The sequence below is a fragment of the Mytilus trossulus genome, chromosome 7 (assembly GCF_036588685.1).
Source record: "Mytilus trossulus isolate FHL-02 chromosome 7, PNRI_Mtr1.1.1.hap1, whole genome shotgun sequence".
NCBI classification, from domain to species: Eukaryota; Metazoa; Mollusca; class Bivalvia; order Mytilida; family Mytilidae; genus Mytilus; species Mytilus trossulus.
The window spans coordinates 46541771-46607420 of NC_086379.1; the positions used below are offsets into that span (position 1 = coordinate 46541771).

The window sequence follows — 65650 nt, forward strand, 5'->3', positions numbered from 1 at the left end:
TTTATAGTCTGTAGTATATAGTTAAATCAATCCACATCTGCGTTGTATTTACCGAACTTAAGAAAGTACTGTTGCACAAAATGTTGGTTAGCGTTCAATCTCAAATTACTCATGAAAGATGCTGTTTTGCTGTAATTTTTTGTTTGATGGATATCATTTTGGTTTAAACGTTGCATATCCATATTATTGGCTAAATAGTGTCGGTCTGCCTGAATTGCACTTGACCGATTCTCAGAGCTGAATCTTTCAAACTTATTTAGAAATGTTTTAGTTGTTGTTTTTTAACTTTCGAGGAAAGATTAAAAAAAATAGCTTTAATGTTCATCCTTATCAAAATAGTTACAGGCTTCAACCAGTTGCAGGTTTATCAAATGGTAAAAGAAATACTGATTTCTGATATTAAGTAATAAGTCTGGTCACGCATTATCTTTCACGATCAAAATAATGCGTTGCCTGATCTTTCACGATCAAGTTTGATGGATATTCAACAAATTCAAGGTTTTCATATACAAATAAATGCTTTTAAGAGAAGAACATACCTTAATTTTACTGCACTATCATTTACACTAAAGATTAAATTTCAAATATATCACGATGAACTGAAATATGACCATTATTATAACAAAAAGCGTGTTATTTGTAATTAATTTCATAGACATGCATTGCGCCTTTTGTGTTTTTACATAAAGTACTGCATATTTTCTCTTTCTTACTTCACAGTTATGTTGAGGAAGTTAAACCATTTTGACAGACATATTTTTTTGTTCGGATTTGTTCCGCGTTTTGAAAATTAAGCGATTTTTTCAAAGATTCTGACCTAGAATTTTCATTAAATGTATTTCACGATCCGTTACCAGAACTTTCACGATCGTCGCTCAATACTTGACCGCCGTTAGATATTCTTTCACGCTCATTTCTCTCGATAAACCGAATGACACCCGTGATATCGGAGATTGATGATCATCCAATAAAATTCATATCAGTCTCTAATGGAGTGCTTTTAAAATATGTTAATTGCTCTAAACAACAACGAAAAAATCACTGACAATTTGCGACTTGCTAGGTTCATGTTGGCAGAGACAAAAAATACATAGTATGATACATTATATGTCTTTGATGCTAGCGATTCTACAGGCCTGCTTTTAACATTACTATTCTGAAAAACGGAATAGCATAATCTTAGTTTTACAGTGATGTTGTTTACCAAACCCGTACATTTAGAGACGATCAATGTAAACTTATCGTTTCATTTAATGAACCAATTAAAAAGGTAATCAGTTCAACCAAAAAGGTAATCAGTTCAACACTGCTATTAAATCTTTTGATATTTTTTTTATCTGTACATGTATGAATATACTAGATTTGTTATCAATGAATTAAAACCCAAACAAAATATTATTGTTATTCACGGTTTTGCTATCAATCTGTACCTCTATTTCGGAATTGCACAAGGTCATGTTTTTCTCTGACTTATTAAAATGAAGCCATTACTATAGATCCGTTGTAACTGATTATTATTTGTAAGTTTAGTTACATGCTTCTCTTATCAGCTGTTATTGAATGTAAAATACATGTAGCTTTCTCTTATCTGAAGTTTGTGTCTTTTGTGTTTTTGTAAGTTATTTTTGTGCTCTGTATCCATCTGATGAATTAAGCCCGTTTCAAATATTTTTTACTGTTATTCAATTATGCTGTAGTGTCGAAGGCCGAAGTTAGGATATGGCGCCACTGCAAACATGTTTTAGTTTAAACATATTTATTTATAGTGGATATGGAAACAAGTTTTGCAAGTTATAATCCCTTCCCACTTTGCTGATGAGAGTGCATCCTTGTAGCTGCATTAGCCTGCTCTTTTTCGAACTCTACAAGGGTGCAAGAGATATGGCTCTCTCTTAAAACGGTTCAGCCATTTATCGTCCCTATCGACGGACTATCATCGTTTCCCCAAGACCATACTCGCAAATAGTGTGAAGGGAGATATTTTACCCCTTCAACATAGCGTACGAACCCGTTCCAAGTCATGAGCCTGTAGTTCATTTGTTATCTTTTGGAGCTGAATATCATATTTATTTTGTGACTAAATTAGATCGTTAGTTTAAAATTTCTTGTATGAATTTTTTACAATTTACTTGAGGCCTGTTATAGCTTGCTACGCTAATTGTCAAAGGCTGTACGGTGACCTATAATTGCTGAACTTCTATGTCACGTCATTTCGTGTCTGGTTGAGAGTTGTCGCACTGACAATCGCGCCATATTTTTCTCAGTTTGTGGATAGTACATACATGTATTTGTTTTACTTTTACTTTTTGAACTACTATATGTACATGGTGGGTTTTTTAGCATGAAAAATACATAAGTGTGTTCACTGATACATGTATGATAAATATAAAATTTTGATTTATTTCAAGATTATAAAGATATTTTGAAATCTCATAAAAATGCTATTTATCAATTAAGTATATCATACTTTAGCATGTTGTGCATTGTAGCTGTTCGTTCAATTTAAATCTTTATCGCAACACATGTGCTAAGTTTTAATCCTGGTGCATGCGTCTTTCTTTCTTATCCGTACAGGTATATACAGTTTTGTTGCGTGTACTTTGGTGTTTTTTCTTTTGTAGTATGATACCCTCTTACTCTGAAATCTCTCATCATTATTGAACTTAATTCGGTATTTCCCGCTTGTTTCTTTAATTTACAAATCAAGCATTTGTGATCATCATTTCAAATATAATAGCAACCTAAGCTTTAACAGCTAGCTAGGCGTTTATAACTTAATCGCTGTCAAATTATCTATCATACTGATTTTTTAAAAGTACACTTGACATTTTAAAGATTAAGTGAGACTAAAAACGAATATAAATTAATGTTACAATTTTAACCTTTCAATTTATTTCAATGTCGTTTTGTAATCGTTTTCACCAAAATTAAAAATCAAATAATCGCAAATTATTATCTAAGTATCTATAATATTTAGTATTATTTCATTACAACACAAATTCAATTCGTAAACGTAAGTTATCCAGCGTGTGTCATTGGTAATGTTTAATTTGATTATCAAATAAAACGAGTCCAATTATGAATTTAATAAACACTGTTTTGCGCAGTGTATCGTCTTTATCATGAATAAGTGCTCAAATCTAATCATTTTTTAAAGAAAAATAAACTGAAGAAATAGCATGAACCCTTAAAAGGTTTATCACCGGAAGCGTCGATAGCGTATAGGCGTCTAGTGATATGCATATATGATAGTTTAATAGAGGTCTGGAGCTTGCATGTCAATAACTGCTAATAGTCCCTGTGTTAAATAAGTTTTCATGTATCATTGTCACTTTGCAGACTTCTTTTAAAAGTGAGTTTTACTGTGCGTATTGCTACATGTATGTGTTCCTTTATTCTACATTGACTAGAGGTGTATAGGGGTGGGTTGAGATCTCAAAAATCATGTTTAACCCAGGCGCATTTTAGGCGCAAGTATGGAGCCTCTAGCCTTTGTTAGTCTTGTATGTTTTTCAATTTTATTTAATTTATATAGTTTTGTAGTTATTTGTGACGTCCGTTTCCACTGAACTATTAAATAATTTAATTTAGGGGCCAGCTGAGAACCGGTCCCGGGTGCGGGATTTTCACACTGCGTTGAAGACACATTGGTGGCCTTCGGCTGTTTTTTGCTCTTTGGTCGGGTTGTTGTCTCTTTTACATATTCCACATTTTCATTCTAAATTTTATATCGTCGCCATACGAATTGAACCATAGACCGTTACATTGTATGTAACCTGACATAAATTGAAATGGAATGTACTTGTTTATTATAGCCTTGATAATTATGCTCGGTAACGAACTCTTATAAAATTCATTTTCTTTCAATTCGAATCGATTTCACTAGTTTTACACAATTTTTAAGGAAACGCTTCTACTAGCGAAACATGACGACATTTCTAACAAAGCATCTTTTGTTTGTCAAATAAAAACACGTGTGAGATCCATTACTATAATTCTACATTAATATAAAAGATATTTTGAAACCTTTGCCCCGTGGAAATGTTGTAAAAGTGAAAAATAAGACGTAATGCAGGATTTTTCTTTATGCTTAAATAGAGAAGTCGTCTAAACAAGGTCGTGTTCTATTGTATTGTGTGCGTAAAGGTTGTTTGTTTGAGAACTGTAGACATTTTTAAAAACGTATGTTTGGCTCTAAGCGTAATGAACAGAACTTTTGTCCTTAAAAAGACTTGTTTTTGTTATTGCTTTTAATTTTCCACTAGATAATTATTATGTATAACCTACTTTTTCTAGTACATCTGATTTAAACAAATAAAATAATATTTATATTCGTACTTATAAAGTTAGGCGAAAACGTCATCATTATGAGAATGAAATCATTTAGTCCACATTGCTCTTCAATTTCGTACTTTATTTGGCCTTATTAACCTTTTTTGATTAGAGAGTCACTGAATAGTCTTTTGAAGACGAAACGTGCGTCAGGCGCAAATATAAAATTACAATCCTGGTATCCATTTTTTGTTATTTAGGTATAAAAACTAGAGGCTCTAAGGAGCCTGTGTCCTCACCTGATATATTTGTTTATAAACTGCATTTTACTCCTATGTTCTATTTTTAGCCAAGTCGGCCATGTTGGTTGACAGGTGGGTTCATCCGATAATTTCTTTTAACTAAATGCACTAATGATGATTGCGGACAAGATAATAACCAAAAACTGCAAAATTTTCTTACAATTACTAATTTAGAGGCAGCAACCCAGCTACGGTTTGTCTGATTCATCTGAAAATTCCAGGGCAGATAGATTTTACTCTAAATGCTTTAGTTTCAGAGATATAAGCCAAAAACTGTATTTTACCGCTATGTTTTATTTTTAGCCGTGTCGGTCATCTTGGTTGGCGTGCCGGGTCATCGGACACATTTTTTTAAACTAGATACCCCAATGCCCAATGGTGATTGTGGCCAAGTTTGGTTAAATTTGGCCCAGTAGTTTCAGAGAAAAATTTTGTAAAAGTTAATAGACGACAACGGACGCTGAAGAGATGAGAAAAGCTCACTTGGCCTTTTAGGCTAGGTGAACTAAAGACATTGGTATCCCGTCTGTAGGTTTCAAAACATCATTGGTTTCAAACTTTAAAAAATAATTTCTTCGTTGTGTCATTCAATCTGCATGACATCAGTTCTCCTCTTACTAAACACCATACACTCAATGGAATGATTTAGTATCCACATCTGATACACGATGCCTCGAGTTATGCGGTCTCACAATGACTTTATGTTCGGCTTTGATAGCTGATAGAATTGATATTAATACTTTAGAATTGATATTAATAATTTAGAAAAACGGTTTCATTGAGAACTTGGAAGACCCATCAATATTACGTTGCTTGTAAGAACATTTATGTAATTCAAGGATCCAATACAGTAAAGAAAAATATATTTATTTTTTTGGTTTTCCCATTTATATAACTTTATACCCTTGCATTGATCTTTCCATTCTGGAAATTTGTTGTAAATTTCAAAAGCAGGTCAATAAATCAAATCAATTCCCAACAGTTTGTCTACAGTTGTAATTAATGATGGTACATGTATATACATTTGAATGAAGGACAAGTAATATATTACCATGAAACATGTTAAAAGGTTTTTTTTATTTGTCGACTTTATTTTATCCAAACACAATTAACCTTCAAATTATTAATATTCATGCTAGCGATGCTTGTTTCTAATATAAAAAAAAATCCAATATCTTACTTACCTTAGATACTTGGACATATCGAAGTATTCACATTTAATTCAATTATTGATATTCAATTTAAAAGGAAACAACATTTCTTGTGAAGAAAATGTTAAATAAAATTCTTGGAATAACTAGAGATTCGGACTTAAACATTAACAATCATATATCTGAAATACGTAAAAAGGCATCAAAACAATTAAATATTCTAAAACGTATGGGTTAATATTTAAACAGGATGGGTAGGTTAAAAGCATACTTCTAATTCATTCTTTCAAATTTTAACTATTGTCCTGTAATTTAGCAATACTCCAGCGAAACAAATTCTTTTTAAATGGAAAAAAAAATCAAGAAAGAGCTCTCAAATATTTATAAAATTTGTGATTATAATAGTTCATACGAAAAACTACTAAAAAATTGAAATTACCATCTTTAAAAATAAGAAAAATAAAAACAATTCCAATATTAACATTTTCAACAATTCCCAAAGGAAGTCCAAGCTATCTTCATGATTTGATTGAAATAAAAATTAACGAGTATGATTTAAGATCAGAGGATCAGCAGTATTCCCGAAAGTAAGAACTTTCAGGTATGGCCAAAGGTGACACGGTAGTATTTCCTGGCCCATAGGGGATAATGATAGCAATTTTAGAATTTCCACCCATTTCTAACACTTTTAAAAAAAATTCTACATTCACAGTTAACTGAGGTACTCTCATTTTACTATTCAGAAAAAATTTGAATGTGTATCATGGCGGTTTACTTTTTTTGCAATTTTAAAAACCTAAGACTACTAGTGCTTTTGAGTTATTTATCGTGCAGTAAATACAAAATTTAAAAATATTCCCAAAAAATCATTTTCATCTGTATGTAAAATTATTTCATATTTTTCTACACGTAATTTATCCCTCAGTTTGGGAAAGTATATCAGTTGATACTGTATTTGTTGTCCAATTACACTGTTCCGATACATTGAATTAGGTAGAGTACACAAAAGAGAAACCTACATTCTGGAATGCAAATACTACCGTGCCACCTTAAAAATCGCTTCGCTATAATGCCGCACAAACCTTGAATGAGCTTCCGAACCATTGTCGAATGGAAAATTCTTTTGACAAATTCACAAAAATGGTACAAACAAAGATCCACATAACAGCTCATGCAAGTCCAGTGCATGCATATAGTGTTTATGTCTGCGTTTCTTTTATTTTTTTTAATGTTTGTGGGGCTATTTGATTTACGCTATCTTATTAATATTATTACCTTTTGCTATGTTTTAAGTCCATACTTTGCTTTTTATATGTCATCTACTGATCGGATTTGAGAAACGGCATCTCATTGATAAAGGGGAGAAAATATTCACGATGATAAGACAGACAGACAGACAGACAGACAGACAGACAGACAGACAGACAGACAGACAGACAACACTTCGAAACTAATTCAAAACGTTTAACAAAAAAACAATTAACTTTAAATTAAGTAAAGAACACCACACTCCTACATACAAAAACTAAAGATTGAGGAACACGAACTCTCAACCAGGAACCATAAGTGAAGTACCGAAAAATAGACTACATAAAAAATTAGGTAAATTCTAAGATAAGACAAGTTTTCAAATCGGGTATCTTGCTTGTGCAGACAAAGTGATAGTCATTAAGTGTGACATTCATCGCGATAAAACGATTTATGTTGTCATTGATATAAGTAAAGAATCGAAACGGTGTTATATTTTGAACATGAGTAATGCTTCCAACCTTCGTAACTGTTAGTTTGAACCAGACTTGTCTTGTCATGACATTAGTTTGTACTTTAAAGGTATCAAAAATCTGAATATTTACATTTTGTAAATCCCTTGAAACATTCATTGCTCAATAAGTCTGTGACAATGTAACATTTGATATGATTCATTATTATGAATAAAACCATTATCGGTAAAACTAGGCTTACTTTAATGTGGCTTTTTATAATAATGGCGTCTGTTTAATAATATTCATATGATTGTATATTCAAAGTGTAAAATCAGTCAAGGTGACCCAAGTTTTCGGTCAGATGTCCTTAATTCTATTGCAATATCGGCTTCTGAATCAGTGAACGGATTTGCATAACAATGGGTTTTTTTTCTTGAGTGATGTTTTGTCCTTTTTTATTCATTCTTGAAAATTTAGATTAGTTCCATTTATACGATTTGTCTTATACGATTTATACATCCCAAGGAGGTTATATGAAATCTAATATAACCTTATTGTAAATACGTAACGATTTGACAAATTGAGCCTTTAATTAGAAAGAAGATAACTAATAACGATCCATTCAGTATTGACATAAGTTAATTGTTATAAAAAAAGTCCGGAAATAGAAAAAAATATTTATACAATTTATAAACAGGAATGTAGTACACGGATACCCAACTTGCACTATCATTTTCTATGTTCATTTAGTCTATGTGGGATTAAAACTCTAATTTACCATTTAAGTTAGAAAGATCATACTACAGGGAACACGTGAACTACGTTTCAAGATTAGGGACTTCAACTTCATTTAAAATTACCTTGATCAAAAACTTAAACATAATGCGGTACAGACAGACGAATAAACGAAAATATTTCAAAATATTTCAACATAAAGCTGTCACAATGAGGCCACAATCAAAGACAAGCACACATTCTGTTGAGAACTTGCACACTTATATAACGGGCAATTTTATGCAGTAAAATGTAACCGTTGCTGGTTAAAGTTTAGACAAATTAATAAGATTTATTTCTCTTATTTTCAAAAATTGAAAAATTTATTATACCCATTGACCTTCATGACGTCAATACAATGAGGGACCAATTTAGTTGTGTACAACATATAAGAAGGGCCATCAAAGACACTATATATATATAGCTATCAGGGACACATGGCTGTAGAATACAATTATACTTCAATTGTACCCTTCGTCTGTAGAAAAACATTTGATCTTATATGTTGGAAGAAAGTCGAATAGACCAACAGAGAGATGACATCTCATTAATAATGGAAGAAAATATCAACAATGATAAAAAAAAAAAAAAAATATATAAGAAGGAAGACAGACCATAACATAACAAAACAAAATTAAAACAATAATCTAAAAGTGAAAAAAAACACCTTCTACATGCAAAGCAAATTAAAAATTGAACAGCACAAACTCGCACCAGAAATCATGTTCTAAATAGTATCTAAAAAAATACTGAAAATTCTAATATAACGTCCTTATTATGCCTTGTAAAGTTAAACAAAGCCGTTTTCTAATGAGCATAAAAAATATGTTTGGCACATGCGCACGAACTTGCTGTGTATATAATCATTAGTTCCATCGTTATCCTTTAAAATGTATACATTGAAGCAGCTAGCCTAAACTTTTATTATATATTTTTATAAAACAACATATATTTACCCTGCTTGAAGTTTTTAAACTTATCAAATATGAAATGTAATGTACAGACTCCTGGGGAAGAAAGCGGGAACAGCTAAACATTTTTACGATATTTTCGTACGCTTCGACCAATGAAATTATTGTATTTGTCCTATTAGAATCGAAATAATTATTTCTTAATTACATTTCATAAAACATTCTATGATTCTACGATAAAGAAATTTTCCACCCGGGTATCTTGTTGGCGATCAATGGGGATGCACTCGACTTCAATCTTCATTGACTATCATCATGATTGAATTTTTCAATTGTCCTATCGATGATCGGTGGTTTTCTTCGCGCACTCCAGCTTCATCCACATATAAAACTGCCCGCCACGAAATACCCCAAAGGCAATGATTAAAAGTGGCGTTCAAAGAAAGAAATCAGAATTGTTTACGATAAGACAAAGTGATGATCATTAAGTGTGACATTCGTCGCGATAAAACGATTTATTTTGTCATTGATATAAGTAAAGAATCGAAACGGTGTAATATTTTTAGCATGAGTAATGCTTCCAACCTTCGTTACTGTTAGTTTGAACCAGACTTGTCTTGTCATGACATTAGTTTGTACTTTAAAGGTTTTAAAAGTCTGAATATTTACATTTTGTATATCCTTCGAAACATTCATTGCGCAACACGTTTGTGACAATGTAACATTTGATATGATTCATTATTTTCAATTGAACCTTTATCGGCAATACTAGGCTAACTTTAATGTGGCTTTTTTATAATAATGGCGTCTATTTAATAATATTCACATGTTTGTATATTCAAAGTGTAAAATCAGTCAAGGTGACCCAAGCTTTCGGTCAGATGTCCTTAATCCTATTGCTATATCGCCTTCTGATTCAGTGAACGGATTTGCATAACAATGATTTTTTTTCTCAAGTGATGTTTCGTCTTTTTTTTTATTCATTCTTGAAAATTTAGATAAGTTCCATTTATACGATTTGTCTTATACGATTGATACATCTCAAGGAGGTTATATGAAATCTAATATAACCTTATTGTAAATACGTAACGATTTGACAAATCGAGCCCTTTAATTAGAAAGAAGATAACACATAATGACCCATTCAGTATTGACATAAGTTAATTGTTATAAAAAAAGTCCTGAAATAGAAAAGTTATTTATAAAATTTATAAACAGGAATGTAGTACACGGATACCCAACTCGTACTATCATTTTCTATGTTCAGTGGACACTAAAAATTGGGATTAAAACTCTAATTTACCATTTAAGTTAGAAAGATCATATAACAGGGAACACGTGAACTACGTTTCAAGCTTAGGGACTTCAACGTCATCAAAAACTACCTTGATCAAAAACTTGAACATAATGCGGTACAGACAGACGAACAAACGAAAATATTTTATGATATTTCAATATAAAGCTGTCGCAATGAGGCCACAATTTAAAGACAAGCACACATCCAGTTGACAACGTGCACACTCATATAACGGGCAAATATATGCAGTAAAATGTAACCGTTGCTGGTTAAAGTTTAGACAAATTAATAAGATTTATTTTTCTTATTTTCAAAAATTGAAAAATGTATTATACCCATTGACCTTCATGGCGTCAATACAACGAGGAACCAACTTAGTCATGTACAACATATAAGAACATATAAGAAGGGGCCATCAAGGATACTATCAGGGACACATACCTGTATAGAATACAATTATACTTCAATTGTACCTGTTCATCTGTAGAAAACCATGTGATCTTATATGTTGGAAGAAAGTCGAATAGACCAACAGAGAGATGACATCTCATCGATAAAGGAAGAAAATATCAATGATGATAAAAAAAAAAAAAGGAATTAAGACAGACCATTACATAACAAAACAAAATTAAAACGACGTACACACAGACAATAAACTAAAAGTGAGAAAAAAAACCTTCTGCATGCAAAGCAAATTAAAAATTGAACAGCACAAACTCGCACCAGAAATCATGTTTTAAAAAGTATTTAAAAAAATACTAAAAATTACATTTCATAAAACCTTCTTTGATTTTACGATAAAGAAAGTTTTCAACCCGGGTATCTTGTTGGCGATCATTGAGGGTGCATTGGACTTCAATCTTCATTGACTATGATTGAATTTGTCAATTGTCCTATCGATGATTAAATGATTAAAAGTGGCGTTCAAAGAAAGAAAATCAGAATTGTTTACGATAAGACAAAGTGATGATCATTAAGTGTGACATTCATCGCAATAAAACGATTTATGTTGTCATTGATATAAGTAAAGAATCGAAACGGTGTTATATTTTGAACATGAGTAATGCTTCCAACCTTCGTAACTGTTAGTTTGAACTAGACTTATCTAGTCATGACATTAGTTCGTACTTTAAAGGTATCAAAAGTCTGAATATTTACATTTTGTAAATCCTTTGAAACATTCATTGCGCAACACGTCTGTGACAATGTAGCATTAGAGATGATTCATTATTATGAATTAAACCATTATCGGCATAACTAGGCTTACTTTAATTTATTTTATATGATAATGGCGTCTTCTGAATAATGTTTACATGTTTTTAATGATATGAATATATATTTAGATAACGATAGAGATTTTTTAAGGTCCCATATGGGCTTCCGTAGAATTGTTACCTTCATCTGTAGAAAACCATGTGATCTTATTATGGAAGAAAATCGAATGGACCAACAGAGAAACAGCATCTCATTGATAAAGGGAAGAAAATAATCATCATTTCGTACTTTAAAGGCATCAACAGTCTGAATATTTACATTTTGTAAATCCCTTCAAACATTCATTGCGCAATACGTCTGTGACAATGTAACATTTGTGATGATTCATTATTATGAATTAAACCATTTTCGGCATAAATAGGCTTACTTTAATTTATTTTATATGATAATGGCGTCTGTTGAATAATGTTCACATGTTTTGAATGATATGAATATCTATTTAGATAACGATATAGATTTTTTTAGGTCCCATATGGGCTTCCGTAGAATTGTGACCTTCATCTGTAGAAAACCACGTGGTATTTATATTATGGAGGAAAATCGAATAGACCAACAGAGAAACAGCATCTCATTGATAAAGGGATAAAAATAATCATCATTTCGTACGTTAAAGGTATCAACAGTCTGAATATTTACATTTTTTAAATCCCTTCAAACATTCATTGCGCAATACGTCTGTGACAATGTAACATTTGTGATGATTCCTTATTATGAATTTAAGGTTTATTTACCCTTCCGTAGCCATTTTTGTATGAATTTTTCAAACATCAATTGTATCAAAACGACAGATAAAATGAATAATAGAGACAGGCCATTTAGTACAAACTCTAAGGGGAAACTTGATGCAAAGCTTTATTTTTTACTGTTCCAATGCATTTGATAGAAAAAGAGGACTTTGTGGCAAATAAATCAAGATTTTTATAGAAAATCTACAGCCTTTAATACAGAGATTTTTGTTATAAAACTTGAAACATAAATTACTCACTTGATTTTCTATGATGTGCTAGTGTTTATTTTTTACGAAAAGTTCTAAGCAACCTGTAAATTCCAAAACACCTCGTGCTGAGTCACTCAAGTCGAGCGGACCCTAAAAGTTGTACTTGATTTTGGCCATATTTATATTTGTTTTTACCAATAATTTCATTTATAAACTTGTTTATAGGAAATCAATGCTAGCACTGCATGCAATGATCATATATCTATCAGTCATCAAATTGCCAAATATGAGAGTACAAGGATAAGGGCTGTGGATTTTCTATAAAATTCTTGATTTATTTTCCACAAAGTCCTCTTTTTCTATTAAATGCAATGGAACAGTAACAAATAATGATTTGCATCAAGTTTCCCCTTGGAATATGTTCAAAATGGCCTATCTCTATTATTCATTATATCTGTTGTTTTGATACAATAGATGTTGGTGTTTTGGAATTTACAGGTTGCTTAGAACTTTTCGTAAAAAATAAACACTAGCACATCATAGAAAATCAAGTGAGTAATTTATGTTTCAAGTTTTATAACAAAAAATTCGTTCAAAAATGGCTACAGAAGGGTTACATAAACCTTAACCATTATCGGCATAACTAGGCTTACTTTAATGTGACTTTTTATAATAATGGCGTCTGTTTAAAAATTTTCGCATGTTTGTATAGTTCCAAGTGTAAAATCAGTCAAGGTTATCCAAGTTTTCGGTCAGATGTCCTTAATCCTATTGCAGTATCGGCTTTTGAATCGGTGGAAGAATTTGTGTAACAATGGAAGAAAGTAAAAAGTGCATTGAGGACACAAAATTCTAAAAAGTTGTGCCAAATACGGCCAGAGATATATTATATGTCTCTGATACGGCTAAGGTAATCTATTCCTAGGATAATAAAATCCTTAGTTTTTCGAAAAATTCAAAGTTTTGTAACAGTAAATTTATATAAAAAAGGACCATATACATGGAATTGATATTCATGTCAACACCGAATTGCTGACTACTGGGCTGGTTATTCCCACGGGGACCAAACGTCCAACCAGCAGTGGCATCGACCCAGTGGTGTAAATATATAAAATAGTTGCTTTTATACGATTCGTATATTACGATTTATAAATACGTAACGATTTGAAAAAATAAGCCCAATATATAGAAAGAAGATATATACACCAGTACAATCTATAAAGGATCGACATTGTTTTGAAAAATCCAAGAAGAGAAGAAACATTTGATATACAAAATCCGAGTCGAGTATTTATTTTGATTATGAGAAATCTTGTTGATTGTATACTAGTCGTCTCTTTCCATATTCTGCTGTTTGTTTATTCTGCTGTTTGTTAATGTAAAACATGGTGTCTAATATTATGGCTTTCACAATGGTCACATTAAATAAATATTTATTTAGTCATTGTTTTGATTATCCTTGTTGTTTTAGACGTAACTATTAAGTATCGGACCGACAATAATATCAAGAATAACCCCTTATTTCATTTATTTTGTATTTACAATTTACATGGTGTTTTTAATGATATATCAAATTTATTCGTTCAGTGTAAGTTCACTTGTGTAAATATGTCTTCTGATTAATATTTTACAGTGTGTCTATCCATGATGTGATGTGAAACTATTGTTTCAGATCAGGCTAAAGGTTGGTACCTACTTAAACGTTTAAACCTTCTGCATTTGTTGGCACCTGTCCTACGTCAGGAATATGATGTTCAATAGTTGTCGTCTGTTGTATGAGGTTCATAAGTGTTTCTCGTTTAATATACATATATATATATATATTAGAGTGTTGGTTTTCATGTTTGAACAGTTTTACATAAGTCATTTTTAGGGCCCTTTTCATCTGTTCGGTTTGAGCTGAGACTCCGTGTTGAAGACCGTACTTTTATCTATAATGGTATATTTTTACTAATTATGACCTCGATGGAGAGTTGTCTCATTGGCACTCATATTCATGTTCTTATATCTATGGTCAGATGATTCTATCAGACGGTTATGTACATCATACAATCATTCCATATACTAAATGTTGACCTATTAAGCATAATAGAAGAACAACGTAACTTATCATGAAATCTTTTATCATTTAGACATAAAGATCAGGTCAGGGTCAGTGGTAATATATTAAAAGGAAACGTACCACCATCAACAATTCTATATACCACATATCACTTAATACCACTAATTTAGTTAACCTATCAGTTGAAATAAATGAAACCCCGACATTTTCTATTAACTTAAAGTTGATAAATTAACCATAAAAGTAAGGTCAGTTAACCCTTCAGACGAATATGTGTCCTTACACTAAACTATCAAACGCACAGGTTTTGTTTTTCTGTGCTACGTCATCTTGATGACTTACATTTAAAAAGTATTGATACATATACTGTTTTCTCGTCCTAAGTATGAGTAAAATAGTTGGTACACAAATGTACCATAAGTGAAGTACAACCACAGATTGATTGTTTTTTAATTTAATCAATTTATTTAGAATATGTTTCAAATTGTAGAGACAAACTTCCATTGGTACATCCTCTGTGTCATTGTCCATGGAAATGACGAGTTTTGCGTGCAGCAGATGACTAGGTCCTTGGAAATAATGATTGTAACGTGAAGTAGACGACTGAGTCCTTGGAAATGACGAGTTTTGCGTGCAGCAGACGACTAGGTCCTTGGAAATAATGATTGTAACGTGAAGCAGACGACTAAGTCCTAGGAAATATTGATTGTAACGTGAAGCAGACGACTGAGTCCTTGGAAATGACGATTGTAACGTGAAGCAGACGACTGAGTCCTTGGAAATAATTATTGTAACGTGAAGCAGACGACTGAGTCCTTTGAATTAATGATTGTAACGTGAAGCAGACGACTGAGTCCTTGGAAATAATGATTGTTTCGTGCATCAGACGACTAAGCCCTTTTGAAATAATGATTGTTGCGTGCAGCAGACGACTAAGTCTTTGGAAATAATGATTGTTGCATGCAGCAGACATCTAAGTCCTTAAAAATAATGATTGTTGCGTGCAGCAGACATCTAAGTCCTTGGAAATGATGGTTGTTACGTGAAGCAGACGACTAAGTCCTTCGAAATAATTATTGTTAAGTGCAGCAGGCGACTAAATCTATTGAAATAATGATTTTTTTCAGCAGCAGACTACTCAGTCCTTGGAAATAATGATTGATACGTGCAGCAGACGACTACATGTAAGTCCTTGGAAATTATGATTGTAACGTGAAGCAGACGACTAAGTCCTTGGGAATAATTATTGTTGCGTGCAACAGACGACTAAGTCTATTGAAATAATGATTGTTTCAGCAGCAGACGACTCAGTCCTTGGAAATAATGATTGTTACGTGAAGCAGACGACTGAGACCTTGGAAATGATGATTGTTGCGTGCAGCAGACAATTTAGTCCGTGGAAATAATGATTGTTGCGTGTACCAGCCGACTAAGTCCTTGGAAATGATGATTGTTCCGTGAAAAAAACGACTGAGGCCTTGGAAATGATGAGTGTTGTGTGCAGCAGACGACCTAGTCCTTGGAAATAATGGTTGATACGTGGTGCAGACGACTAAGTCCTATAAAATGATGATTGTTAAGTGCAGCAGACGACTAAGTCCTAGGAAATAATGATTGTTACGTTAAGCAGACGACTCAGTCCTTGGAAATGATGATTGTTGCGTGCAGCAGACGACCAAGTCCTTGGAAATAGTTATTGCGTAACGACTGAGTCCTAGGAAATGATGATTGTTGCGTACAGCAGACGACTAATTCCTCGGAAATGATGATTGTTGCGTGCAGCAGACGACTAAGTCCTTGGAAATAATTATTGTTACGTTAAGCAGGCGACTGAGACCTTGGAAATGATGATTGTTGCGTGCAGCAGACGACTAAGTCCTTAGAAATGATTATTGTTACGTTAAGCAGACGACTGAGTCCGTGGAAATAATTGTTGTTGCGTGCAGCAGACGACTGAGTCCTTGGAAATAATTATTGATAAATGCAGCAGACGGGCAATTTAAATAATATATGACGTAATCAGCAGGACATTTTATTTACATTTTGAATCCATGTTATTCTGTGAAGGAATTATATTGTTCTGACAAGATAAGAGTGTTTAATATCCGATTGACAATAAGTTTTGATGACACTTCCAGGTGAGACCATCCTGTGTTTAGGTCAAAGCCGTTCTATGTATTGCATTAAACCTTATCAGAAATCACAAAAGTGCATATACATTCTTTTCCTACGCTGCAAAATTAAATTGTATTAAGGAATGGACGTCATTTTTATCATAAGCACTGCAGGGAATTAAAAAAACAGATGTAAAATTTAATTTCCATAATTTTACTTTGCAATGCAAAAACAGCATTTTAAAATGACTTGATACCACTTTTTATTCAACTTCCTTTTTAGCTGGCTAAAGAACAAAATGCTAATTTGTCAAATGTATAGCTGTTGGAAATTTTTTTTTAAAACTTAACTTTTTCAAAAAGATGGCTTCTCTTCGTTGAATTTTCTATCTCATCATTCAATCATACTTTCTTTTTATCTTGGTGTGTGTGTTTATATCTATAATACTAAAACAACGAGACCCTATTTTACTGGGGTAAAGCTGATGACCGTAACTGCATTCACGGTTATTCGATTTTTAATACTAAGGTAAATCAAAGTATAAATATATATAATTGAAATGTCTGAAAATTGGTTTCTTTAAACTTGAGGTATATTGTCTCAGGAAGCCTTACCACAGCAACCATAGACTTAACTATGTGAATTCCATTTTTGCTTTATCGTGCACATTGGTCTTTTGATGTTGTCCCTAGAAACTTAAGGCTTCAGCTGAATTTATACATTTTTCTTTGAGACCAAAATATTGTCAAAAAATTATTAAAACAAAACTTGCATTTTTAGGTTAAGAAAGCGTCTTCGGAACAAGATTTTGCATCATTTGTTCTATAGCTCCTTGGACCTTCAGTGGCTCCAAAACCCTTCAAAAAAAAAATTGCCACGTTCCGCTCGGCGAAATATGTTTACCAATACTTTTAAAGGATCCTAGTTACAACCAATCTTTAGTAATGTGTATGTATGCAATATATATTGGATTATAAAATATTCATTTCTGCAGAGGATTAATTCTAATTAAATGGTACATAATGACTTGACTATACCTGTTTTATTTATAATAAACAAATCGTTTGAAAATTGTATGTTTTCGAATATCATAAATATAGTTGTGAAAATAGTTTTGAAAATGAATAATCAGTCCCTTGCTTTAATAAAAATAAATAACCGACCAAAAACAAATCATCCTGCCCCCTCCCCTCCCCCCCCCCCCAATATCAAAAGGTCGTCCCCTAAGTTCCAGGTCAGAGGACAATACCAATACTAAAATAAGGCTTACGGATACATTGTAGTTATACACTTTAATTCAGTCACGGGCCCGCGATATCACGGGTGTGTTTTATTAAAAACAACTTTTGAGAGATATGAACACGGTCCGTTTAACAACTGTGTGCATGTAGAATTATTTTTTTTACGTACGTGAACATGGTGAATATACATGTAAGATGTGGTATTATATATAGTGCCAATGAGACAACTCTCCATCCAAGTCATAATTTGTAAACGTAAACCATTATTATAGGTCAAATACGTATACTGCCTTCAACACGGAGAATTGGCTCACACCGAAGAGCAAGCTATAACGGGCCCCAAAAATGACTAGTGCAAAACCATTCAAATAAAAAACACCGATCTTATTTACCAAAACAGAAAAAAATTGAGGAACGAATCATAGTAACAATATATATATAGCAACAGTAACAGGAAACACTTCACCACATCAACAAACATGTAACAACACTGAACATCAGGTTTCTTCGGACAAGTGCAAAAAAATGCAGCGGGTTTAAACATTTTGATAGGCACAAACCTTCACCCTACCTACATAAATATCACAACATAGAAAAACACACTATAAAATATAGCAGACATGTGTGCATGTATCTCAGTCAAAATTATCGTTGACATGGCTATGTAAATTTATAGACTTTATATATTATACCAAACTTTTGAACGAACAAAACTTCTGTTTAATAAAGTCATTATTTAAGAAAGTTTGTTTAAACCTGTCTATAATTTGAATAAAATATGCCTAATCTCTGTTCAACTGCTCCTTATTAACTTCCCTCAACGAGCCTCATTGTCACATTTTGTGGCTTATCCTACCATAGAAGGATGTCAAACAATCTTCCGTTCCATTCTCGGCGATCTCCAGTTATTTGTTTCAACGGATGTGTTGCTTCAAGTCAGCCGCTGGCATCTCAAATTGGAATAGGTAAATTTATTTATTAAAGAACCACATTAGCGACATGTGGTACATGAGTAAACATACGACGTCCTAATTTATGACACGTCATTTGTACAACTTATGACTTCTACCTGTTCTAGGTTTCGGTGTTTTTCAAAAGTATTTTAACATTTCATTTAACCTATTCAAACTTCCATTCCATTTCCAACATGCAATTGCATTTATTTGCATGAAAGTACGATTGCATGAAAAGTGTTTATATTACTTTTATGTACTACAAATGTAGATTGTGTACTTAAAAAGTTGTTTACCTTAACAAGAGGGTATCGAGGGAGATTCAATAACGTGAAGATTTATTAGTGTAAAAATGTTTTTATATAGCGTCATCAAAAAATTTTAATGAAGAAAGAATATTCTTCGTAATAATTAAACATTTAACTTGTTAGATTAAAAAAGTTCTTTTTGTAAATAATTACATTAGATGTATATGTTTCATTATAATACGTTATTCTGATTGGCTAATTGCACATCACATGTTATTCCGTAAGCAATTGCATAAGACAATATACAATTATGGCCCGTTGAAGAGGTGAATATCCAAAATTGTCAACACGAGAAGGTTATTTCAATGAGGGCTAGCTAAAAAATGTAATTATAAGTATTGAATGCTTCTTTTTGTAACTTTATAGGGTTGTAAAAGCGTTGACCGTGCGTACATTTTTAGAATGAAGCGCTTCCGCGCTTCATACAAAATGTACTTCGGTCAACGCTTTTACAGCCCAATAAATTTACAAAAAGAAGCATTCAATTCTTAAACGATACTCAAAATCAATTGTTTCACTGGTGGGTTTTTTACCCGTCATTTTGCACATATGTATATTGTATGTAAAGAAAAAAATATGGGGTTTAATCATTTGTACAAATTGTGCCTAGAAAAAAATATGGTATTAAATAAAAATACTTTTCGTTTTTCCGCTATTATAATATGTTTTACCAAATACCATATATGTTTTTACTTGTATATACTTAATTCATGTATATAAACGTATATTTGACCCTTTATACTATATGAAGACAATATTTTTTTATTTTTTTTAGATATTCTAAAATCTGGAGGAAATGCTGCTGATGCCGCTGTCGCCGTTGCTGCAGCACTAAATGTGACAGAGCCCTGTTCGACTGGTATCGGTGGTGATGCTTTCTGTTTGTTTTACGATTCCAAATCAAAAACAGTTAAAGGACTTAATGGAAGGTTTGTTGCTATACTTCACATATGACTGCATGATAAATACTTGCTGCACAAAAAGTTTATTTTGGTCTACTAAAGATGGATGTAAAACTATTTTTATAGTGCAAAAGGGTCAACTTTATTTGTCTCTTTGATCGTTTGACGTGGAAATTTACCCAACCTTATATGACCAAAAATGAGGACCTGTGAACTGATTACGTGTGCCTTTAGAGTTCAAATGTTCATGTTTGCACACATAAAAAATCCTTCTTGTTCATGTACAATCTTTTTGAAGGCACGACACAATATCTCGACTCACCACAGAATGTCGATTCATCCGCTTGCAATTAGAAATTTCCTAATATTTCCATTCAAACCATGACATTGACCGTACCTCACTATTTTATTGCATAAATTGTTCTCGTCCTGTATATTTATGGAACATTATTTATCTACACGTTAAAAAAATCACAGTAATCATGCGAATTGATACAAAATCTCTAGCTCAAGTAAAAACCTTTCAATTTTAATAACCGATTTGTATAACAATAATACGTAGCTTTCTTTTAGATTATATATAATTGATGAAATGGTATATATGTCTGCAAGCCATTATTAAAACGAAACTTGCATCGTCACGTTCATATTAATGAGTTTAGAAAGGTTTCACTGGTTCATCTATACCAACTTAAATCATAAAATGACACTTTTTTTGATATGGTAAAGCATGCAGTAAATCGAGTTACATCAAACATAAGGGAAAACAATCTTGAAATATGCACAGCTGATTAATTATAAAGATATTATTTATGTCATAAGGATTCCGTCGAGTTTTTCTAACTAACCATTTGTACCAAAAATTCTAAAATACCACACAACCTTAATATTATATTTTCTTGTAATTTCAGTATTTTTTTTTAAACCTTCTATTTGAATTTAAAGTAGTGCTTTGATATGTTTACCTTAATTTGTACGATGTAAATTGCATATTCAGTATACTTTTAACATCACTTACTTTTTAATATATTAAACGATAAATATACTAAATACATTGTACATTGTGTACGTCTGTTTGTATTTGAGTCATAGATGATACAATTCTTCAAATTCAACAATTCCCACGTCCATTTAATTCGTATTAAATTCGAATGCGAATGCGAACGATGTATTTAGAACAATGAGTGTGTTTTGTTGCTTATGAAAGGGGGGGATGATTCCCAACCCTGATTAAAGGGGGGTTCCAACTATATGCTCCCATTCAAATGCATTGATTGGCCACAAAAAGGGGGTTCGACCCCTATCCCCCCCCCCCTTTGGATCCGTCAATGTATTTGTCTCTTTGTTTTTCTCAATTTTACTGACGCTACATAAGTCCCTTATTTCTGCGACAAAATTAATTCAAATATCCAACTCCGATATATTTCTTTATGTAGTTAACAGTGATGAAACCTCACCCCCTGATACACAAAAGGGGGTATCCGACGATCTAGTGAAAGAAGGTAGACCCAGACTCACATAAAAAACACAGCGAACTAGAACAGCAGAAACTAAGAGGGGACACAGAAACGATGAAATGTTAAGAAAAATGAAATACTCAGACACGTAAAACGAAAGAGGGACACGGGTAAGGACTGATGAGCAGTTGCAATAAGCATGTGTATCAACTCCAATGTACGAAGACTTACATCCCGCATGGAAAGAGTAATTGGGATCAAAACGGACAACGACAAATATTACAGAGAACGGACTTGGTACTTTTTAGAGAAAATTTACCCATACACATAAGAAAAATGCATTGTCGGAATAATGGGCTGTCGGAATAATGGGCTGTCGGAATAGTGGGCTGTCGGAGTAATAGGCTGTCGGAATAGTGGGCTGTCGGAGTAATAGGCTGTCGGAATAATGGTATTCGGACTAATGGGATGTCACCAGTATATTACATGTCAAACTCCTATAAGCGTGTTTAATGTTAATCTGAAAATGAAAAAAAAAAATTGTGGTGGGTTTTTTTAGTGAACAAATTAAATAAATTTTGATTAGCTAGAATTAAGCCGGCTTGACATGATTAACATATTTCAATTTTTACGATTGCAACTTAACTTGGAGACAGATCTGACAAATTAACCCTTCATTCTGTTTTTGATGTACAAAATGTGTTTTGATTTACCGATGAGTTATTGTTTAGTACATTAAACTATTTCAAATGTTTTTGGTGTTTCTGTTATCCATTAAGGAACCTAATTGAATAAATCCGTGCCGTTTAAGAAAAGTTTTGTTGTCAGATGGGTATTTTGTCCTAATATGTATGTAACCAATACATATCAATTTGAAAAAACCACACGTTTTAATTGCACTTTTTTGAAATATTTATATTTTAATTGATTTCGGTACTGCTTATCTGGATACTGATAAATAAAATGTTATGCAGTATATCATCGTGCACGTGTATCCGTAATCTCTATAATGTAATATCATAATCATAATGTTTCCTGGATCAATAAAATAAGATAATAATTACTTTTGCATTTTTGTAGAATTTTGAACGAATTTTCTAAAGTTTCTTCTGAAAACCGTATCTACCATCATAATGTATAATATTTAAGTGGGACCTGGGACCGTGGTATAACAGTACAACATAAGAACGAACTATAAGTTATAATGGTTCGCTACTGACCCCTTACGGATCCATAGAGAGTTAATAAAATCCATAGGAGGTGACGTCCAACGACTGTTTTGCCAGATAAGCATGCACTCCATATTGCCCTTGCTTGGCTGACAAAACAGCCGTTTGACGTCAGAGTGATCTCGGGTTAGCTGTAGTCGTAATACATGTGTTCTCTCCAATGTCAACTCTATTTTTATTTCAGTGGACGATGTCCAAATGGTTTGACGGTAGATTTACTGGAAAAGCAAGGTTACACAGAGGATAACTTGTTCCCAACAAATCATGGTCATGCTGTCAGTGTACCAGGGGCTGCAGCCGCCTGGGTAGATACAGTTGAAAGATTTGGAAGCGGAAATGTAAATATTTACCCTGTCATATTATAACTTAGAAATAACTGAAATATATATAGATAGATATAAGAACATGTGGTATGAGTGCCAATGAGACAACTCTCCATCCCAGTCACAATATGTAAAATTAACCATTATTGGTCAAAGTACGGTCTTCCCAACACGGAGCCTTAGTTTACAAACGGATTGAGCCATAATACCAATCTGACTTGTTTATTAGCAATGTCTATGGCTAATTAACACTTTTTATCTCACCTGACCCAAAGAGCCAACTGAGCTTTCCTCATCACTTAGCGCCCGTCGTCCGTCGTCGTCGTTAACATTTACAAAAATCTTCTCCTCTGAAACTAGTGCTAAACAATATATATATGCTAGTACTCTACTTTAAAAAAATCCTGAGAAAACCAGACCAAGCACTATGTTACCTTTAATTCCAATATCTTATTGTCAAATATATGAAAGATACAAATGAATTCATCATACCTGTTCATGTTAGTGTGCATAGAATGATAGAATAATTATGTGCATAGAATACCTGCAATTAATGTTCAAGTTTATTTTGTAATGTTTCATAAGATATATGAAAAGAACAACCGTCATAATAATTATTTAAGGCTACAAAATACAAATAAATATAAAATGTTTTAATGTTGAAAATATGATATTAAAGAGCGTGCTAATTAAAAGTGTATCGTGTTAGCTCAAAGCAAAGATGACACATTTATAGATATACAGTAACTCTCTATTTCAATGGACATTGTACACCCTTCACCCCGGTTGACCCATCTAGCAGAAACTAGGGAATTATTTTATTGCTAATTCATTCTCGTTTCTATATGTAATGGAATATCTTCCACTGACCCATGGACTTTAAACAAATAACAAACTCTGTATAATGAAATCTAGAATATATATATTAATACATGTCAACCTTTTATGAGGTAAATATGTCAGCCAATTTTTACTGTTTTGTCAGTTTTCCAGCTGGAGTTTAGGGGTTCTCTTCAGGAACTCCGGCATCCTATACCAAAAAATATTGACCGTCACAACATACATGTAGCCATAAGTGCTCAAAGTGGCATTACATACCATTAATCAATTAATCAACCTTTACTGATTTTTTTCTATGCACGATAAAGGTAGTAATTTGTACTTTTGACATCCTTTATACATTTGTACGTAGTCAGACAGTTATCAACTATCAAAGAACTATCAACTAGAAGAAATGATTTTACTAAGCGACTTTAAACATTACAAAAAATTTGCATTGTATTACTTTACCTATATATAGATATAGGAAGATGTGGTATGAGTGCCAATGAGACAACGCTCCATTCAGGTAACAAAACTAGTTTATAAAAGCAAACCATTATAGTTTAAGGTACGGTCTTCAACACGGAGCCTTGGCTCACACCGAACAGTATACTATATAGGTCCCCAAAAATTACTAGTGTAAAACCAATCAAACGGGAAAACCAACGATCTCATCGATATAAAAACGAGAAACACGAATGAACTACATAAACATACGATAACTACTGTACACTAGATTTCTGACTTAGAACAGGTGCAAACATTAGTAGCGGGATAAACGTTTTAATGGTACCAACTCTTCTCCCTTTTCTGAAACAATAGTTTAACATCACAAAAATATACTTGTTTCCATCTTGGCCGTTATCTTGTAGTTGTTATTTTCCGTATTTTACGGGGTATATAATATTAATAGCTTTTAAGTATCTGAGGTAGGCACTTAAAATTTAAAAAAAACTCAAGTTATAGTCTGTTTTCATAGTAAAAAGTTATCTTAAGAACGTCTATATTGTGTCTTGCTCCTCTTTTCTTTATATTTGATTCACTAATTATAATAATATTTTGTGCATTTTTTTGTTTATCAGAAAATGTTAACTATTCATTCTCAAACCTTCGAATGCCTTTTTTACATTTGATAGTTGTCAATGTCAGAAATACTGAAACCTGCTGCTGAACTTGCTGAGGTAGGATTTCCTGTCCAACAGACTACATCTTACTTCTGGGAAAAAGGTAGGGTTATTTTGAGATTAAGAATGACAATGTACTTTTTTTCTATTATTTTAGTAATAGTCATTTTGAAAACTGTAGAAAACGATCTTCCATTTTAGTCTTATCGAACTGAAAAACAATTCATTTTAACCTTAAATGAAATTCATTTGTTATGACGGGAAATGTGTTGATAAAACTTAGTCATACTGTGACAGATATAAAAGTTAAGTTATATTTGAAAGTTCTCGACATTTGATATATTCATTAACCTTTTCGATAAAAACAATCAACGTACCGGTACCATCGTATATTTTGATACGGCAAAATTATCATTTTCAATAGTTAAAATTTACTAGAAAAAGTCGCAGATATTTTCAAAGTAGACGTAACTGGCTCATCTAGATATTCCATATGATAAAGTCAGTATCAAAAACGAAACTACCTATTATTCTTTCACGTGCCGGTTGTTATCCATTCGCAATATATTTCCATTGCCTCTCATGATCTCGTTCACTATATTATTCACACCTGTTCTTTTTGATAGTTCACTGTTTCAGATAACTTTTGGCCATCTGATAGCGTCCTTCGAATCCTCTAATTCGACTTTCTACTTTTTGGGTTGTTCTCCATGTTTCTGAACCATACGACAGAACTGAATTAACATTGCTCACGTACAATTTAATCCTTGTTTTTGAGGAAATTTTGTTGTTTTTTCCATATGTTATTCATGTTCTGAATCAGCTGGAGCTGCTTTTTCAATACGGATGTTAATTTCTTCTTCAATATTTTCTTCTGCATCAACTCTACTTCCAAGATAGTTGAATGAATTTACTTGTTCCAGTTCTTTTCCGTTCACTATTATTGCGTGTTTGTTCTTTGAAGCTATCTTAATCACCTTAGATTGCTTTGCATTTATCTTCAGTCTTACTTTCGCTGCCTCTGTTGTATCTTTATCCGTCTTTTTCTGTATGTGTTCATGTGTACGCGAAAAGAGGCTGATATCATCAGCAAAGTCCATTTCCTCTAAAAAAAAATGTTGATAGTCCCCACTGTATGCCATGAGTTTCACTTGTTGTCTTTTTCATTACCCACTCAATCACCAATATAAAAGGAAAAGGAGATATTATGCATCCCTCTCGTACTCCAGATGTTATTAAAAACCAATCTGATAGTTTTCCCTCATGTCTTATTGCACATCTAAAACGATCATACATTTCCATAATGATGTTAATTATTTTCTGTGGAATTCCATACATACACATGATGTTCCAGAATGACTCTCTATGAATGCTATCAAATGCTTTTTCGAAGTCCACACAATTTATATGCATATGGGTGATCTTCATTCTAGTGTCTGTTCTATAATATTTCTCAGTATGAGGATGTTATCTTTACATGCACAGTTATTTTTACCAGGCATTGACAGTAAAATAATTCCACGCCAGTTTTAACAATCTGTAAGGTTACCTTTCTTTTGTAGTTTTATGATGATACCATCTTTCCACTGAGTAGGTATAACTTCTTTTCCCAATTATTCATACAGTAAATCACGCATGATGTTCAAATTGAGATTTATGTCTGCTTTCACAGTACCTCTACTGGTTTGCTCACTACCCCAGGAGCCTTGTTGTTTTTAGGTTTCTTAATGACTGCTTTGATCTCATCATCTGTTATGGGTCCTATTTCTATTTCTATTGGTGGTGAAGCCTCCTCTGACCTGTCAACTGAGATATCTGGTTCAGGTTTATTGGTGATGGAGCCTCGGAGTCCTCTGACCTGTCAACTGAGATATCTGGTTCAGGTCTACTCAACACCTCTTTAAAATGCTCTTTCCATCTTTCCAGTTGTTTCTCAAATTTGCATATTGTGTGACCATCTTATATTTCAGTACGTATACTGTAGGTATTTACCCTGCCACTAAGTTGGTTTGTAATGGTGTATAGCTTTCTCATATCTCCAACGTAAGATGCCTTTTCAGCCTCTTCTGCAATGTTATCTGATAAACATTGTATCAACAATTAATGAAGAAGAAAAAAACCACGTGTTATGAATGGGTTTCGTGCGAGGGTCTTTTCTAAATTAACCTTCCACAGAAATGTTAAAACAAACACATTCACCTATACCTTAATAATTTCTTATTTTATCAACGGCACATTTAAAACAGTTGTTATAAACTATGTCAGTGGTGATGTACTGTAGAGAACGCTGGTTTAAACATCTCGATTATAAACGGAAGTCCTTGCAGACATATTTAATATGATGACAACAATCAAATTGTTGTTTGCAGTGATTGCTTAATAATTTTAATGAGGAGATAAAGCTTTGTTTATAGGACTAACATCTTATGACATTGCTATCCTTTAGAATATCTTTATGACCTTCCATTACATTAACACCGTGTTTGTTTTTAGGAATATAATTTAATTTTGGATGTAACGCGTCTTCTGATTGGTTGACGTTATTTTGTTTTCAGCCCATAGACAAAATTTAGTCATGTGACCGTGACGTCATCAACGTTTTACAAGGTTTTCTCCGGTCTAAAATGAAATTTAGAATTAAATCATAAGAAAAGACTGTAAGATTTTGTCTGTCTATTCAAAATAAAATACCCGCATTATTCAGTGTGCACCACATTTTGTATGTTATTTCTCCATAGACAGTCATTACTTAAATAATTTTTTTAGGATCTCATTTACTGACCAATAGTAGAAATAAACATGGGAAAGATATGTTAATACAAGGAAGAGCACCAATGACTGGAGAAGTTATACGTTTACCAAATTTAGCAAACACATTTAGGGTATTTATCATTAAAAAATCACTATTTAGTGAATCTTGTATGTTATATGATATGACCTTTTGTACATAACTTTTGTTTTCATTTAACAGTAATGTATAAAAACAATATATACAGACGGGTTACCCAGTAACGTTAGAGAGCGGATGCCTTCTTTAATTTCGGATTTTTGAACCAGACTTTGCTTTTCTAAAATAAATATCAAATCTGTCAACATCACGTGTTCACCCAGATTCATCGTCATAAGTGAAGGATAACGATCTAGTATTATCCTCTCCACTTGAGAGGAGGAGACTGGATATTAACAGTGGAGTGGATGGGACTGAATCGTACGCATTTGCTAGCGAATATGTCTCGGATTTAGGTGGATTTTCGATGAAGTGTTTTTATCAGCGTTAACGAAGTTTAAAGCAGATCTACAGGTTGTACATGTTAAAACTGAAAAAGAACAAACAACAAAATTACATAACTCCAAGGAAAATTCAAAATGGGAAGTCCCTTAACAAATTGCAAATTCAGCATCTGAACGCCATTATACGAATGAACAGAGCAACTCTCATATTCCCGAATTAGTACAGGCATTTCCTGATGTAGAAAATTGTGGCTTAAACCGATAGACTCAATAGACATAAGTAAATATGAAAGATAAAATTGCAAAGAATTGCCATAGTTCAATATCACAACGGCGGGATATATTATAAATACCAAACCAACCTAGAAGTATAGAACAAAAAATGGTCTAAACAGCAAAAGGTGAACGCGTGCACTACAAAATGTATGTTGAATATATAATTTTTACATGCAGTATATGCATCTCTTGTACTAACAAATACATTGCCAGTATGAACTTTATGTCGTAAGTATTGCTATAAAAACAAGCTGCCAACTTTTATGACATGTTTTTTTACAGGAACTAGGTACCCATGGAAAGAAAGGTTTTTATGATGGAAGAATAGGTAGTGCAATATCAAACATTGTACAGGAACATGGCGGAGTTATGAATATTGATGATCTGAGAAACCACGTGTCAACTTTCGAAGATCCGATAAGTGTATCTTACAAAGGATATAGAGTATGGGAAATTCCCCCAAATGGACAAGGAATGTGTGCCCTAATTGCATTAAATTTGTTAGAGAGCATTGACCTAAAGGGTAAGTTTATCTAGAGCAAAAATGGAATAATAAACTGAATTTGGATAATTATCTTAAAATCTATTTGTTCCTATATTTGTATGCTACTATTGTTTTTTATTGGGTTTTTTTACAATAATTCACATAAACCACTGTAAAACACTGACATTGTCATGTGAAATACAGTTTACTCTAGGCGACCCATACATTCTTGAAGTCTTGTGTTTTCGAAGATTTAATTCCACTTTCTTATATTTCATTGCTCGAGTTCCATCACGTATCTCGTAAGAGCGGGCTGAAAATTGGGGATACTACTTAAGGTAAAAAAAAAAGAGAATTTCTTTGTAGACTCATGGTGAAGTGTCCAGTTTATATTTAATTATTGTTCTTGTTTGCCCTCTCCCCGTTCAAAACCCGGCTCTAGCGACGCAGTGCGTTAATCTTCGATAACAAAATATGGTGTTCACCGTTTCGACCCTAATCAATGGTTTATCACTCGATCTGGTTTTTTTGTACCTTTAAACTTTAAACAGATTCTGGTTAAATAATATAATAATATTTATACACTGAAGAAGCTTCATCAGTACTTCTGTAGCTCGACTGCTGACCACCGACTAAGTATTTACTATGCAAGGAAATTAATTCTGTCTAAAGTACAGTGGGCCGGGTTTATTCATCATACACCGTTGGAAATAATTAAAAGTAGAGTTATGATCCCTTAAAACCACTGTATTCTTTTCAAATTAAGATACATGATTGTAAACACACAAATATTATTATCAGGTTTTAGACAAAAACACGTTTTATAGACGCTGACTTTCTCACGTGAAATAATCGAAGTTCTGTTTACTGTTGTGTAAAATTGTCATATATCAAGGTTGCTTGTCGTCATTTGTTTTTATATACACCAGTGCAAGTAGGTTCTAATTATTGTAGACTAAATAATTGTAATAGTCCCCCTGACACCAAGATTTGCCTTGTTGATTCTAATAAATCAGAATAACAACAACTGAAAAAATATTAATTATTTTTTACAACTGTGTGTAAATTCCCCATAGTAAGTTAGTCGATAAGATAAACACGTTGCACAATGTGCTCGGGATTAAATACGATGAATATATATATATATATATATATATAAACGAGTCTAAATTGAAAACTACGTTCAAACCTATGACTGCGTTGGATAAAAACCGCAATTTTTATACGTGTGCATGTCAAACAAATTTCGTTGTAGAAGGGTCTAAAAACAGCACAAACAACATTTTCCAAAAGACCAAAAGAGTGAAAAAGTATATTTAAACAAAACGCATTTGACTAACAGGTCGAACAACTGATGTTCTTTAACCCTGCTGACTGCCATTGGCGATTGCCAAATAAAATTGATCACAGGTTGTAACAAAATGGATCTTATTATAAATTTAATACGTCACAGAAAAAAAAAAATTGTTAACTTGTGGACAGGATGTTGTGCCACAAACATTCGGTGTCAATATTTCTTTAGTACACCATATCCGGATTTCGACAATAAATGTCTCTTCAGTGATGTTAGGGATCGAAACGGTATTTGGAAGGCCATATAAAAAGCACCCTCATTTTTAGAGAAAGTACCCTCATTTTTAGATTAACTCTTGAATTTTAAGAGTCAATATATAGGATGAACGGATCATATAAACCGGAGGGAAAATATGATACATGCCCAAACAAAAAATATATAAACGAGTCTAAATTGAAAACTACGTTCAAACCTATGACTGCGTTGGATAAAAACCGCAATTTTTATACGTGTGCATGTCAAACAAATTTCGTTGTAGAAGGGTCTAAAAACAGCACAAACAACATTTTCCAAAAGACCAAAAGAGTGAAAAAGTATATTTAAACAAAACGCATTTGACTAACAGGTCGAACAACTGATGTTCTTTAACCCTGCTGACTGCCATTGGCGATTGCCAAATAAAATTGATCACAGGTTGTAACAAAATGGATCTTATTATAAATTTAATACGTCACAGAAAAAAAAAAAAAAATTTTGTTAACTTGTGGACAGGATGTTGTGCCACAAACATTCGGTGTCAATATTTCTTTAGTACACCATATCCGGATTTCGACAATAAATGTCTCTTCAGTGATGTTAGGGATCGAAACGGTATTTGGAAGGCCATATAAAAAGCACCCTCATTTTTAGAGAAAGTACCCTCATTTTTAGATTAACTCTTGAATTTTAAGAGTCAATATATAGGATGAACGGATCATATAAACCGGAGGGAAAATATGATACATGCCCAAACAAAAAATATATAAACGAGTCTAAATTGAAAACTACGTTCAAACCTATGACTGCGTTGGATAAAAACCGCAATTTTTATACGTGTGCATGTCAAACAAATTTCGTTGTAGAAGGGTCTAAAAACAGCACAAACAACATTTTCCAAAAGACCAAAAGAGTGAAAAAGTATATTTAAACAAAACGCATTTGACTAACAGGTCGAACAACTAATGTTCTTTAACCCTGCTGACTGCCATTGGCGATTGCCAAATAAAATTGATCACAGGTTGTAACAAAATGGATCTTATTATAAATTTAATACGTCACAGAAAAAAAAAATTGTTAACTTGTGGACAGGATGTTGTGCCACAAACATTCGGTGTCAATATTTCTTTAGTACACCATATCCGGATTTCGACAATAAATGTCTCTTCAGTGATGTTAGGGATCGAAACGGTATTTGGAAGGCCATATAAAAAGCACCCTCATTTTTAGAGAAAGTACCCTCATTTTTAGATTAACTCTTGAATTTTAAGAGTCAATATATAGGATGAACGGATCATATAAACCGGAGGGAAAATATGATACATGCCCAAACAAAAAATATATAAACGAGTCTAAATTGAAAACTACGTTCAAACCTATGACTGCGTTGGATAAAAACCGCAATTTTTATACGTGTGCATGTCAAACAAATTTCGTTGTAGAAGGGTCTAAAAACAGCACAAACAACATTTTCCAAAAGACCAAAAGAGTGAAAAAGTATATTTAAACAAAACGCATTTGACTAACAGGTCGAACAACTGATGTTCTTTAACCCTGCTGACTGCCATTGGCGATTGCCAAATAAAATTGATCACAGGTTGTAACAAAATGGATCTTATTATAAATTTAATACGTCACAGAAAAAAAAAATTGTTAACTTGTGGACAGGATGTTGTGCCACAAACATTCGGTGTCAATATTTCTTTAGTACACCATATCCGGATTTCGACAATAAATGTCTCTTCAGTGATGTTAGGGATCGAAACGGTATTTGGAAGGCCATATAAAAAGCACCCTCATTTTTAGAGAAAGTACCCTCATTTTTAGATTAACTCTTGAATTTTAAGAGTCAATATATAGGATGAACGGATCATATAAACCGGAGGGAAAATATGATACATGCCCAAACAAAAAATATATAAACGAGTCTAAATTGAAAACTACGTTCAAACCTATGACTGCGTTGGATAAAAACCGCAATTTTTATACGTGTGCATGTCAAACAAATTTCGTTGTAGAAGGGTCTAAAAACAGCACAAACAACATTTTCCAAAAGACCAAAAGAGTGAAAAAGTATATTTAAACAAAACGCATTTGACTAACAGGTCGAACAACTGATGTTCTTTAACCCTGCTGACTGCCATTGGCGATTGCCAAATAAAATTGATCACAGGTTGTAACAAAATGGATCTTATTATAAATTTAATACGTCACAGAAAAAAGAAAAAAAAATTTTGTTAACTTGTGGACAGGATGTTGTGCCACAAACATTCGGTGTCAATATTTCTTTAGTACACCATATCCGGATTTCGACAATAAATGTCTCTTCAGTGATGTTAGGGATCGAAACGGTATTTGGAAGGCCATATAAAAAGCACCCTCATTTTTAGAGAAAGTACCCTCATTTTTAGATTAACTCTTGAATTTTAAGAGTCAATATATAGGATGAACGGATCATATAAACCGGAGGGAAAATATGATACATGCCCAAACAAAAAATATATAAACGAGTCTAAATTGAAAACTACGTTCAAACCTATGACTGCGTTGGATAAAAACCGCAATTTTTATACGTGTGCATGTCAAACAAATTTCGTTGTAGAAGGGTCTAAAAACAGCACAAACAACATTTTCCAAAAGACCAAAAGAGTGAAAAAGTATATTTAAACAAAACGCATTTGACTAACAGGTCGAACAACTAATGTTCTTTAACCCTGCTGACTGCCATTGGCGATTGCCAAATAAAATTGATCACAGGTTGTAACAAAATGGATCTTATTATAAATTTAATACGTCACAGAAAAAAAAAATTGTTAACTTGTGGACAGGATGTTGTGCCACAAACATTCGGTGTCAATATTTCTTTAGTACACCATATCCGGATTTCGACAATAAATGTCTCTTCAGTGATGTTAGGGATCGAAACGGTATTTGGAAGGCCACATAAAGAGTATCCTCATTTTTAGAAAAAGTACCCTCATTTTTAGATAAACTCTTGAATTTAAAGAGTCAATAAAGGATGAACGGATCATATAAACCGGAGGGAAAATATGATACAAAGCCCAAACAAAAAAATATAAACGAGTCTAAATTGAAAACTACGTTCAAACATATGATTGCGTTGGATAAAAACCGCAATTTTTATACGTGTGCATGTTAAACAAATTTCGTTCTAGAAGGGTCTAAAAACAGCACAAACAACATTTTCCAAAAGACCAAAAAAGTGAAAAAGTATATTTAAACAAAACGCATTTGACTAACAGGTCGAACATATATATATATATATACAGGTTAAATAAATTCCATATAATGCTCTTTTTTATGTCTCATATGAAATTTAGTGACCCCATATATATTGTAATAGTCACTTAATTTGGGGGACTAAAGTAAGATATGATAGAAATTAAGGAATCAAAAGCACGGAGCTGCGAATAAATTCAATCTTAACTCTTGGTAGAATCGCAAAAAGAGGCTGATACATGTGAAAGCGGTTAACACAGAACATCTCTGGAATATACGAACTCAGCCAACTTAGATAAACAACACAACATCAACATCAACGGAGATGCTCAGTGTGACCCAAACGATAATTTCATAATCAAATAAAGATATTTTAAAAATAAAATTTGGACTTTTTAAAATAACTTGTATTTCCTTGATCAGAATTGTGTGTAGAAATGCTTGAAATAAGCGTAGCTAATTATAATGATGAATGAAATCAAAACATCAGAATTTTTTTTTTAATCTTTGCATTTTGATATAATTCAGAGATGGGAGCGAACTCTACTCAATATTTACATCATGTGATCGAAGCCATTAAATTAGGATTTGCTGACACAACGTGGTATTGTGCTGATGCAAGCGTGGTTGGCGTTCCAATATCTCAACTATTAAGTAAAGACTATGCTAAACAAAGAAGATCCCTGATAGATCGAAACAGGTTAATATTTATATTTTATATCTAACACAAGGATTTCAGTACACTTAGTTAAACGTATATTTAGTTTGAAATAATGTTATTTAGTTGCCAATTAGGTAATTTGTTTCCTTTTTTGACGTTTCTGGTTGAACGTCAAGGAAACGCCAACACTATCGGACTGTGATTTTTGGAAAAAGGTACATATTTCGTGTATACAATTTTTTGTGTTTGATACTGTTAAAGAACTTTCAAGTTGATATGTATTGCAACATATTTATTGTTTAAAATACATAATATTTATAAGGGCAACAGAAGTATACCGCTGTTCAAAAGTCATAAATCGGTCGAGAGAAAAACAAATCTGGGTTTCCACTAAAATCGAGGGAACACATATTTTTTTAAAGGAAAACAACTGAACAACAGATTCACTGAAGTGCAACAAAACAAACGCCAACGCAACATACATAGAAACGAGTTGTAAGATACCAACTGCCATTTTTCTTACTTGGCTCTGGAGATTTTAAGAACAATTGGTGTGTTAACCTTGTTTTGTGGCTAGTCGAACCTCCAGCCTAATGGCAATGTTATAAGTATAGGTAAACAGTTATCAAAGGCACCAGGATCATAATTTTATATGTCAGACGCGCGTTTCGTCTATATAACACTCACTAGTTACGCTCAGATCAAAATATTTTTATCAAAATAGTTCTAAATCCAAACAAGTACAAAGTTAAAAAAGATTGAGATCCCAAAATTCAATAAAGTTGTGCCAAATACGGCTTATGTAATCTTTTCCTGGGATAAGAAATCCTTAGTTTTTCGAAAAATTCAAAGTTTTATAGCAAGAAATTTATAAATTAGACCATATAATTGATATTCATGTCAACATCTAAGTGCTGACTACTGGGCTTGTGATACCCTCGGGACGAAACATTCACCAGCAGTGGCATCGACCCAGTGCCAGGTGTAAATAGTTAACAAAGGCAACAGGATTATAATTTAATACACAAGACGCGCGTTTCGTCTATACAAGACTCATCAGTTAAGCTTAGATCAAAATATTTTTTTATCATCTAATTTTGAAATCCAAACAAGTACAAATGTTGAAAAGCATTGAGAACCCAAAATTCAAAAACAAAAAAGTTGTGCCGAATACGGCTAAGGTAATCTATTCCTGGGATAAGAAATCCTTAGTTTTTCGAAAAATTTAAAGTTTTATAACAAGAAATTCATTAAAAAAAGACCAAACAATTGATATTCATGTCAATACCGAAGTGCTGACTACTGGGCTAACAACATTACGTATATATACATGACTGGAATACATTATAAATAAGTACAAAAGCATTCAGGTCAGAATAATACATTAATAAATAATGTTATAGTACATTTCGTCATGTTAACAACAGAATAACACCGAACACTTAATATTAATTTTCAACAGTACACAAAAACAGCATACTAAAATTACGAACTGTTCGTTACAAGAATGTATTAACGCCACAAAATGCCAAAGGTCAATTTCTAAAAATTGATATGAATAATGTAATAAATATTCTTTTTAAAACTCTTTTTAAGCGAGTGATTCCGTCATTGTCAAATCATCTCGAGCTTTAGTATGTGTATTATGTATGATTCAGTTAAAATAGACGACTAAACAGTTTTGAAAAGTGCAATCGGACTATTTGTATTTCTTAACTATAATTAGCTGCTTCAATTGAATCACACCACAGGTAGTTTTACATGATTTGTTAATATATTGTCTATAAATTAATTGAATAATTGTTGTGACTTAAGGACAAAGTGTCCCTAATCATATTTTTTCAACAAAAGGAAGTCTAATAAAATCATACCTGGAGGCGTAAAACATGGAAAAAGATTTCTGTGGTTTTGACTCTATAATAAATCAATTTTGATCATACTTCATTTAAAGTGCAATGTTTAAACTCTAAGCCGAAGGAATGGGAAATGAATGAACTAATCACGTGTATTATGAACTTAACTGGGGTGGATAATTAATTCGTAGATTTACCAAACAAACACCAACAGGCAACATCCAAACGATTAACATGACATACATGATATCAAATGAATATGAAGTGAAAATGAATTACAAAAAGGGCTTTTAAAACAAGAATGTGTCAATAAAACATAGATACCCCAAAAGCACTATGCTTTTCTATGTTCAAAGGACCGTAACATTGGGATAAAAAATTTAACTTTGGCATTCAAATTAGAAAAAGCATATCATAGGAAACATGTGTACTATGTTTTATGTTTCTTGGACTCCAAGTTCATCAACAATTCTTCGATATGGCAATATTAAATCGAAAAAAAATCGTGCATTGTAAAACGTAAAATATACTGAACTCCAAGGAACATTCAAAATAGCAAAATCGAAGACTCAGATACATTAAACAAATGAACACCAACTATCATATTCCTAACTTGCATGCCGTAAGTTTTAAGGATCTATATCTGACGAGAACATGATGTTTAACTAATAATTTCCGGTCATTGGATGAAAGTGTAAGGTCTTTTGTCAAGTTCGGGACGTTAAACTTGATTCCTGAGGGTTGGTGAATACCGCTAACACGTTGAGGGTCTCTTTGAAATAAAAACCCAAAGTAAGTCTTAATATCACAAATGAGGAATAACATATCGAAATTTAGTCACCAGAGATTTGAGACACAGACACGTCGTATCAGTCAACCAATTCGTGATGCTGACTATGAGTTCAAACTAGTATGACTTCATGCCTGGCTCTCGCATATCCCTTATAAGATCATCCACGATAAAAATTTGTCAAAAGTCTGATAAAGATCATGTGAAGTATGGCTGGGAATTCAAGCTTTAAATAAAAAAATATATTTTACAGATTGAAGATATCTGTTTGTAGACCCGTGATAGTCCCGTCAAATAAAAAAATCGCTATGTTATGGATGATCAGATACGTTTGGAACACAATTCTACCACAGTCTACTGTATCGCATTTCAAACATCTGTCTGGACTCAGTCTGACCGGGATCGACAATTATCGGAACTCTGACGATCGTATAGTGTCGAATTTCAAATTAATAACTTGACTGTCTGGGCAAAAAGACGGTCAGCATTCGGTAAGATCTGAGTGCAATCGAGATTCAATTGACAGAAAACAGCAATGACAAATTTCTTAAGATCATGCCAGGCCACATGTACGGGACACCGTCCAGTAAACACAGAACATGGTATAAATTTTGAATATGTCACTTCATATTGACGATTGTCATCCGACTAGCCAGATTTAGGTAATATGGCGTTCACACACGTTTGCGATCAGACACGAAAAATAAAAAAAAGTCCAATATCTATTCTCATTGCTCTGGAATGTCCTATCACCGTCTACAAGCAGGCGTATACGTTCGTAACAGATTTCTACGGATCAGAAATTGTCCAGGGAGGTCGGCAAACCAGCATCGACAGTATTGCGCGTCCTGTTGCTTCCGGGGAAACTAGGTCTATTTTGTCACGATACTTTTCTATCCCAAATTTATGTATTAAGTTTTGATGTTATATTTGTTATTCTCATCGGATTTTGTATAATGCTTAGTTCGTTTCTGTGTGTGTTACATTTTAATGTTGTGTCGTCATTCTTCTTTTATATTTAATGCGTTTCCCTCGGTTTTGGTTTACGACCCGGATTTGTTTTTCTTCATCGATTTATGAGTTTTGAACATCGGTATACTACTGTTGCCTTTATTTGTCTAGTCGTATTACAATCGTTACAATGTCGTGACAGATACTACTGTATCAGTTCAAAATCGTAACAATGTTCTGTGTTTTCTGGACGGTTTCCTGTGGAACGGGCATGATTTGGAGATATTTGTCATTGCTCTTTGTTTGCCGATTGAGTCCATATTGCATTAAGATCTTCCATCAGCGTCAGTTTCTCTGTGATCTTTTCGGATCGAATTCTGCAAATTCTGCAGATACTGGACGCTGACGGATCTAATTCGGTCGTTTTTTTGTTCATGTGAAAGTACTATTGGGAAACTGCTAAATTTGAATGCTTCCTGTACAATATAAGATTTTTGTCGTGATTAAATAAATATTTTTACACAATTAAAATTTTGAATTTCCACTCACTATTCACCGGATTTTAATCAGACTTTTAACAAATTTTGATTTGAAATTACCCTACCAAGGACGGCAGTTAACATTGTTAATGTGTGATCCCAGCTAAAGTTCCCCGAATGTGACGGGACACATCTAATTGCCGGGGTGGCTCGATCGACCTCTCTGGACTATTCTCGATCCGTACGATTTATTCCGAACGTTTACAACTGCGTTCAGACAATGATAGGAAATGTAAGCTCATTGAAGATAATCCGACTTCTTCATTTATCAATTCTAAGCGCTGTCTGATCTCAAAAGAGAGCCAAGACCTATCAGAGAACCGACGACGCACTGTTGAAAAAGCAATACATAAACTAAACAAATACGTTGTCATGTTAACTGTTTCTAGGGGAGAATAATGTTAAAGTAAGACAATCAACAGTCTATATATACTCATGTCAAACTGTTTCATAGTGAATTACATTTGAATGCATTTTACTAATTTCCGTATCTTGACTAAACTTATATATTCCCTAGGCCTGATTCATTCGCAATCCAAGATTGTTGTTTATTTTTGTTAGAAAAAAATCTTGAATACCGATTTTAATGCGCACCACATCTCGTTATTGTTGGTTTATGGCAACTAATTACATACATGAACGTACAGTTGTGTGCCGACCAAGCATGATTCATGATTCCAGGTCAACGGTAAAGGTAAACGCACGTTAACGCCGCGTGCACCAATTTCGTTAATTAAGTTTAATTTTCGCGTTTACTAGTTAACTCGCATTTCTATCATTACGTTAACACAGAAAAAATGGAAATTTCTAAAAATGTGAATAATACCTTTTTAAAAGATTTATAGCGATGTGTAGTATATTCTTCTTTTTTTTCCCCTAATGAGAAAAAAAATCTAATTTTCATTGTTTTGTAGCCCAATAATGTGTATTTCATCAATATGCTGAATTCTCGATCTAAATGTATAAAAATACTTTTGGAGAAGACTGATTGTATTATTAAGATCTGTTAAAATCCATTTTAAATAATATTTGAATATTGGTTTCTTCCAGCTGGAAAAGGATTTACTGTATAATGACGTAAGCCTGAATGCTTTTGGCGAAACATTTGCCACAGTAACTCTTTTTCTTACGGAACTTATTTTTCAGAAACATTGTAAACTAAAATACAACATGATGTCAATCATATTTATAATATTGACAACGAACTTTATCAGTTTGTCAATTCATTTGTCTATTTAATATCCCCCAGTCAGTATTTATTTGTAAAGAGTTGCTTATTGAACCAGCTACTGAACCAACTGGGAGATAGTGTGAAGCCATAACAGGTCTTGATATAAAATATATATCCGAAGTGATAATAAGTTGAATGCATTTAGTACGATTTTTTATTTATCACCCAATGAAATGAAAATTTGATTTATAACAGTTTAGGAAGTTCGCTTCTCATCTTGTGAAATTTTTGTCAGATTTTTGGAATCCTCTGGTTTTATCAATTTGAATGCCTTAAAATTAATTGCCAATTTATCCATATTTTTCTTTTTAAAGGATCTTTTACAGTCATATAAGCCATCTGTTAAAGTCTTTAAAATTGTTATTTATTTTTTAATATATTTCGAGAACTTAAACTTGTCAATGATGAAGGTATGAAAAGTTAAGAGATAATTTCCCGCCAAAATTTCAATGGCTACTATCTCGAAAACAAGCACATTGGCCTGCATATTTGTTTTAGCTCTTTTCATTCATTCATTCATCCCGTATCAATATAAATAAGTGTTTTGAACAGATAACTATTTTGAAACTGAGAAGCGAACTCCCTTAAGACTTTCAACTGCTTCATTATACACCCATCTCTAGTAAAACAAAATAAGAGCTCTTATTTTAACCATTTGTTGTTTTTTTTAAATGAATTATTAAGGGTCATTGAACAATTCAAATTACTTTTACAACAAACGGAATTTATGAAACAAAGGACTTAACGATTGCATTTTCTTACGTAAACATGCAATAATTCCTTTTAACTTCTATAGAACTTCCGCCAATAAACTGTTTTTGGCAATACCGTACGCAGTTTTTAATTTGGTCCTCAGTGCTCTTCAAAGTCGTTCTTTATTTGGATTGTTTTACTTTTTTATTCGAGCATCGTTTATAATGTTAAAGATTGTAAGTCTGGTAACTATTTTGAGTATCTGGTGGACAATTGTCTCAATAGCAATTATACCATTTCTTAATAATTTACAATTATCCACACCCATTGTATGATGATTGCTGGTGAATGTTTTCTTCCGGATGGTATCACCAACCCATAAATCAAAAGCTTTGTTCTGACAAGAATGATCATTAAAATTAATTAACTGGTTCAAAATTTCTCTGAATTGTTTATGGCAAAGCCTTTTGTAACTTTGTAACTTTGTTCCTCGATTCTCTTCGTGCATGTTCTTTAAATAATCTTTTTTTGTCTTTTTTAATCGGAGTGTCTTTTGTAGTCTGGCGTACATAATTTTAAGCATTGTTTCTATGATGAGTTACTATCATATCATATCATATATAAGACATTCATTATTGAAAAAAAAATCAGTGATATTCTTATATTAAATAGAGGTACAAAGCAATCAGAAAATATATATAACACAGGGCGATTGATATAGTTTTTTCACAGGTGACCTCTTCAATTAGCGTTATTAATCTTATTTTTTTAAATAACTTTAAAATAAAGATGGAAAAGAACGTAGTTTGTTAATGTACCAAAACCCATATGAAGCAAACGAACGAAGGTAATTAACCAAATAGCGATTGGCTATTCTACTCTCACACTTTTTAATTTTTGATTCGTGATGATCACAGATGGGTCTCTTGTAGACGAATCGTGAATACGGTTCACCAAAGTCTCGGATGACTTTCTATGAAATGCAAACATACCAGATGCTTCTCACGCCTGGAACATTCAGAATCATTCATAATTTCATATTAACTTATAAGACGACACAAGTGTTAATTAACAGACCATCAACTATTCTGATAGAATACAGATGCGGACCAAATTGCTCGTCTTCGATTTTATTTTGGAAAAATGTCAATAGAAATGCATGTAATGGTTTAATTTGAAAAGTTATAACACATAATTATAATTGATTTGAATACCATCATCTTAACGTTCAAAACTTTAAATAAATTTTCTTTATAGCTATACTAGCATGCTGCGTATTTATACAAGCATAACATTCATCCAAAGATCTTCTTTATCATGAGTGTAGTTATAAAGGAACACTACATCCTATAGAATGCAACATACATTTACTGGATTTGTAATAACATGAACAACACGACAGGTGCCACATATGGAACAGAATCTGATTTCTCTTCCAGATCACCTGTTATCACCCCCTGTATTTGTTTGGGTTTGTATTGTTGTTGTTTCCGTATTTGTTTCCCGTTTTGTGACATTTGTTCACGCATCGTTGTCAATATAATGGAATTTGATGTGACTGTCGTACAAGTGAGAGGTTCAGTCCACCATTTAACTATATTTTAGAATGCCTGTAACAAGTGTGGAATATGACGGTTGTTGTCCATTCGTTTGATGTGTTTTATCGTTTGATTTTGCCATTTGATAACTGACTTTCCGTTTTGAATTTTCCTCAGAGCTCAGTATTTTTTTTTTACTTTTGACTCCATACGCACATAATAATGATATTGATAAACTTGCTGGAAAATATTCAAAACGAACAAAATATGCCTAGAAACTTTTGTGTTGGGTATTTTTTCGTTCTTTTTTCTATCCGACCGTTGATTCATTTGTATAAGGGTTTCTGAAAATTAGTTGCAGGGTTTATATTAGTCAGTTATACTGTGTGATGCGTTTTCAAGTTCATCTTCCTATTTAACGAAATATTTGAACGGGAATATCATCAGTGAACAGTAGCTCACATTTTCACTAGTTAGGGTAAGGTTGTTTCCCTGTCGTTCATTCATCATCAACACAGGAATTTGTTTCAGAGCAAAAATATCCATGTACCTTAACCCAACTTTCAGGTATAGATATACGATTTTTTTATGAAACAAGTGCCTGTCATCATTCACCAGAACTTGCGGCCAACCTTCAGTACTTTGATCAGAATATAAGATCATTTGTCTGATAAAACTCAAGGCCTTTGATGATCATTGTGACACTAGAAATAAAGATAAGAAAAGTTTTAATTCTGTTCTGTCATTAATCGCTTGCGGAAATGATCCTAAATAAAATCACCTTACTATAGAATGTATGTCTTCTTTATGATGTATTATTAGATACATCGTCTGATCAAGGCCATTGCATTATTTCAGCAGGTGCAGTTAAGTTGTTTTTGTTTATTTTGTTTTTGCTAAAATACAATACATGGAGTTTAGTATGGCGTTCATTATCACTGAACTAGTATATATTTGTTAAGGGGCCAGCTGAAGGACGCCTACGGGTTCTGGAATTTCTCGTTGCATTGAAGACCTGTTGGTGGCCTTGTGCTGTTGTTTGCTCTATGGTCGGGTTCTTGTCTCTTTGGACACTCCCCATTTTCATTTTCAATTTTATTAACATTTGTATAATTGTTAAGTTTAACTTTGAAAATCTACATTGAATTAGTTATGAAAAGTGGGGTTTTTTTTACAAATTTTATAACAAATTTCAGGTTTTTTACTTTTTTTTATTCTAAAAGTTCGATTATTGTCCTGTTTTGGTTGGCTTTATAGAGGGTTTTCATATTGCATTTACACTTTATTTGTTTTAACAAAACAAAATCAAGTTGAAATGTATTTTGTGATCAGGTTTATCCCCCATCCAAATAAAGATTAGGAACAAGTTACACAGTTTCGGATAAGTGGTTGATTTAAAGAAAAAAAATATTAAATGACTTTGCACATTGTTTGAGTTTTAATAATTTTTCTTTAGGTGTAATACCACCATTCATTTTTCCCTATTAGTCTTTGTTAAAATGGCACTTTTAAAAAAATTGTACAGTATTTACCTTTATTTCAACCAAAGAAATACTTTGCATGAATAAAGTTTAATCCTTTCCAGTGCTACAGTGAAAATTTCACACTACATTTCATTGCATATAAGAAAGTAACCTGCACCGGAAGTAAACAACCAAATTTTTACCAGATTATTTACTGGTTACCTGCTTTGGTAACTATGTAACCTTAACTTTCCAAAATATTTTATAAGACCATCAAATAAAAAAAGAATGATGCTTTCAGACACCCAACATACATGTTTATGACTCAGAAAAATTTAAGTGCATTGAAATGCAGGGTTAATTTTCTACAACTGTCAAATTCAAGGGAATATTTTTTAGACCTACTTTCGTATGCAACCGGATGTGGCGTATCATGATTTGGTGGTATTACACCTTTAGTTAAAAAATTTATTGAGCATCTATCCTAAGGCTCCAATGTCACTTTTAAAAGCGTAGATTAATTTAATAGATCGATTATTCATTCATAATTATTATAAGTTACGACAACTAATGCAGACTAATAATTATAAAGTCACGATACATGCCGAAAGTTTTTTATTGATAGAAATTTAATGATCAAAATATGGGATTGTTTAACTGCTATATAACCAACTATTTGTTTTCTGATAATGTACATGTGCCTGGTTCAAGTTATTTGATATTTTTGGGAAAGGGTCAAAGAAAATATTTTGTAAAATTTTATGAAAATTAAATGAGCCAAATAAATTTTAGTCAAGGTGTTGGTACCACCTTAACCTATACATCAGTAGTTTCGTAAGCACGATGTAACATGTCCTTTGAAAAACTGATCAAATAAAGTGTTACCCGAAACATTGAGAATGTTGGACTATATCATGTGTTTCACACGATCAACAAACTATCGTTACATATTTCATGTCGTTTTTGTGAGTGCTAACAAAACCATTTTTAGTCTACTACCAAAATAAAAGTTTTCAGATGTTCTATTGTTGTTTTTGAAAGGATGGTCAAAATGATACTAGTATTTTGTGTGTCAATTTTAATGTTGCTATTTTGATTGACCTGTACATGTACATGTCTGATATACACAGGTAAACAAAATATCAACGATGAAGCTATGAAACTATGTCACTACATGTATATCACGTTTTTGTACATTGTGTACATATGTCTATAAACTTAGCAAAACCTCTAAACCATTGTTTGTTTTGATTTTCGCAATCTTTTACCTTTTCAATTTGTTATTTTATTGAGTATTTTGTTGATTTTCCCTACCTTCAAACATTACAATGCAAGGAGGCTACCTTTTTGTGTTAAAAAACATGGACTTTATTTAGGTTGTGTAATGCTCGTTAACTGTTGACATTTTCTCAGCATTTTGTGTAAGGGTTATAATCCATTGTCGCCGCTGGAACGCTTTATCATATTTTAATCATTCTGAACTTATCTAGAATGGAGGCTTTTATTGAATTGATCTATGTTCTACAGGTTATTTGTTTTAATTGGGGAATTTTTGGAATTTTTGGAATTTTTTAAATACTAAGGCTTTCCTACATCAGGAATAGATTGGGTCAATGATTTGGTCAGCAATGCTCTTCAACTTCGTACTTTATTTGACCTTTATGACTTTTATAACATTTTTGACTCGAGTGTCACTGATGGGTCTTTAGTAGACGAAACCTGGCGTAAATTCAAAATGTAATCTTGGTATCTATGATGAGTTTATTTATAAAAGCTTATTTGAAAAGATAAACCACAAAATTATAAAAAGTCTCAGATTTTGTAAGTGTTAAAATTGACATGCATGGAGTCATGCAGGGTTTATCATTGTTTCACAGCTGCATTTGTCAATTCCAATTGAACTATTTCCTATTATTGGCAGTAGACAGACATTATCCTTGATATTAAGAATATTAACATATTGAATAGACAAAAGATTTGGTGTATTACGAGACTCTTTTTAGATATCGGTCATAAAACTAATGTCTGCTTTAATATTATGAAAACAATATGAACTTTGAACAACATTGCATCAATAATATCTAGACTTACTAAATAGTTATTAATCTTTCAGTTGTGAGGTTAAGTAATTATCATTAATATTGACATAATTCAATCTATTAACCGCGATTTCTGTCGAAACTTCTGTCCCTTGTTAATTGTATATGATATTTAGTCTTGAAAAATGAATACTTATGGGAAAGGCCGACGAACTGTTGAACACATACTTTACATTTGAGATCAGATTTGGAGATAGGCATTATAGTTTGAATGTAAATTGTTTTTGGTATATTATATAATTTGTACGTAATTCGATGTTTGGTGTGATTCATCGGGCATTACTGTACTTGCTTCTCTGTCGATAAGAATATGTTTTTGTTTTATTTTCAATTCTCTTTGAAAACAACTTTATATTAAGTATATTGATTATGTGTTTGGTCCTGTCAGTCAACCAACTTGACTACAGTGTTTTAAATCTACAACAATAGAAATCGAATTCTAATGCAATTTGGATGTAACAATTTTTTTCATTGGCTAAAAGTTGCCGTCAAATCCACAGTTGACCAGGCGTAACTAAGGAGGGACCCGCCATTTTGAATTCACGAATCAACAAATGTTTGATTCCTACTATATAATCGAAAATAAAACAACACCTATCTCGAATTCGCCGTTTTAATGTAATTTTATCCGAATTTGAAGCGTACAGGCAACGTAATAACCTCCAGTTTGTAAGTTTTCATTTGTATGACGTCACGTTTAGCCATGACGTCTTTGTGCCAAAATCATTCACGAAGTTTCGCGGATTATTTTTTATTTGACAAATTTAGACATTTTTTCAAGCTTTATCGTATTTTTTCTTTTTGTAATGCATTAGAATCGGAATAACAGTACGGTAGTTGAAGAGTTGCCACCGTCAATTTTGATTTGACGGTCGCAAATCTCCGTTTTACTGTCTCCGCTACGCGTCGCCAGTAAAACTGCATTTGCGACCGTCAAATCTACAATTGACGGTGGCAACTCTTCAACTACAGTACTGTTATTCCTTAATTGTAAGTTTCAGCTACTTTATTCCCCATCTACGATATTAGAGGGGCATTATGTTTTCTGGTCTGTGCGTCCGTTCGTTCGTCCTTCCGCTTCAGGTTAAAGTTTTTGGTCAAGGTAGTTTTTGATGAAGTTGAAGTCCAACTACCTTGCAACTCAGGACACATGTGCCCTATGATATAATATTTCTAATTTATATGTTACATAAGTGTTTTGGTCCAAATTTTATGGTTCACTGAACATTGAAAATGATAGTGCCAGTGGGGCATCCGTGTACTATTGACACATTCTCGTTTCTTATTTTGCTTAACAGGTCGAGATTTTCTGACGTTAGAATATATTTACATAGTAATTTCCAAAACACAAGGCCAATATGGCCTTGAAAAACTGACCAATCGACTCAATGAACATCAATGCATTGTGGGCTACTACGAGTAAACTACTACTTAAAACACGTGGAATAAGGGGACAAATACATGAAATCTCTGTGCCATCATCATACATGCTAATGACTATATATCGGGTAATTCAAACCCTTTTTTCTTCGCATAGAAATAACTCTTCGTTAATCTGAGCATGGAAGTAATACTTTATATCACGAACTATAATTGAGGATACACAAAATGAAAAACTAAGCGAAATTGTGAATCCCGCATTGGACGAACAAATGTGTTGTATTTCATTAAATAACACGTGTTCTTGTTTGATTGTAAACACGTAATAGTCCATCATGCATCATTTAGTTGATTGGTCAAAAACCTAGGTAAAAAATAAATTGCGTCACAAGTAAATAAACAATTACATGTGCGAGAACATAAGTATGCTAATTTATGCATTTCCATATAATGCAGTGGTCCCGACCTGCTTAAGTTATATGTTATATCAAATGAAACTGTAATAGTGAAATGAGCAGGTCAATTCTACAAATATTTCCAAAATTGCTAATAGATTCCGTATTGTAAGTCTGGAATATTAACTTGCCCTTAAATGCAGGTGTTATTGTTTTTGTTTTTGTTCTTGCTCTTAATTTGTATGTTAAAAACTAAATTGACAATTACGAAACTGTAAAATGCGAATATAATCAGCAAAATCAGATATAGACATTAATCAATAAAACCGAAAATGTAAAGAAAACTGTGAACAACTTATCTAATCCGCGTAATGAATATCACTTTTTGTTTATGCTTTAGTTAACTTGTTTGTATTTAGCGAACAGCCGTGTAGGATACACTGTTACTGTCTAAAACTGATTTAATGAGGAAAAAGGAATAACCACTTGAAAAGAGCGAGTCTCCTACTATGATATTATCTTCTGCTTTGCAAATCCACACTCAGTCATTATGGGACAATCGGGTATCGTGGTCTTCAACAAATGTTAAATGCTCCTCAACAGCTTACACTATTTGTCATTTTAAATTTTTTTATTCGAATGTCATTAATGAGTCTTATTTAAGACAAAAACGCGTCTGGCGTAAATGCAAAATTTCAGTCCTTGTATCTATGATGAGATTATTTTATATAGATCATAATCCGTACAGATTCGACTTCTATATTAATGCACTGTTTGTCCATTTATATATTTTATTATCAAAACTCCATTAATTTATATAAAAACCTAACGTGAGGGAACACACATCGTAATTTTTTGGACAGTTGTGCAGAATGGAGTGAATAGCTCATAATAGTGATCATGTATACTTTGAACTGTTTGTATATATATTTGAATATATTTAATGTCATCAAAAAGATACAAATTTGACTATTTTATTAATTGTGACTGTTTATTTAAAGCATCAAGTAAATGTAGCGGAATTTTATGAGACTATTATTAAAGTGAGAGGGTTAGCGCTATAGAAGCAGGTTTAATCCACCATTTTCTACATTTGAAAATGCCTGTACCAAGTCAGGAATATGACAGTTCTTGCCCATTCGTTTTTTATGCGTTTTGTTATTTGATTTTGCCATGTTATTATGGACTTTCCAAATTGATTTTCTCTGAGTTCAGTATTTTTGTGATTTTACTTTTTGTTTACTAAAAAAAAAAAAATATATATATAATTAGGATTCTGCTGCTTTTTGTGCTAATTAGTGCGATTTGGGTACTTAGTGCAATTTTGATAATGGAACGTGAGAGAATCAATATATGTGTTAATTGTTGTCTCTAAAAATTACGAAAGTTAATTTAGTATAGACGAAATTTGTATTCCCAATTGGTGCAATTAACTGAAATTATTCTTTGCAATGGAGTTTTATCTGACTTAATTCCACAAGGCGCTTACGTTAAGCCTGTTTGTGTCAAATTAAAAGAATATTTTTCTCGTTAAAAAAAATAGCTAAATCATTGCGTTCATGTTGCACTATGGGTCCGTGTAGGGATTTAAAGAAAAATAATTGTTATTCTCGTCTGATGCTTTTATTTGTGGGAAATCTTACATCTACATTAAATTTAAATTTGCGACGTGACTTGCATGCCACATTACGCCAGTGTAAGCTATTACCATATCTCTACTTCCAAATATAACCTAGATTTATAATTTTCTGTGTCGTATCTACACTTGAGTTGGGATGCTAACCGCTAATCGTATGATCAACATCTATTTAAATACAAGAAAATATCAGAATAATCACTGAAGAGTTTTATTTAACAATGGACACCAAATCAGAATAACTTAATTGCCGTAGTACTTTAGACCTGCTTTATTCGTAAAACCTATTTGAAGTGTCCCTTTATATCAGGGCTGGTTGGCTATCTTGCTAGTCTTGTTAGTCTATACTTTACTTATTCACCTCTTATGTATTTGTCATATTAAAATGTCAATTTCAGAAAAAGAATGATGAAAATATTCAACCGTAGTGTAGGTGTGCAACTTAATATGTTTTATTTAGTGAACAGTAAAACCAACACATTATATGCATGGCTGATTTCTATTTTATTTTGATATCTGTTCTGTTATACATTTTGTTTTATGAAAGTTGGTATTAACTGCATAATACGTGTAATATATTAAATTAATATACAGGCTAAATGTAGGTGTCCCTGAAAAGTCACAATGATTGTTTACTAGACGACATTTTTATTCCCAAATGATGTCATACAATAGATTTTGACTTATTTTCTCTAGACTTTTAAAAGAAATGTCAGTATCTTATTAACATTATAGACTATAGATTTTAAATCCATGGTGAATAGTTGTCTTATTGACAATCATTTCACATTTTCTGTCAATATTTTCTATAGAATACAATGCAATATGAGAACAAAAGTGACATCAGAATATTTAAGATAAACACGAAAAGTTGTGCCAAATTCGACTAACACAACCTTTAAATAGTGGTAAATAAGCCTGAGCATTTCGTTAATTACAAGTTAAATAAGTAAAAATGTACTTATTTGGTTTACAGATAGCACTTTGTTTGTGTACTGCCAACATATTGTAATGCAATTACATGTAGAGTTGAATGAATTCCTTCGATTGGAATTCTTTGCTGAACAAAATTTAATAATGAGTTATTGAATGTCATCACTAAAATGGTCTTGGTTTGAACTAAACGTCTAGTAAAATCACAAAAATAATGTACTCCGAGGAAAATTTAAAAAATGACAGTCCCTCATCAAACGGTAAAGTAAAAAGCTCAAACACATCAAACAAATGTCATATTCCCGACTTGGTACAAGCATGTTCTTATGTTAAAAATGGTTGCTGAAACCTGGTTTTATAGCTAGTTGAACCTCTCACTTGTATGACAGTCTCATCAATTCATCAATTTAAGCATTTGAAATTATCACTTTCAGAAGGCTAAGGTAATTTGATAATCGGAAAAAAAATCGATTTAATAAAGTTTCAATAAGCACATATTCAGTTTATCATTTACAGAAAAGTGTTGCCATGAAACAAATTATACTCGGTTCTTGTGGCGTGTCATTCATATAATACGAATCAGCCATTCTATTTATTTATCAATCACTTAATGCTCTTTAACTTCGTTTTTTTTACTTTTTTATGGAAGTTGGTATTAACTGCAAATTACTTGTAATATATTAAATTAATATTCAGGATAAATGTAGTTGTCCCGGATGTAGTTGTTTGTTTAGTAGACAACATTTTCATTCCCAAATACTGTCATACATTAGATTTTGACTTAATTTCTCTAGATGTTTGAAAGAAATGTTAGTATCTTATTAACATTATAGACCATATCCATTTATCAATCACTTAATGGTCTTTAACTTCGTTTTTTACTTCTTTTTTTTTTTTTATTAAAGTTGGTATTAACTGTATTTGGCATTTTAAAACGCGTCTGGCTTAAATATTAAATTTCAATCCTGGTTTCTATGATGAGTTTATTTACAACCACTGCTGGTGGAGTTTTAATTTCCCGAGGGTATCACCTGCCCAGTAGCCATATCTTCCGTATTGACTTGAGTTATCATTAATATGTTCGTAATTATTTATTAAATGTTAACAAAATTTATAATTTTCTAAATACTAAGGCTTTTCTTCCTCGGGATTAGATTACCTTAGCTATATTTGGCAAAAATTTTAGGAACTTTTGGTCCTTAATGCTCTTTAAAATCGTACTTTATTTTGCCCTTTTACCATCTATTTATTCAGGCGTCACTGATAAGTCTTTTGTAGGGAAACGTGCGTCTGAGGTAAATATTAAATTTCAATCCTGATATATTTGATGAGTTTAATCAAATGTGTAATTTCTTCCCCATAGTAAATTTACTATTACAATAAAAATCATTTTCCTTTTTTCTGTAAGGATTCGTGATAACACTATTCTTTATTACTTTTTCATCATCCTTTTTTTTTTTTTTTTTTTTTTCCAAATCAAAATATATAATATGCCTGAATGTGTTCCAAAGCTTTTTAAATGCAATAAAATATACAATTCAATGTTAAATATTACGTTTACATTGTAATAAGAAAGCAATCTTGTTCTTTTAAGGAGTTTGTATATTTATTACATATATATTATACATACATGTACATGTAGAGTAATTCCTGTTATCCATTAATTTGATGTGTTTGAGCTTTTGATTTTATATTTGATAAGGCCAAATAAAAATATATGTGTGGTTCCAGTTACCCTACCTTCCCTACTTTTTAGTCTTAAAAATAGCCTACCCTTTTTTCATCATCCTTATTTTTCATTTAAAAAGTTTCATATGGACTGATAGTGTTTGGTTTTTTTTAAATATTTAAGAGCATTGAAAAATCTACAGAAAGGAAATCCGTTTAAAGGCAAAGATACTGTATACTTTACTACAGCTGACAAAGATGGAAATGCTTGTTCCTTTATTAACAGCAACTTTATGGGATTCGGAACAGGAATTGTACCTGAAGGTTGTGGGTTTACACTGCAGGTGAAGTATAGTTTTATTACTATTTGTCCTTACAATTTCACAGGAACTAACAAATAAAGACTGAGCTTCCATTGGCAGAGTCAAACTAGTATAGATGTAGTTGACTATCTTTTGGGTATTATTTGTCATATTGCTCTTGTTTTCGTTCTTGAACATTCGCGGCTTTCAAAAATTAAGATTTATGCATTAACTGATGAAGGTTAATCCAGAAAAGCGATTCGGACTCTTGATTATTACACATGTTAATTTAAAAAACATTTTAATCAAGTAATTTTTACCAAATGAAGTTAAGTAAGTATAAACATGGCTAATGAATAGTGAAGCCTTGTACTTTTGTATTTTGTATTAATTGCATTAACGATTTACTACCTAAGTTACAAAGTTTGAATGTAAGTGTAAAATGTTTCAAGAAGTGATGTTAATTTATAATTAAATGATTTATGAAAGACGTTGACATGGGATGCTTGGGCCTGTTTACGTTCATTTTGTCATTTTTGGGTAAGACAAAGCCGTCCCTTGTAGAAAAAAACATAACCAACCTTTCTGTTCTATATTATACTTACTTATATTTACTTTTTGTGTTTTAGAATCGAGGTTATGGATTTAGTTTAAACAAGAGTCATCCAAATGTATTAGCACCAAACAAAAGACCATTCCATACGATAATCCCTGCCATGGTAACGTATGACGATGGAGGTAAACATATTTATATTTTAATTCAAATTTGTCTACACAAAAGTTTATTTCATTTTTTTATGATTTTCTATGTGTTGTCGCCTGTCAACTTATACATATATGCAATAGGTATATAATTGTAAACAAATATCAATTCCAATCAAACATTGAAAAAAGAAAATGATTGTTTTTTAACAATTATAGGTGAAGATTCAAGTGCATTTAAACATAACCATTCTCATTTAATTTAGATTTTTTTGTAATAAAAGTTCTATAAACAACTGTTCTTCATTGTGTAGCTTCATTTTGGGCTCAATAAGTTTTTATTTCTTCATATTTCGTATAATGTATGAATGAAATGCAGTTGTCAGGTTTCGAAGAACTATATATGTCATCTGTTAATTACATTGATGCATCTAAAATTTTAATATTTTGAACAGTATTAGTTTCAATTTAATATAACTACAAAGAGTTGTGCTCTGTAATATTGTTTCTTTGAAACTTTTAATAAAAAACTTATTTATAATTCATTCTTTAGGAGATTTTGCTATGAGTTATGGTGTAATGGGTGGATATATGCAACCACAAGGGCATGTTCAGGTACTTCTTAATATGGTAGAGTTTGGAATGGACCCACAAGCAGCTTTAGATCAACCTAGAATTCTTGTTGGTGGAGGATATAAGTAAGTTCACATCTTTTTAATTTACCAATAATACTTTAAATAGAAGGACAGATAATTATTTCGAACAGTGACACATGTCATACTTGATCAGGACAATAATTTTAACAATTTTACTTGATATGTATTGAACTCTTTTTTAACTGGTACAAAACTTCAATGCGTATTATTAACGTACACGTGCTTGATCGCAAAGTAATAGTGAGCAGGAAGACATGTGGAATTTTAATTCCTTAACAAAACACTTATGTTTTATGATCGAGAGTATTCAGATTTCGCGATGTCCGATATCCGGCTTTTAAATACAGGTTTGTTTAATTCTTTTATATCATTTTTTTCTTTCTGATCGACAGGACCTTTAAAAAAAAACTTTGGCAAAATTGATAGCATATGTTCATGTATCAAACAAACACATGTTTATTTGGATCAATTATTTAATAGTGTATCATAAACTATAAACCAAGAACCTATTTTTCTTTCTTATATACAGGACCCTTTAAAAAAAAATTGCAAAATTGAGAGCATATGTTCATGTTTCATACAAACACATGTTTATTTGGATCAATGATTTAAAAGTGTATCATGAACTATAAACCAAGAACATTAATAGCCGAATAATTCATAAATTCCTCAACATAACAGAATCAGAGGATTTTTTTTCTTTGATTATGCAAAAGTAACGTGTTTTATTCTGGCATATATTTTTTAAATTAAAAATGTATCACCAATCAGAAGGTACGTAACTCGTACTATTAAACTAGCACAACGACCGGATCTAAACACGGTCTGACAAAGGAATATGTCCAGTAACACCCCTTTTTGGCCCAAAAATATATCAGTTTCTAAATTTTTATAATGTAAACTTTTATTTATTTATTTGAAAGTACAATGCTTCTGCTACATACATATGGGCTGTTTTTTACAATACAATGCTCATATATCGGGTAATAGCATCATTTAGTAATGCTAAGTTACTGAAATCTTCACAGTTTTAGCATTTTAGTTACATTTTATAAGATTTCCGCATTAATATTGAAATGTAAGTTGTATTTAATAATAATAATAATAATAATAATAATAATAATAATAATAATAATAATAATAATAATAATAATAATAATAATAATAATGATAATAACAATAATAATAATAATAATAATAATAATAATAATAATAATAATAATAATAATATTAATAAGAATAATAATAACATAAATCAAGGTCAAAGATGAGCACGGATGCGGTAACTCTTTTTTTGGACAAAAAAAACATCTGAAAAGTAACATTTTTGGCATATTTGATAGATTTTTCATATATAAGTTGAATCGGAGTGTTTTTTATTACTAAGTTATTGAAAATCTTTCACATTAATTAATTGAATCAACTGAAATAGACACTTTAGTGTGTAAAAACTTTCAAAATCTTTCGTCAGATGAACCTGAAATTTGAGGCAAAAATCGACCCTTACCGGACGTTCTCCTTTCAAAGCTATTATTTTAGGTTTGTTCTGATTCCTCCTGAAATCGTATTAACAGGACTTTAGCGCTCGCTAGATCATTCCGTCTTGCTTATCTTGACATACCTTAACGGATTGAATTGATTTACCTGATTGTTCAATCGATCAGAACGGTGTATGATTGTCTTAGAAAAGTTTGACGTTTTTATCTCTCAGTAAATTCATTTGATTCAGACTTGATCAGACCAAAATGACCGTTTCATACAAAAATCTTGCTGTTATTGTTAGTTTTCATTCTGTAATTACGAAAAACTTATATAGCAACCAATTTCAAAACCTTAATATTTTAATAAATCATAATTCCATATAAGAACAGGATATACTGATGATAACATTTTTTAAGTAGAAACGTCCATTGGAAAACACAAATAATGTCAATTAAAGTATGTCATTTGAACACAAAAAGAATTCTGTGAAATTAAGCTGGACTCATATCGCCAGTTATTAAGCTGAAGTTCTTATACGGCAATATTAGGAGGTATCATCTGTAAATTAAAAATAAACTTTTAAAAGAGACTGGCAACAATAAAATGTTTTAATGTTTAACTCTTTACATGTATGCGTTCAAAGAACTATAACTCTATCTCCTAAGAATAATAAAAAACGGACGCTATACTTTTTTTTAGATATACGGAATCGGCGTCTTCCATTGAATGCTAAATTTTCAAATTATTCTTTATATAGTGTTTGACACTATTTACAAAAACGTCTAACTCTTTACCATTTCTCTTTAAGATTGTCGTATTTGTTAATATTGATAAAATAATAACGAATTGTATGTAGTTTCATATCCATCATCAAAAACCTTTGCAGGTTTAACAGCAATTCAATATCAGCGGAAGAGGGAATTTCTGAAGAAGTTATTGAAGAGTTACGTAGTTATGGACATACCATGACTGGTCCAGTTATAGGTTATGATCGAGCGTCCTTTGGCAGAGGTCAGGTTATAGCACGGGGTACTTTACCGAACTCTGACTCCAAAAGCAATGTGTATTGGGCTGGAACTGATCCAAGATGTGATGGAATTGCAATAGGATATTAAAGTTAAAAGGATTCTTTGTGTTTTGAAATATTTAAATATAGCTTTTGTAAGATGATTTTTTTATTAAAGATAATGAGATGCGATATGATCTCGAATGCGTACGACCTTCAACAATGTGAAAAAATCATGAAGTTTTTATTCTATATGCATTGTATATATTTCAATTTAATTTTGTCAGACATGAACCAACGCAAATGCATCAACTAACTAAGTATCTAAACTAATGAACGAGAATGATAATTAATAAACTCTTGTTATGATAGTCAAAATATTAATAGTAAAATCATTCCAGTCACCACATTCTATAAAAGTTAATTCTAAAGAAGCAATCGTATATTTTAACGAATCCTTTTGTTATGTTGTGTCTTTTTTAATATGATATTTTATGTTCATTATTTACGGATATAATTGCATATGAAGTTTTTTAAGCTGAAATTTTAAGATATGCTAATTTTCGCTGCATTCTAATAATAAAATATTTATAAACAACCATGTACATTTACAAATGAACATTGAAAATATAACGATCTCTTAGGTCAAACATTTTCCCATAGTTCTTAGCATAATACAATTACTGAAAGAGGGACGAAAGATACCAGAGGCACAGCCAAACTCATAAATAGAAAATAAACTGAAAATACCATGGCTAAAAATGAAAAAGACAAACAGACAAACAATAGTACACATGACACAACATAGAAAACTTAAGAATAAGCAAAACGAACCCAATCAAAAACTAGGGGTGATCTCAGGTGCTCCGGAAGGGTAAGCAGATCCAGCTCCACAAGTGGCACCCGTCGTATTGCTTATGTGATAACAATTTCGGTAAAAAGTCTAATTCGGTAGGTCACATTCGTGAAAGGGAAAGGGATTGTAGTTACTACGTAATGAACATATCCGATATCATTTGCGAAACGGTTATTCCATAACGGCCAACCAACTGGTGACGGCCTCCGTAAAATGTACCTATTTTACAATTAGTTTAAAATTCATAGGTTAATATTTTTTATAAAGTTGGTTAATATGAAAGGTGGTTTTGCGGGTTTAATCAATAATCAACATTGTTATTACTATTCCTTATCATGTCTTATTTGGATGAAAACGAACTCAGATCTTACTGTTAAGACATGGTATTTTCTTGCCAGACCTTCTTGTCTTAACTATTTAAACGATTTCAGCAATATAATTTAAAAACAAAACTTACTTATTGCAACGTTAGAAAATACAAAAACAAGAAGATGGGATATGATTACCAATATGTGACACCTCTTCACAAGAGACCAAATGATAAAAAAATAGATATCTATAGGTCACCGTATGGCCTTCAACAAAGCCCACATCGCATTGTCAGCAATAAAAAGCACCAAAATGTCAAATGAAAAACAAGTCAAACGAGAGAAACTAACGGCCTAATTGGTGTACAAAACGTTAACGAAAAACAAAAATGTAACACATCAACCATCGAAAACCGCTGAATTACAGGTTACAAGAGTCAGATTATGTAGGACCAAAGCAATACATATTGTACAAGCTGCTTTCTTGCAGTCTGTTGTCGTTGTCCTTCAAATAAACATGGAAAATATACATGTTTTATTTTGGTTTTTTTACAACATATTTTTATTGATTATATTTGCAGGTTAGGTTACATGTAATAGTATAGATTTTACTATGTGTAACTTATTATTCTTTCTTAGAAATGGTATCATACGACCTATGAATCATGGATAAAACATAGGCGAAAGATACACATATTTTTTTCTGGGAAATGGTATCATACGACCTCTGAATCGTGGAGAAAAGATAGGCGAAAGATACCAAAAACAAAATGACAAACGATCAAATATTTAACAGTTTTTAAAACACAGCATAGATAACTAAATACCGAGCAACACGATCCCCAACAGAAACCGGGGTTGATCTAAAGTGATCAGGGTGGTTAGGAATACAATTTCTTTAACCAAATTGTAATCGATTACCTGTGTAGCGGGTTATTTTCTCGGGTGTAAAATTTCGCGATTTTCATTGAATAAGGAATACGAACTATGTTGGTGGTTTTTATTTTGGCGGTCTCAGAACTTTTTTCAATATCTTTTTAAATTGCATGTCCCTTTTTTAATTGGCGGAATTTATTTTGGCGATTTTGTTCAATCCTCGAAAATAAGTGAAAATGTTCACCCTGCGAAAATAACCCGTTATACGCTATGTGCTGTTGTTTGATGTTTGTCTCTGTATGTCTATTTTTTTTATCGAGTTTGTGTTTTTTCATATAACCCTGGTAGTATTTTTTTTTATCAGATAAGTACAGGGCGATTAGATTGTGTCTGAGTGCTCTGCAAATGAAATTCCAGAAGGATTCATTTGAATTTATAATGGTGGATGTTCAATTTTCGTTATTAAGTGTGTTTCTTAGATGCTCTAACTATATATATCTGTATTGTATCGTTCATCTGATCTTGATTTGATTTACATTGATCAATTTCAATTGTTTATGGTATTGTGATAATTGTAGTAAAACCTACCTCTAGATATATCAGCATATCGCGATATTGTAATACTTTGAACAAAACAAAATTAGAACACAGCAACCCAAATAAAAAATGATCTTAGAGGTGAGTAAAATGTATGACAAAAACAAAGATGCTGACAAGACCAAAGGAACATTCGGAACTTGTAAGTCCAAAAAATATGACAGTACTAGTACTCTGGCAAAAGAAAACGACTAGTACAAAATTGAAGTCTATATCGCCTGGAATATAAATATTGTCCAGTTGTTAATCATTTTTTCAGAGTTTATTAAACACCAGTCATCAACAACAAGTTTCATTAATGAGAAAAAAACGACATTGTGTTTAAACTTATCTGACGATGCCAATAACCCGGGTCATGACGTAGAACCTATGATTTGTTAATTTTTGTACACTTATTTTTTTCTGTTATTTTGCAGTTCTACCATCTAATTAAAGTAATATTCTGTGCGCTGAGAGTTCATTAATAGGGACATTATCCGTTTAGCTATTGCCAAATTAAACCAAACTTGGCCATAATCATCATTGGGGATTCTAGTTTTAAAAATGTGTCCGGAAACTCGGCCAACAAACCAAGATGACCGCCATGGCGTAAAATAGAACATGGGGGTAAAATGCAGTTTTTGGCTTATAACTCAAAAACCAAAGCATTTAGAGCAACTCTGACAGGAGGTAAAATTGTTGATCAGGTGAAGATCTATCTGCCCTGATTAATTCAGAGGAGAATATTTTGCTAAATGATTATTAAGATTTACGAAAAATGGTTAAAAATAAGATAATCGGTTGTTAGGTTGCTGCCCCTGAATTGGTAATATTGAGGAAATTTTGCTGTTTTTTTTTATTATCTTGAATATTATTATAGATAGATATAAACTGTAAACGGCAATCCGTTAAGCAAAGCAAGAACTAAAAATAAGTCAACATGACCAACATAGTCAATTGACCCCCTAAGGAGTAATTGCTCTTCATAGTCAATTTTTAAAAATTTTCATAAAATTTGTAGATTTTCCACAGAAGCTACTGTTATAGAAAGAGATAATTGTAAGCAGCAAGAATGTTTAGAAAAGTAATATAAACACATCACCATCACCAAAACACAATTTTGTCATGAATCCATCTAGGTCTATTGTTTAATATTCACATAGACCAAGGTAAGCGACACAGGCTCTTTAGAGCCTCTAGTTTTATCATTTGTTTGTTATTTTACAAATCAAAATCTCTTTTTTTTTTGGCATCTTCAGTTCATTACAGGTAATTCCTTAAAGAATTCATCGTTATATTGATATACTTAGGAATGTACGGAATTTTACACTGGTTTTTGAAAATGCGTACACTCTTTGGTTGCGCCTCCGTGTGTTTCAATTTTAAAACAGGTCTTTACTCCCACCCTCCTCCCCACGTCCCGAATACACCGAGATATATAATATTATTCCATGAAGTTCACTGAATGTCCGACAGTAATTTTCCATTTCGACTAATATTTGTGTTCAGACAATGTGGTTATTTCTTGTCTCAAAATTACAGTGTGAATACAATCGATAACTCCTATTTACACCAGAAAAGGAGAACATGTAGGGTAGGGTTACAAACCTTGCAGCACAAAACTAACGAACCCATACGAAAGGTCTAGCAATTATTCTAACATAATTTAAAAACACTTACATTTGCAATGGTATTTATACAATCGATCATGTAAATAAAGATAAAAAAGACTTGTTGGTGCTCCCATTGTTTATTTTGTATATACAATAGTGAACAATGGAAATAACATGTATATCTTCCAAATATCCTTCTCTTTTTAATAACTTTTTTTGTACGGTCTCGTTTTTCGATAATTGTATGATGGTCTTTGATACCTTGAGTGATTATACCCATGTCGGCGGCACTCATTAAGCTGTCCAAGACCCTTGCAATATGTGGCACAGATTTCGGGGCGTTCTTTGCAAGTTAGAACATCAGTTGTGTCTAAAAAATATTCGAAAAAGAATAATTGTTAAATGAAGTTAAATTAAAAAAAAAAGAATGCATATTTGACATATTATGATATGTAAGGGTTTTTTCAGACAGGTTTGTAAATAAAACTTTACAAATCTGTATAATTTGCTATATGAGTTGGCAATTATTGATCGATATAGTATCAATCAATGTCATTTGTTTTGCATGTTTTTGGAAAAGTAACGGTCTCGTTGCGCATGTTTCAAATACTGAGTTATACAACATTGGAATCAAGTCTCGTTTAATACTGAAACGGTTAGTGTTTAACAAGAAATAAAGAGTCAAATCTGCTGTTTTTAGTTTATGGAATATAGATTCATATTCATTTAGTGGAACAATTCAATTTGAAAAGGAAACAAAATCAAAGTGTTGTTTTAAGCGAAATTTGTATTTACAAACAACATAAAGCTGTCAAAGATTGATGTCAATCTCTACTTTAAATTAGTTCTATGTCCTATATTTGTTGGCTCTGCTAACATGGATGACTGAGATACAAGTACCCAAGGGAGAGAAAAAGACTACAAAATACGTTCTCTATAATCGTTATTAGATTTACCTGTAGCACCATTCGCTGAAAAAGAATTAAATCAAAATGAATATAAAGTGTTCAATTACTTCAATATTATCCATAAATCAAGCGTTTCAATCCGTTACATAAAACCTTTGCGAACGAATTGTGTTGTATATAATTGAATATAAAGGTTTTATGACGATTTTTTAAGGAAAGGAATCAATGTTGCAATTTGTGTTTTCCAACCCGCCCAAAAAATTAATGTTTTTTTAATAAAAACCGGATATAACTTTATTTAAATTAACATGAGTTTGGGACTCAAAAGCTTAACCATAAATAGGATTTAAACTCAAAAGGTCCGATCGACTTTGTTGGAGGTTTCTGAAAGATTTGTATTCGCTCTCTAATATAACTGTAATTTTTATCATATTAAAAGTCGTATCATAAAATTGATGGTTAATTAAAAGCATGTTAACTACTTTGATTATTTGAACCACAGTTTATACAAATAATAAAAACATACAAACCTCTAGCAGCGCCAAAATCGGCATTTTTATCATTGACCTCGAAACAAGCATCGCAAAATCCATCTTCATCGACAAATTCTTAAATAAACAAATAGAAATAGATCATACATCTGTTGAATTTAATTTGATGCAATGTCGTGCGAGTCATCCATAAATATAATATAGGATTATATGTAGAAAACATATTTTACTTTCTCTGTATTAAACGACTGTGTAAAAATTATTGATTGACTATATAACAAAGGTATTGCTGATTTAAAGAGATATTTTGGTGGCATGATTGCCAATGAGATAACACTCTACAAGAGACCAAATAACACAGAAATTAGCAACTGTAGGTCATCGTACGTCCTTCAACTTCAACCATGAGCAATGCCCATACCGCATAGTCAGCTAGAAAAGCCCCCGAAATGACAATGTAAATGAATTCAAATGAGAAAACTAACGGCCTAGTTTATGTGGAAAAAAATAACGAAAAACAAATATGTAACATATAAACAAACCATAGCCCCCGAATTACAGGCACATACATACAGAATGTGGCGAGGTTAAACATGTAAGCGGGATCCTAACCCTCTCCTAACCTGGGACAGTGGTGTAACAGTACAATATATTAAGAACACACTATTAAAATCAGTTGAAAAAAGCTTAACTCATCACATGGATAAAAATACAAATACAAGTGAACTTATAAAATACGAAGATGTGGTACGATTGTTAGTTTAACTTATATGATCGGATCTCGCACGGATGCTCTCAAAAGATAAAATGAAAAAAGGCATCTTGTAAATTTATTTATTTTTTGTTTTTTTTTGTTTTTGTTCTTTACTATGAAGTAAAGGTGTAATATCACTTTTGATTTTCTCCTGTTATTATTACTTAAATTTGAACTTGGTGGAATTTTTCTTTATTTAAAACATTAGAAACACTTAGCATGAGTTAATTTTTATCCTGTCCAGTACTTTAGACAAAATTGCATATATCATTCATTGCATATAAGAACATGAATACACTGAGAGTTAACCAATCAAATGTTCACTATTTTTCCTTTGTACGAGCTTTAGTAACCATGTACCCTTAAGTTTTTAAAAAAGGGCGAAAGATGCCATAGGGACAGTCAAACTCATAAATAGAAAATAAACTGACAAGGCCATGGCTAGAATTGAAAAGGACAAACAGACACACAATAGTACACATGATACAACATAGAAAACTAAAGAATAAACAACACGAACAACGAAAATGAAAAATTCTATACATAAACCAAATATGAAAAATGGTGCTTTAAAACACCCGATATTTGATTATCAATTTGATTTTTTTTTTACTGCATTGAAATGTAAGATTAATTTCCTATAACTGCCATATTGAAGGGAAAACATTTGTGTACACTTTTTAGTATTTAACCAGATGTAACGTACTAAGATTTGGTTGTATTGCATTTCATGCAACCTGATATTTTAAGTTCAATTTGTTTTTTGGGGTTTTTTTTGTCTTGTTTTTTTTCGACTTTAGATTGCTTAAATCTGGTATTTTGAATTATACTGGAAAAAAAAAGATTTCAGAAATGAGAACACTTTTTACTGTGTGCATGCATAGCACTTTTCTGGATTTATCTTCATCAGGAAGTATAAAATCAAAAGCAAAGTTTGTATACAACATTACCATATGAAGATCTATATGACTAAAAAAGACAAATAGACAAAACTAATCTTATCTTGAGGAAGTTTTCAAGGATGGATTTTAAACAAAATGAAATTTTATTTGGATGAAAATGTTTCATATACAAATCATATAACCCTGATTAAAGATTCCCAAGACGGTAATTTTCAATGAAATGAATCTTTAACAATATTGTCTCCATTGTAAACAAGATTTCTGTTTTTATTGTCTATTTTCATTTTCTGAACATGTTCAACACCATTGCTCGATCCGAAGTAAGCATTGATTTTTAGGAAATAATGAAATCGAAATCATTTGTTTAAGAATACACTCAAAATTCGTTCTCATTCAGAGTTTTAAAACTGCGAATGAGACAAGTGTGTTCAGTAAAAAACTGGTGCTATGTTAATCATATGCAAGCTACGTTATTATTCTAACATGAATTATTTTGCTACATACACTGAATTTGAAATACTTACCTCTAAAGACAAATGTGTACACATCAGGGTTTAAAATCTTCACTGTCAAACAATTAAAGAAATCTCCTGGTATACCACGTATAGACCATCTGTTAAAGCATGCATATTAAATATTTAGTTATTTATTTCATCACATGTATTAGATACATGTACACACTCACCCATTTCGTTTTGTTCGTACATTTTTAACAACAAATCAAAGTTGTGTAATCTGAATAAAGTTATCTATATGACCAAGTACAACATAAAATATAGCAAAATCTATCTTCAGTCAACTTTGCCTGAGGAATATGAAATTGTTTTCCTTTCGTTTGATGTGATTGATCTTTTGAATTTGGCATTTGATAAATGACTCTCCCATTAAACCTGGCAACATGGTCAAAAGAGTTCGCTGTTTTTACTTTTTTCATATATGTCAGTAAACTTGACATTAAGGATACTACCGAAAGCAAAAGGTCAACTGCATATCTTTATATTGTGTCACGATATTGAAACAATGGACGACTTCAGCCTAACATCTATGACAAGCGTAACGATGTAAACTTTCCAATTGTAAATTTCCTATTTCTTATCAGTAACTTTCTTTTTGCTGCGTCATATAGCGTTTCTTTTCTCTGTTGATACGTTACCCTCATTCTAACACTTTACGGACAAGAAAATGGCATCAACATAGCTTAGGAAATACAACTTACACTGACACTGTATAAGATACAAAATGTATACAGCCACCATCACGAATTTATCGTCTGATCCGCAATTTTACCGATTTTGACCTTTTAGCTGAGTATGGATTCAAAAGATGAGTGTTAAGATCAAAGGAGGAGAGGTGCGCCCTGTTTCGTCATTTTTGTTCACACATTAATTTGTCTCGTTTTAATTCATTTACTAGATTTGAACTTGAATTGATGAAACATAGGGTTTGTTAATTACAACTTACTTCAACCAAAGGTAAGGTCCATTAATCTTCAAACATGTAATACTAAAATCAAAGCCTAGAATTTTCGTGGCAGCCTCTGAACTATTCAATTTACTAAATGTTAGATTTGAATTTGAAATGAAGTTAAATTTATCTAGCTGATCCTCCAATTTAAATGTTTTACCAATCCATTCACATGGAAAGTTACACAATGTAGATCCTGAAATAAAAATGTGTACTGTTAATTGCCAGAAAAGAAATCAACATTTAATTTATGAGTTGAAATCGACATCCTGTGCTTTATTATATTTTATTTTCATGTGAACGCTGTCTAAGTGTAGGACAATCATATAAGTATTTAAGTACAAGAATGCCTTGATAAACTTATTAAATCTTATATATGAGTAAACTAGAAAAACTCCTATCTAAAAACTCGTAATTGGATGTAGATTTTAAATCATTTCAGTAGAACCTATTGGTCATCAGCCATAAAGATATGTTATAATAACTTGCCTGGAACTATCAAAACAGTTATAATCAGAAGTATATTCACTAGCGTCGTCATTGCTACAACAGAGTTTTTTTTATCAACTATCAATATCTTCCTTGAACGTGTATTTAAAATTAAAACGATAGAAGTGTCAATGTTTTATAGTTACTTGTCCTCGAAGTTATTAAACTCATTGCCATAATTAGCATAAATGCGATGAAAGGTTGATATCAAAGCAATCAGAATACACCTGAAAACAAATTGAATTTCGTTCTTTCTTTTTTTTTTTCATTTGAATGTACACTGTGACATCTGTTACTTTCTTTTATTTAAATGTTATTTTGCCAAAAGAAATGATGTTGAGGTTAACCTTGTAAATGTTTAACACAAATGTATTCGTTTCCAACAGTCTGTGTTTACCATATGTTATTTTTAACATTGGAAATGTGCGAAATGTACAAGATAATTAAGGCCAGAAATCAACAACTTGCGGCTTGCTATGTTTTTATAAATAAATAAA

The 65650-nt window shown here is 32.1% G+C and overlaps 1 protein-coding gene across 1 annotated transcript; it reads left to right on the forward strand.

The window, feature by feature from the left end:
• The first annotated feature begins 18850 nt into the window (after nt 1-18850).
• Nucleotides 18851-56078, forward strand: LOC134725173 (glutathione hydrolase-like YwrD proenzyme). Its single transcript, XM_063588786.1, has 11 exons — nt 18851-19005; nt 20077-20230; nt 23074-23227; nt 25171-25261; nt 27925-28040; nt 28948-29188; nt 34467-34638; nt 51953-52112; nt 52700-52808; nt 53326-53470; nt 55797-56078. The coding sequence occupies exons 1-11, from the start codon at nt 18906-18908 to the stop codon at nt 56023-56025; spliced, it is 1671 nt and encodes a 556-aa protein (XP_063444856.1). The 5' UTR covers nt 18851-18905; the 3' UTR covers nt 56026-56078.
• Nucleotides 56079-65650: the final 9572 nt, after the last annotated feature.

Coding starts and splice junctions, on each gene's coding strand:
- LOC134725173 (XM_063588786.1), top strand. CDS start 18,906: ATGTCAAACAATCTTCCGTTCCATTCTCGGCGATCTCCAGTTATTTGT. Junction 52,113..52,699: donor GTTGTGGGTTTACACTGCAG/GTGAAGTATAGT, acceptor TTTGTGTTTTAG/AATCGAGGTTATGGATTTAG. Junction 52,809..53,325: donor GGTAACGTATGACGATGGAG/GTAAACATATTT, acceptor TTCATTCTTTAG/GAGATTTTGCTATGAGTTAT.